Raw genomic sequence first — 72089 nt, 5'->3', positions numbered from 1 at the left:
GGTATGTTGGTAATGAAATGGGTGTCGCAACAAGCGCTAGATCAATGGTAAAATTGATCTCACGCTGAGGAGGCAACCTAGGTATCTTCCTAAACACATCCTCAAAATCTCAGACTACGGGCGTGGTTTCAAGTGTTGGGTCATCAACATTCTTTAACAAGGAAGCGTAACAACGCAAGCGGTTGGGCAAACTGACCTGAACCGCAAAAGTAAAGGTCGTACCCTCAGGTTTATAAGCTATCACCACTCTGGTATCGCAATCGATCTCAGCCTTCATCTCGGTGAGGCAATCCATACCGAGGATAACATCATAATGCCATAGTCGGACAACAATCAGGTCGACGAAAACTGTCCTGTCCCCTAAGTCTATCGAGCAATCCTTACACACCTTGGTAATGTCTGAAAAAGTCTCTATGGTGGTAAGGAGTCTCACTCCCTTTGTGGGACTAGTTTCCAACCCCAGTCGCTTGACTGCTGCGCATGATACTATAGAGGTAGTGGACTCGGTGTCCACTAATAAGAAAACCGGTATACCTTGCACATGCGTTGTGACCTCGAAAGCCAGTGGTGTCATAACTACCGTCTCGGATGCCTCAGCTAATAGTGAGTGCACACGAACCTACTGTGAACAGTTCGGCTGCGATGCCATAGGTCGCTGAGGCGGCCTGAAACTAGGTGCAGGTTGTCGGAATGATGGATGAGCTGGTGCCTTCCGTAGAGGTGGAGCTGTGATAACATGTGGGGGCTGGCGATTGATCCTCTGAGGCGGCGAGAAGTCGTTGTCCCTCATCTTGGTAAAGTAATAAGTATCTGCGTGGCCTGTACATCTGCAGTACATGCACCACAAGTCCGGTCGCCTCATAGGGGCTGGCGGAGCCGCAATCCTGGGAGGCAAGTCTGTACGGGGCCTCTTACCGAGGAACGACCGACTCGGTAGATCTGGACGAAGCCTCTGACCCATGGGTGCATGCGTGTGAGATAAATGATCCCCATCCTACTCCGCTCCCAAAGACATGCCACTAGCTCAACATAGGTAGATATGCTAGCGCAACACATCTTCGAGCGTATCTTAGGTCGCAGGCCCTCAGAAAAGTACCACATCCGCATCGACTGATCAGCTAAAATCAACGGAACATACCTGGCCAGCTACGTAAACCTATTCTCATATTCCGCCACTGTCATCCCTCCCTAACGGAGGTGAAGAAACTCACTTTCCTTCTCATGCCAATACGTGAGAGGGAAATACTTCTCATAGAAGCGTGTCTCAAAGGCTTCCCACGTCCACACAAAACCGACAGCAATGGTCTTGAGGATGCTGTCCCACCATAAGTTGGCCTCCTTTTCGAACATGAAGGTGACCAACTCCACCTACTCTGCTTCAGTGCAGTATAGTGGCCTTAACATCCTAGAGATGCGGTCAAGCCAATACTCGACTTCCTCGGGTCGGTGCGTACCCATGAAGGTAGGAGGCCGCAAGCACTGGAATTGCTAAAAAAGGCCGTTAGCACCCCCATTCCCAGCAGGGTGCATAGGTGATGCAGGTGGAGCTACACCTATACTCTAGGTAAAAACCCCTGCCATAGTAGCCAGAAACTACTGCTGTTGTTGCTGCTATTGTTGTTGTACCTGCTGCTGCTCCTGTTGCATCAGTAGCATCATCTGCTCTAACCTATCAGGAGGCGGAGCAGACTATGGTATGTAAGGCGTCGAGGTAGACGCACGGTTCTGCTCAGGAACCAATGGTGTGACAGGCGGTACCACAGGTGGTGTCATAGGCGTTGGCCCAGCAGTGGGGCCAGTGGCCGGCTAGAAATCCGGCATAGTCTCATGGATCGGACCCAAGCTGGGGTCCGTATGGCTACCACTTAGGAGAGATGCCCCGTCAAACGATTCACCCAATGAGAGACGTGCCGAGCTCCGTATGCTCTTAGGTGGCATTCCCTATATACAACATAGGGTGCAACCCAGGTCAGATTCAACATACTCACAAACTCAACTACACAGCATTCACAAACAGCTTAAAGAAACTCCATGCATTTCATTCACCAAAATTTGTCACAATACATGAGATACAGCGTTACATGAATCATGACAGAAAATGCATGCGAGTTAGTACAATCAAAGCTTTAAACACTAGAACATACTACCCAACTACTAAGCCTATCGAGGCTACACATAGAAACAAGCAAACAATGCAAAATAAAAGATGACTACATGCACGACTAGTCGTCAGAATCGGGCGATGGTGGAGGTTCATTCTTGTCCTGCACATAGCACAGGATAGCCCTCAAAGAATGAGACACCTTGTTGAACTTCCGTTTCAGGAAAGCCCAGGTCTCACCAACCTCTTGTTGCAGGGCAGCCTAGCCCTCCTCAAGTTGAGCCAAGCGGGCTTCTATAGGGGCCCGATCACTAGAGCGCTCCTGTGTAACAGGAAGAGAGTCCTTGTCAGTGTCCTGGGCCTTTTCTTCTTCCTCAGCGTGCTCTTCTTCTATCTCATCTCTGTCTTCCTCATCACTCTCTTTCTCTTCACTCTCCGTCTCATCCTCACTCTCGTCGAGTCGGGCTTGACACTATCGTGGCCCAATCTCCATATTGTTGAGAGTGGTGTCGTTGATGAAATGGATCGGCACGGGAAGTTCTATGCCAAGTCTGTAGGTGAATTCACGCGCAAGCTTGCATATAAGTCGGCCGAAGGGGAGAGAAATGGATGTCCTAAAAGAGCGCACAGTCTGCACTATTTGTAGCAGCACATACGTATGCACGCACAGCTTCTCTCCCTGCCCAGCTTGGTACAAAAAGTCTATCATCAGGCGTGTTCACTCGCTGTGATTGCTCCACTTGGGATACACGTTATATGTGAAAATGTGGTGGAGCAGGCAGAAGTCGTTGGTCATATTGGATGCCAGGAGACTATTGTTTGAATTCCAGTGGGCCAGCTGGCCATAAAGGAATCGCGTACGGTGATCTCTTTCACGTGCACTCTGAAGATTCTTCTCGCTAGCATGGACCTCGCCAAGTGGCACTCCCATAATTCGGGCTATCAAGCCAGCATTGACTGTGAGATCTCGCCTTCCCATGGGAAATTTGAACTGCAAAGGCTCCAACGTTGGCTTCCGAATGTGCACGTAGAAGGCTCGGACAGTGTGTACATTGGCCTTTGTCTTAACCTCAAATACGGGACCCCACTCGGCCTCGACAAGGCGGTCCATCAACAGATATTTTTCAAAGAGCTTCTCGTCCACGTGGGCTTCAAAAAGAACCCTACAGCCCTGGAATCTTCCATGAGACAGATCCGCCAATAGGGCCCTCTCCAGGGAAGCTTGGGGTTCGAGATCCTACTTCATCCGTATCTCTCGATCAACGCTCGTGCTTGCGGTGGCGCCCCTTTGCTTCCTCGAACGGGTAGGGCGACTAGGCTCGGCTTCATCCGTAGGAGCCCTCTTCTTCCCCATGAGGGAAAGAAGTGTGGAAAGTGAAAACATGGCCACTACAAGCTAAAAAAGAGCCATTTGAGTAAGATAACAATGGGGAATAAGATGAGTTGTAGGACTTGAAGATATATGAGTCACAAATGGGAGACTTATGCACTCAAATCGAAGGAAATGAGAGAGATAGGAGGTGGGTGTAGAAAAAACGGTCGAGGGGTGTAAGCCTTAAAGGAAAATGAGGAAATGGAAGGGAGATTTGAGAAGGGAAATGGAGTTTTTGGGGAGAAAGGAGAGCTTGGAGGTGTGACAAATGAGAGAGGGGAGCAAATGAAATGGAAAAATTCATTTCTACTCGATTTGGTGGGCCACACAGTAGCCCACATGCGTCTGCCCGCCCGGCCCGACGGGCCTGCTATGTCCAACCGACGAGGCCATCGTCGATCCCTGGACCTCCAGGCGAGGGCTTGCCTCCTGGGCGATGGCATCCCCCCTGGGGTGCTAGAAATATGTGAGGTCCACTGTGGGTCCCCCCGAATAGTACTGATTTGGCCCCGACTCTGTTTTGAGTCGTTTCGAGTCCTATTTCATGTACATTCGCATATTTCGGGTTGTTTGAGGTTGGAATGGGTTATATCTTCGTCTAAGCCCATCAATTGACAGTCTAGAAGGGTGTAGGGATCATTTCACGTGATCAGGAAAACCTAAGGGTTCAATTTCTACGGTCGATTTCAGTCGATTTTGCCGTTTGACGAAATTGGGGATCCTAAGTTTGTTTCTACGTTTTCTCGCACCCTCCTACATCGAGATACGTCAGCGTGCGTCGTGTGACCATAACCTAGGTCCAGTTTAATCCAAATCATGCTTTGATACCAACTTGTAACGCCCTGAAAAATTGAGGGTCGAGTAGGAGCTCAACTCCCGAGTTCCAACGCATTACTTATGCAACATAGATAATGATGGTTAAATGTTGTCTGTATTAGCACATTAAACATGATTAAGATTAAGCCAAAACAGCATATCATACTCTAAAGACGATTAATTTAGGCAAGCGGAAGACTGTAATAGATATATAAAATGTATAAGTAAACGTAGGTCTCTAGAGTATGATCATTTTATCAGGTCAATAATTACATGTAAATTCTTAAAATATACAAGATGGTAATGTGTAATGCCATCTAGTCCAAAACCCCATAGCCCCGACAGCGCAACTCCAAGTCTACATAGACTCGCCAGAGAGTTGCATGTAAGAGAACTCCCCCTCATCATCGAAATAATCCGGCTCTGCTTCATAAGCATTGCCATCACCTGTAGCTAAGACAAAGTCTGGTTGGTATGTACAACACCATCCCAGAACATGGGAGTGAGTGATCAACTCAGTGGAGCTATATAGCAAAGGTTAACATGTTACCAATTCAATCAAGCAGTAATGATAAAGCAATACAACCAAACATCCCTAAGTACTCTGGTTAATGCAAATATGATATGTATTAATGATGCATGCCCTCACCTACACTCCATCTGTGATCTTCCTCTTACGGTCGCGGCATGCACCCCTTCCTCTGTGCTCAACACCAACGCCAAAGGCACATGCAGTGCGATGTTATGAGCGTGATTACCGAGTTCTTATTAGGCCTTTTCATACAGCAGGGTTGAGAAGCTAAGGTACCTCCCTTATGTCAATTCCCAAACAATGATCCATTCTAAGGTCGTCAATCATAGTAAATCTCATACGATGTTGCGGTTCTAGGTCACTACAAAGGGCTTGTCACCTGATCAGTGCAGGCCTAGTTTATACTTTAGTTGCTACAGAAAGGCTCGTCGCCTCAGCGCAGTCTCAGAGTATGCTCGAGGTCACTGCGAATGACTCGTCACCTAGTCGTAGGCCGACAGCTCGAATACAGTGTCCCATACCACCGTATTCGGCTCACGAGCTTAGGTTGCTCACTGGTCACTACGAGTGGGCTTGTCACCCCGGTATAGGCTGACAGCCCGACCACGGTGTCCTATACTACCATGTCCGGCTCATGAGTCTTAGCGGATCGAGCTACCAAGGTTAACGGGATTTCCACTGGTGAGTTTGGTACCTTAGGTTCAAGCAGTAGCGTCCATACATGGTGAACATTCATTAGGTCAATCGGGTTACTTGACAAGCTCGTTTGGTACGAGCATACGTCAAGCCTATCAACATGGAGCGCGCAAGCACTCTGCGTGGCCTAACCATTGCCGACTAGTAGCGTACGACTCGGATTCATCGGGTGTGTCTATCATGGCTAAGTAGTACGGCCACTTATTGTAAACCATTACCGATTGCCTGGACTACGTCGTAGCCCCAATCACATTTCAAAGATAGCATTCACATATAGTAATCCAAAACAGCATGTGACAATAGAAATCAGATATAAATCGTACTTGAGTAATTTAACAAACACCTACTACATATAGTACCATACATAGATATTTCATCCATACCGCACATAGTAGTAAGATAGGTTTATATAAAGGATACTATAACCATAGTTAAAGGGATTAAGAATCCTATCCCAACACCCTCATTACATGCATTTAAACAAGTATTTTCACATTCAGGCATTTCATCAGACACTTAGACTACACATATAACATACATGTAATAACTTAGTTAAAACACATTCTAGCAAATCCTTTCACAAAGGAGATGCCACGTACACAACGATCATGCATTTACAATCAATAATCATGGCAAGCATGAATCATAATTCCATATTCATTCCAGCATATCAACAAACACATAGATTTCACTATATTCAACATAGTTCATATATATGTGCAAAATGCGGGAAACATCGTTTTTAAGCATGTGATAGCAGTCAAGTCAGTCATAAATTATTAACTAACATTGAAAGCCTTGAAAACCATAACCTAAACACTTATAGTCCACACCTTTCGCCAGTAAACTCATAACGAACTCAGTTCGTTCTTTGATTTGTCGTTTACGGTACAACGGCAACCTAACGTATGAAATAGGTTAGCTAATTCATCATTCACTCTATTTGAAACCCTAAAACATATTAGGGTTAGGTTTTCTTACCTAAAAACAGGGTTGGAATCGCCAAAAAAAGTGATACAGGAATGGTGGATAAGCACGTGGAGCAGCGGGATTGAATCCCAGGAAGAAACGTCGACTCTCTCTCTCTCACTTTCTCTCTCTTTCCTTCTCTTTTCTCTCTTCTCTCTCTTAGGGTTTTTCAAATTCGTATGGAATGAGAGAAAGAGGGTTTAAGACCCTTATATAGGCTCAAACGTGAGCTCAATGGCCCCAGGGCCATGGTATACTTAAGTTATAGCCAAAACCCATCTATTTCGGCTCAACAGAGCACTTCTGGAGGCTCCTTTTCTGCGTGCGGTCGGACTTAAGCTCCCTGACATTAGATCTAGGTCAAGTTAAGTTTTCGGTCCGATCGGGTTTACAAATCGACTGTGACGAACCATTTTCAATTCAATGGTCACCGACACTCGATCAGGGCCACAAGTACATTGACATGTGTTAGAAATTTTTCCTGATCCGAGGGTGTAATTGGGTCAGATTCTGACGGTCTGAATCCTTAGATTTGGGCTGCAAGTGAAACGACTCAAGTCACTTAAGTCCTAATTCATTTTCTGAAGATATTCATGTTTCTCACACACTTCGCTCCGGGCTCAAGTTGTGCGTTTCTGGATACTATTAGGATTTGATATCCGAAGTGGTTGTCAAGTCCAGGGATGCAGTCCTAACTGTATGGTTTCCCAGTAATTGGACTTTCGACGTGTGGTCCAAGTCCGATACAGAGTTTCAAAATGCTCCCGAGAGCAGCTGGGTTTAGAGATTGATTCTAGATTTCAGGATAAAATAGGGTTCATGATTCTACAAGTTTTGGGTCTTAAGATCGTATTTAAATTGATTAGTGCTAATTTCACAAGTAATCTGGTTTAGCACTTAGCTAATTCTCGTCTAATTTTTAAAGGATTTGGTCCTTAGCGATTTCTGCCTGAGGTGGTACTCGGGTCTTTGTACGAATTTTTCCAGACGTTACAATATAACAGGTTGGGAAGCTAAGGCACCTCCATTTATATCAATTACCCAAATAATGATCCATCTAGGGTTGTCAATCCTTGTTAATCTCATACGATAGCAGTTCTAGGTCGCTACGGAGAGGCTCGTCACCTCAGCGCATTCCTAGTTTATACTCGAAATCACTATAGAAAGGCTCGTCACCTTAGCATAGTCCTAGTGTATACTCGAGGTCACTATGAGGGGATCATCACCTGATCGTAGGCCAACAGCTCGAATACAGTGTCCCGTACCACCATATTTGGTTCACGAGTTTGGTTTGCTCACTGGTCACTATGGGGAGGCTTGTCACCCCAGCGTAGGTCGATAGCTCGACCACGGTATCCCATACCACCATGTTCGGCTCATGAGTCTTAGCGGATCGTAGTATCAAGTTAAATGGTCTTTTCACTAGTAGGTTGGTACCTTAGATTCAAGCAGTAGCGTCCATACATGGTGAACATACATTAGGTCAATCGGGTTACTTGACAAGCTTGACTCGTATGAACGCACGTTGGATTAATCGACATGGAGTGCATAAGCACTCCGCGTGGCCTAACCACTGTCGACAAACAGTGTACGACTCGGATTCATCGAACGTGTCTTGTGTGGTGAAACAACCTCGGCCACTGATTCAAGAATCATTACCGATTGTCTGGACTACATTGTAGTCCCAATCACACTCCAAAACAATTTGCATTCACATATATAGTCAAACACAGCATGTGACAACCAATCAAACATAAACCTCATTTGAGCATTTCATCAAACGAATAGTACACATGTTATCATACATAGGCATTTCATCCATAAATCACATGGTAGTAAGATAGGTTACCTAAAGGAATCGGTAACTATAGATAAGGGGATTGAGAATCCTATCCCAACACCCTCATTAAATATATTGCAACAAACACTTACTCATTCAGGCATTTTGTCAAACACTTAGACTATGCACATCACATAAATGTAATAAATTAGTTATAACAGGTATTATAGGAAATCCCTTCATAAGGGAGTTACCATACATACAACAATCATGTATCCTCAAACATCAATCATGATGAGTTCAAATCATAATTCCATGTTCATACAAACATTTAAACAAACACATGGAATGCATTATTTTCCACATAGTTTATATATACGTGTAATACATGGAAACATCGTATCTAAGCATATGTGATAGCAATCAACTCAGTCATAAATCATTAACTGGCATTGAAAGCCTTGAAAACCATAACCTAAACATTTATCGTCCTCACCTTTCACCGGTAAACTCGTATCGAACTCAGTTCGAACGCTATGCCTTCATCTACGGCACAATGGTTACCTATGGCATGAAATAGGTTAGTTATTTCACCATTTACTCTATTTGGATACCTAAAATAGGTTAGGGTTAGGATTTCTTACCCAACAATGGAGTCGGAATCACTGGTGAAGCGATACGGGAGAGGCGAATCAGCACGTAGAGCGGTGAGATCAAATCCCAGCAACTATCTCTCACTCTCTCTCTCACTTCTCCTCACTTTCTCCTTCTCTTTTCTCTCTTCTCTCTCCTAGGGTTTATAGAATTCGTATGGCATAGGAAAGAGGGGGTTTAAGGGCCTTATATAGGCTTAAAAGTGAGCTCAATGGCCCCAGGGCCATGGTATACTTAGGTTATAGCCAAATAGCGGCTGTTTCAGGCCAATGGAGCTCATCTGGAGACTGATTACCTGCATATGGTCCGAAGAAAGTCCCCTGACAATGAATCTACATCAGGTTACGTTTTCGGTCCAATCAGATCAATGGATCGACTGCGGTGGACCTGTTTCAGTTCAACGGTCGTCGTCACTCGATCAGGGCCACAAGTACACTGACCTATGTAGGGAAATTTCTCTGATCCAAGGGTATAGTTGGGTCAGAATCTGAGGGTCTGAAACCTTAAATTTGGCCTGCAAGAGAACGGCCCAATTCACTTAAGTTTGAGTTCATTTTCTGAAGATATTCGTGTTTCTCACACACTTCGCCCTGGGCTCAAGTTGTGCGTTTTGAGATACTATTTGGACTTGATTTCCAAGATGGTCGTCAAACCCAGTAAGGTGGATATAATCGTATAGTTTCACGTTAATCAGACTTTCAACGCACGGTCCAGGTCTGATACGGAGTTTCGTGATGCTCCCGAGAGCAACTGGATTTTGAGATTGATCCTAGGTTTTTAGGTAATGTAGCGTTAGTGATTCTACTGGTTTTGGGTCTTACAGATCGTATAGGAAGCTGTCTAAGCTAATCTACCAATTAATTCGGTTTAGTACTTAATTAATTTTTGTCTGATTTCTAAAGAATTCGGTCCTTAGTGATTTCTGCCTGGGTGGTACTCGGGTCTTTGTACGGATTTTTCCGAGACGTTACAAGGTCACCTTCATTTTCGTGATCACTATTCAGATTTTCTTCACTAGTTGAATCATCATTATCTGAAAAAGTGAACTTGGCTAGAGTCATAAGGGCTTTAACTTCACTGCCCGACTTGGTTTTAGAATCTTCTGATTCAGAAGAGGCTTCAGAGTCAGAGGATTCATCCCAAGTAGCCAATATACCCTTCTTTTTGGATTTGTCCTTTTTAGGACGCTTGCTAAATGCCCAAATTCATGGTAGTTGTAACATTGACTGTCTTTTAATGATTGATTTAGGTATTTTCTTATCATTAGATTTTAAAAAATTCACTCTCTTTTTACTTTTGAAAATTTTGTAAAACTTTTTAGCTAAAAGGGCCATATCATCTTCAAAATTTTCTAAATCAGAATTTTCTTGAGAAATACATCTAGAAGATTTAAGAGCGATGGATTTACCTTTAGGAGCTTTAAAGTTTAACTCATAGGTCTGTAAAGATCCAACTAATTCTTCTACCCTCATATTATCCGTATCACGAAGATCCTGGATCGCAGTTGCCTTATAATTGAACCGTTCAGAAAGTGAGCGTAGTATCTTTGCACAGACTTTACTTTCTAGGATTTTATCACCAAGACCCCATTTAGAGTTCACAATGTCATTTAATCTTGTATAGAAGTCCATGAACATTTCATTTTCTTCTATATGTATTTTCTCAAATTTGGTTATGAGGATTTGGACTTTAGATTTCTTGACAATTGTTGTTTCCTCGTGTGTTATTTTAAAAATATCTCAGGCTTACTTTGCAGTATCACAGGATATAATTCTTTTGAATTCATCCGGTGATAGTGCGCAAGTTATGGCATTTAAAGCCTTTGCATTGGCACTACTTTCATTTTTCTAAAGTGTGGTCCAAGTAAAATAAGGTGTTACATTCATAGATTTGGATCCATCGATACCAGTTACTTCAGTGGTAAGAGGGGTCCATTCAATCACTGTGGCTTGCCACACACTCTCATCCATGGATTTTAAGAAAATCTTCATTCTAGCTTTCCAATAGGTATAATTGATGTCATCAAATGGTGGAGGCCTAGTGACTGAAAGGCTATCAAAATTTGACATCTTATAATTAGCTCAGATCAATTAGCTCAGGAAATAAATCCGAAAATAATATAACAATTAAAACGAGCTATTAGGCTTGACACCACTTGAAAAGGCCGAGTTAAAGTCCTGGGGGGGGGGGGGGGGGTGCATAGGACTGCCAAATTAAAATGATAACAACGAAATTTAAACAATTAAAAGAAAGATAGCACTTTAAATAATCCACAATACAGAAATGTAAAGCAACCTCAAAATTCTAGTATTGAGAGGTTGATACAAATGTTGTTCTAAGGACAACATTACACCATAAAAACTAAGGGTTTATGGCAGGACAACCTTACTAGAACGGTTTGTGTATCAAGAACTCAAACTGAAGAGGAATAAACAAAGGAAATAGCAAGAAAGGAAATCTACGCTATTACAACATTCCCCACAATGCTAAAATGTAAAGATTACAACATTCACATCCACAAATACATCTCACAATCTTGAATGATAAAAGATATAAAAAATAAACCACACATCCACAAAATACAAAGAATTATAGTGGTTTGCCTGTGTGTACACAAACTGTTAAACAACAGCCACATAGCTACTCCACTCCTAATATCCTCACACAGTGGATATTAGCGTTCACTATAAAAATAGGTTTTTCTAGGTTCACCTAAAACCCTCACAATTGTGTCTTTCAAATGGGCTTACACAATTCAAAAATCTCACACTCTGAATTTTGTGGATCACCTCAAATAACCAAACGAATGAGATTTTTCTAACTCAATCTCAAAAGAAACCAAAACAAAGGAAATTACAATAATGTAAAATACATAGATTTCTCCTTTGTTGCAACCCGGAAGAACCAATTGGAGTAGAAGTTTGAATATAGAAGTTCAATGTCCACACTCTCTTATGAAATGGTTCTAAGTTCTAAATTGATTTTAAATTAAATCAAGTTGGGCTAGCTCTATTTGATTTTGATTCCAATAAGTGGAATTCTTCAATCCCTCTTTCAAATCAGATTGGAATGCAGAATACAAAATCAAATATAAAAAACTAATAAAAGAGAATATTAAATATACAAAATATAGCTTAAGAAGTTTACAAACTTATCTATTAGAGTGATGTCTTGATTATACTTGAATTGAAATGAATAACTTTGAAATTCGTGCTCTATTTATAGGTGAAGAAATAGAGTTCACGACTGGTCCTATGGACACTACGACTGGTTGTAGGACCAACGGACTTTTGAAATTTAGAGCGCGATAGGATAAAGCCGTTCCACGACTGGTTGTATGCCATTCACGACTAGTCGTAGGACCTCCATAACTGGTCGTGACCTGTCCACGACTGGTCATGTGGAACTAGAAACAGTTACTGGAGTTTGAGTCGTGGCTGCAAAACTGGTCGTGAACGAGTCATGTACTGTTCACATGATCGGTCGAGCAATCTCCAGGACTGGTCGTGGCTTAACAAAAAAATTCTGAAAATTTGCAACAAACTTAGGACTGGTCTTGGAATTTCTTGGACTGGTCGAGCCAGTGCTAGGACTAGTCGAACAGAGTCCAGGACTAGTCGAAGAACAGACCAAACACTTATAAAATGATTCAATTTGAATTATGCATAGAAAATGACCTACCCTAAGGTCAATCTAAGGTCTTTCATACCTTAACCATGACATATGAACATTGAACCTTCTTTTCTTCAGATGATAGGTAATCTTTGAAGTTCATGAAGCTTGAGATCTCGACACATGATGAAGCTTGTACTTGAGATCTTTTGAAGCTTGAATTTGTAGTACATGAGTTGTACTTCACCTTGAGTCTTGAGTATGAACAGTTGACTTGTCTTTCAATGTCGCTTTAAAACATTAAACTTTAAAGCTTAAAAGAGTGAACAATGTACTTGATCTTGCATTTCTTGAAGTAGATCTTTGTTCTTGACTTGAAGCATTGTCCTTGTATATGTGATGCATTGCCTTAAATAGATATATCAATGTGCTACACAAGACACAAATTGTGGTTTTGGCACTACAAAATTTGACAATCAAAGGAACAAGAAACCATAACACTTACAAAGTTCTCCTACTTTCAACTCACAAGTGGGTCTATGTAGACCTCGTGCTGATACGCGGGGAACATTGGGACATTTGGCTTAGTTGGACATCTTACGGTTCCACATTTTATATATTTTGAAACAATACTTGTATATATTCAACCCGGTTACATACTCATACTCTGGAAGTTGTGAAACACTTATGCACTTAAATATATATGCTTCAGACTTCCGCTTGCTTAGTTTAATTATATTCGAAGTATGATATGTTGTTTTAGTATAATCTCACTCATGTTTAACTCATTAATATGGACGAAATCTGAACATCATTATCCATGTTGCATAAGTGATGTGTTGGATCTCGAGAGTAGAGCTTTCCTCGACCCTCAAAATTTAAAGCGTTACAAAAGGCCAAGGTAAAAAGATAAAAATGTCCCCATTTAGTCCTCAAACATGGGACTTACCTTCACATGGGGATGGATCCTAACAAAACATTAGTGATTGACCATTAAAACTTTTTGTGGGCTACAAAAGTTTTAAATTAATTTAATATATTTTTTCCCTTTCATCCAGGTCTTTATAACCTTACCAACACGTTGGATGGAAAATAATTATTAGGGAAACATTACGGTGGGAAGGGTTTAATTGTGGGGCATTCAATCACCATTATTTTAGTATGGTCCTCCTGAGATTTGGATCTACTTTTTTTTTTTTTTTGGGGGGGTGGGGGAGTATGAAAAACGGATGGATAGCGTGGATATAGAATAGATGCAACAAAGTGGGTCCCTTGATTAGGGCCGCATGTGAGGCCGGGCAACACCTAATCCACTTTAGGCATATTTAGATAGAATAAGGTACTTATTTAACAAAAGTTGGATAATTACCTTCTTAAAAAGTACTTTAAATTTTCTTATGGCCACAAGTAAATTTATATTTTTTTAAATACCTTTTTTACCTTTTTACTTATCTTTCTTTCCTCCTAATCTCTCCATGTGATTCATAATAAGGTGGCCCCACAAGGCGTACAACCAACATCAAATGCGAGGCCCACATGATGGATGGTCCACATCAAAGGTGGGCTCACTATGATGGGCTACAGACAATGAAGTTGGGCCCCACATAATGGAAAAATAAAAATGATGGTGGGCCCCAATGATGTATGACATACATCAAGGTGGGCACCACATAATAGACAGTCCACATCAAAAGTTTGCTCTAACGATAAAGGGCCCACATCAAAGATATCCATGCCGTTGATGAAGAATGGCCTTTTAAGAAACTGAACATGGACAAATGACCATATTTAAGTTAAAAGACTAGCCAAGAGTTCAATGAAAGATATTACATAACTATTTTATGGAATAGGAAGGGGAACACAGAGTCAGTATACTAGTGAATGGATACATAAAAAACATGAAAAAACTTCGTAAGATGATTCGGTCAAGGGAAGACTGAAGAGATGACTCCCACTTACTAACATGGAATGTCACTACACCAAAATCCCTATTTAGGAATGGTTTAAAACCACTCCTAAATGAACGATTTTTAAACCATTCCTAACTAGGGCGTCACTAATGAGGAACAGTTATAAACCATTCCTAAATAGGGGCATCGCTGGTGAAAAAAATAGGAACGATTGAAAACCATCGCAATTTTTAGAATTTGAACAATTGTAAAACATTGCAAATTTTTTTATTTAAAAAAAAAAAACTGTCGAAAACAACAATTTCAAAAAGCCTATAATTTTTTTTTTCAATTGGAACCTGCATTTTTTATAAAATATTTGAAACTCAAAGAATATTGCACAATTTAAAATGAATATTAAACAAATATTGTACAACTTTACAATAAAATATATATAATATTTACAACAAAAAGTTGAAAATTATCCGAATACAATATTAAAAAATAAAAATAAAAATCTTCCATGTTGTCCACTCCTTACTTGGCCAATACAACTATCTCCAACCTCTTTGTCCACACATCATTGCAACCAAGCAGCGTTGGTACACATCTGCAACAGTCACCATCAAAGTCTCCATCTGCAAGTTTAAGAGAACAAACATATTAAGAAGTAAGTCAAACAAGATTGAACATCTACGGTGACAGTCAATGAAATAGATTTAGGAGAAGGGATTGTATTGTAAAGATGACATCGACCTCAATCAAGTTGACGACATAATTCAACAGATTAGGCAAAGCTCTTTTCCCAATCTAAACATCTACAGTGACGGTCATGCCCTCATATCTCACTTCCAAATTCGGAACTTAAAGGCCCACACTGTTTAAGAAAGAATTTAGGATCAAAAAAAACAAAAAAAACAAAATTTGCAGCAAATAGAAAAAATAATAAGAGCAATTGACTATTTTCTCACTAATCGTGGTGAGAATCACATATTCACGCCTAATGGTTTTGAGAAATCACTTTTAGAATCACTACCAAGAAAATTAGAATGTTTTTACTTTATAACATAAGGAACGTCCAAAGTTGTCTTAAAATTGGGATATAACAAATAAAAAATTTCATTGAATATTTTCTTGTTAAATTTGAACCATTGATTGTTTTTAAGTTGATGGCAGGTAAGCTAATTTGGACATGGTTTAAACGTGATAGATCAAGTCCGTATCAAGATATGGTTCATAATACGGGATGTTTGCAAGGAATATGTAGCATCTAGTTGTGTGGATCAGCATGAGTAAAAGAAACCAACTCAATAAGTGTAAATGATGAACTAAATTTCAGTAAGGCGCGGTTGGTGATGAGAGTGAACCCATAACCAATATGGAAAGTGCCCAAATCCAAGTGGGTCACGACACAAATCCAACCTGGTTTGTAGCATGTTGATAGAAATAAAAAGGTCCCCTCTTGGTGTCCTGCCTTTTATCCTCTAGCATCATGCATGACTCAGATTATAGCACAAACATGCCTACATTCATATCCATATTTCTAACAAAACGGCCTATCCATCCAAACCCAATGCCCAAGCATGAGGCTTACACCCTTACAATGGTCAACAATGGAAAACAAGAGAACCTCGTCACTCTTGACAATGTTCAAAGGCTGTTGTAAGTTTAAATGTCCCACACCGACAAAAATGCATTAGAATGAGCTTAGTGATACAAAATTCAACTTCCCTGTTCATCTTGTTGGTTCTTTTTTCACAATTTTCAGTGACTTTAACATATCTTCCAGCTTGAAATTACTTCTACATCAATGGTGACGGCGTCGAGGGATATTCAGTGATTCTTTACATACACCAAAATTAAAAACAGAGATCCATTTTATGTAAATTAAGCAACAATGATAGTAAAAAACCAAAAAAAGAAAACTGCCCATAGAGGTGACAAGATAAGATTTTCTAAGATCACGTTAGGATGCACAAGTGAATTAAATTGTAAGCATTCAGTTTATTCAAAATTCAGTCTTAAGATTGAGTTTAGATGTATTCTAGCATGTAGTGTGGAAGTAACCCTCAAAATGGCAGTTACCTTTATTTTTTATGTTCAGCTTGAAAGTAAATTGTAATTTGGAGCCGAGAACCTAATATGAACTCTTAAGGAAATTAGGATTCAGCTATTTTTACTTTATGAGATTTATAATAGTGAATCCAAACACACCCTAAATCATGTAATATGACAAATCACAGACCAGATGTCTGTAAGAAAGTTCTACGCAACAGATTCGAAACATCTTTTGTTGGGTTCCTTTCGCAAATGTAGGAAAACATCAGATTCCAAACATCTTTTTGTCTCAGACCCCTTCCATGGATGGATAATGGTGAAATTATCCCAGTCATTGGAAAGTCTGTAGGCTCTACACTGGATTGTAAACCAGCAGCTAATGCCTTAAAAGATATACAGTTCACATTCTTTAAGCAGAAGTACCATGGTTGGATGAGCAAGATCAAGTAATTGGCATGATTTTCTCACAGAGGGCCATCTACCATTGGGGCAACCAGATGAATTGTATTGATTGCTAAGATTTGGTAGGGGGTCCAACGACTCCTAAATTAGTCCTACAAAGAAATGATGAACTATTCAATCCAGCAAACTGAGATGTGTAGAATCAGGATTTAGAAATGCATATGTTTAGGACTAAAATCAGGAGAGAAAAAAAAAAGGAAAAAAAAAAAAAAGAAAAGAAAAAGAAAAACAGAAAGAAAAATATAGAACCTCAAAAAATCAGGCTGGTCCATCCATATATATCAGCTTGATATCCCAGAAACCTTTTAAAAAAAATACAAATCATCATAGAAACTATATAAAGAAGAAAGAAAAAGCTACATGGAATCAATAGTAAAGCAACATAGGAAGGTAAAAATTAACTTTGTTTCATGTATAAAACCTTTGTAATTGTCCAATTTCAGGCTTGGATACCATCTCCTGCAATCAAATAGAACAAATGGAAATAAGGTTAAATAGATGTATCAAAAGAATCCAATGGTTCCAACACAATTCAAAGCAAATAGGAAAGGGATTAGAAACTTGTTTGACATAGGAATCAATGTATATTGAATTCAATAGTTTAAAATTCTGGTGGTGTGGGGATCTAAGCCTCATTGGCTGAAATACTTCCGTTTTTGGATATCCAAACATGCCGTTGATGTCCATTTTTTGTTCTCAGACACCAAATGTGCCAATCTGAAGCAATTAAAAACTACTATGGAAATCTAACTGATTACTTTAATTATTTCAAGATTGAATCTCTAAAATCAAAGAAAAAAAATTTACTTGGGACCATGTTCTTCTATATGAATTCTGGTATAAACTTTTAAAGACCTGAAGTGCCAACACAATTGGACAATAACAAACAAATTACAAATTCAACAATAAGCAGATGCTTAATTTTTTAATCCGAAATCTCAAAAGCACAAGAGTGCACACATTTTGAGCCAACATGGACAGTACTGTGCTCAATCAAAGGTCCAAAAGTGTACAGATTTGCGTCTCACTGGAGTTTTCCAACATGTACAGTTTTAAGGCAAATCTTGTTGTCCCAACTCCCAAAATGGATAGATTTGGGGCAAATTTATGGATTATCCAGAGGTGTAAGAATGACCAGATTTTGTGACATCCAAAAATCCTCTTTGCAAGCTTGTTCCCAAGCTCTATGATGGGGGTAGAGAACCACAATGAATGAAATGCTACCTGCAAATTTTCAAATATGAAATCAAAACATGCCATGTTGTGCACCAAAAAAGTAGAGAAACTAATATATTGACATGGTCAATTGGGTTGGGTGCTAAATGTTTGTCTTCAATTGGGAGGTTTGCCAAGCCCATACACATCTGGAGCACTACCCATTCACAAGCAAGCACGCATGTGAAAATGGCGGATGTGCAAGATCTGAGCTTCCCATGAAGGGTTAAAGGCTTAAACCACAATATGAATTTTCAAGTTTTTGTGAAATAATCCACAACTCAATTAAGTTTTCAGGCATTATATCACAATTTTAGAATATTCAATCAGCTTTTTTCATGTTTAATGAAAAAAAAAGTTACCCCTTAACCCAAGATTTAATCGGGCCAATCTAAGTCAATGTAACCCCCTAGAATCAAAAGATCAGTAAGAACAGAGCTAGCAATTAGCTTGCATCTAAACTTCTGAAGATCAGAAGGTAGACGCTTGGAGAGTTTGGAATCCAATCCTTGCAAAAGCAATACTCCCTCCTCGTTGAGCTACAAAACAAGAACAAAAAGGATTGAATCACAATCTTTGCCCCATATGGCATAAATGGAACGGAAGTCTTCATCAAGGATTTTATTAACCCTTTTTCAACTAATAAAAGCTCATCATCTACAAAGAAAAAAAAAAGGACTTTAACTTGACCAAGTCTTATCAAGTTGGGTTTGACTCCAAATGTTTTTTCAAAACTCGATCAAATCCTTTAGCAATAATGTTCAACTATCAGATAATTTGTTAGGCAGATGAGCTGAAATACACAAAGTCCACATTCAGGCATCTACCAAACAGTCCTTCAACAGGGAGGAGAACACAAATTGTTAGTAATGAAAAAGGGAAAAAAAAAACAATTTGATCACGATCAACCTTGCATGGTTTACTTCAGGAACAGCAAAAACCTAAACCAAAGAAAATCTTGAGAATATATCACCTATACAATGTGCATCCATAGATTTAAATATGACATCCATAGGATTAGATCTCCACTGGAATGATTTCTCATAACCTAGTTCAAGCATTTGAACTTTCAAGTAGAAGCGAAAACTAGGAAAAAAGGGGGAAAAAATAAAAGAATATATACATAGGACATGTCAGGGATACTCACGGTCTTCTCAGTGACAGCTGAGAATTTTAATGGAGCAGTCAGTGATGCACCTCCACCCATGACAAGTCCATGAACAAGCGCTACCTGCCAACATATCAACAGCTGATTGGTATATTTTCTGCTATAGATGTAAAAACACAATGTCATTCATTTTCACAAATAGTAGCCCTTGATTTAAGGGTAGGTTTCAAAATGGTACCTCGGTTTTCCTATATGTGTGAATGTGATAACATAGCCAATACATTCTATACACAACTTCGAGACAGGAATCATCTGCCAAAAGGTACCCATTTTTAAGAAATCTTTAACATGCGACAATCAGCAATGGGATTGACCTAGTGAATCTACACCCAGATTGCATTTGGATAATCATCAAAACACTTCGAGTGTTGATATGAGCTAAATGATCTAAATGATAAAATTCAACTTCTGCAGAATCGTTTCCCTCTACCTGACCTCCCATCATAGAACATCTTTAGATCCCCACCAGCAGAGAAAGCACGTCCAGCTCCCTAGGGGAAATAATAAGCAAAAAGAACAACATAATTAAGGAAACTAAAACAATTTATTTTCCAAAAAATCAAGAACCACCCAAAAATAGGAGGAAGTTTCACTAGCCTTAATTATCACAAGCTCTGCATCATCATCCTTCTCCCATTTTTCAAGGAATTCAGCTGGCAAAACAACCTGCAATGAACCAGACCACTCCATAATCACTTCATAGGCTCCTGAATCAATTCTAATATTACAGAAAATACAACTGAATTTTATCTGAACATACCACTTTGGATGAAATGACATTCAATTGGCGAGGCCGGTTTAAGGTGATCAACCTTACATGGTTTACTTCTTCTGCCAAAACAACCTAAGACAAGGACACAATCCCGGAGACATTTAGCAATCCAAGAACTATATACCTAATCATTCTCATAGCCTTGTCCCATCTATTTGGGGCCATCAGACATCTATCAACTCTTATCTACTTAGAGAGGGATAAGGTCCACCAAAGAAGATGAATATTTCATCCTCCTAAGTTTATTTACATGTGCCACATGTATGAGATGATCCGAATGTCTCTTTAATCAATAGGGCCCATAAAAGTATCAAAGAACAGAAAATATAGAGATCAGACAATACTAACTGTGTAATGGTGGAAATAAAACATAAAAATCATTAACTGGATTTTAGTGATTTTTTGCACCAAATTTTAAATGGTTAGGATTGTCCAATAACTTCGATTTTTGGTCTATAACTTGTTCATGGTTGTCCCCAGTGAATGAAAGTGCTAAGTTTCACCACACACATATGCCATGTGTCGAAGATAGAGAGTAGGTGGGCAAAATTTTTGTCCAATTAGGTGGACTGGATCTCCTCCCATCAACTAAACATAGAAATTACAGGAATCAATTAAACGATCTTTTATCATAAAATTCAGGCCATTTCACTCCTCCTTTGGGGCAGGGTTGAAAACAAATGAATGGCTAGAAAATTTCAACATCCCTTTTGTTTTATACAACGTGGCCCACCTAAAGATTGAAACAGATTTTTGAGCCAGAAGATATAATGGGCGTGGCCCACCTGATGGAAAGCTAGGATCTCAGACACGGTTGCTGTCATATGGGAATCTCATATATGTGTAACAGAAAGTAGAGGAAGAGAACATCTGGAATTATTATTTTTTTAAGTACCTCTTCTGGATTTATGGGTTCTTGTGCCATTTAAATACACTTTATGATGGAGACATCACGCGCGCACACGCTGCCCCCTACACACATACGCACGAAGGAGGGCCCCACCATCGATCTGGATCGATGACGACGTCCAGGGAGGGCCCCCATGCTAGAAGAAGGAGTTTTGGTTCAAAAGAGTGAGCCTAATAATCAAGAAAAGCCCATCATAAGATCTCATGATCATGGCCCGCTAGTCGGATTAATTTCATATTTTAAGTTTTGCTTATTATTATTATTTAGAACATCATGAATGCTTTAGATTTCTTTGTTTGGTTTTTACTTCATCGCCAAGTAATAGGTTGCGCATATAGCGCGAGTTTTGGGTATAGGGTTTTCCCTATAAATAGCCACCCCTTGTAGTTCTTTTGATTCATTGAAGATTAATAAAAATTCTGCGTTTTCCTACTCTCTAAGTTGTGAAGCCTAATTGGGTGCGAAGCCCTCCCTTCATCGAAGGGTTAACTACCATGGTGTGAAGCCACATGTATCCCGATTCACCTCCATCCATCGCCATCTCTACTATCCATCTTCTATCATCCCTTCTCATCTCACCCCATCATCTACACTTCGAATCAATCATCTATTGCAGCAATTCTCCTCCCCATAACAGAATTTCAGAATCTGGCCCTACAAAAGGGCTGAAACTTCGGCGGAGCACCACGCACAAACCATACATCGGATCGAGCTGAGATTTGGGGGTTTTGGAGTCCATCCTTGTCTGACCAGGGCCAAGGTGGCATTTTTCTTAATAGTGGGCCCCACAAATGTGCGGTCGGGATCACACGCACGTGCGTCTGGGCCATTGTTGTTGTCCACGCGTGCGGTACTTCTCTGGTTCATCTCTCTCCTCTATTTTACTCCGCTTTCACCCAAAATCCATAAACCTAACCCTAAATTACTCAAATTTCCAATTCTATGCCCCCTTTCTTACCTTAAGGTTCCCCGAATTAGAATTTCTGAATCCCTTAGATTAGGTACTGATTACCATGCATGTGTGGATGATTATTTCTTATCTTTGAGTATCGTTTGGTTCATAATTTTTATCGATCCAGCCCTATCATGTGTAGGCTTGGACCCACATAGATTCTCCTTAATTGAATGTTTGGACTTTCATGTGGGATATGGAATTTGTGTAATTGTTATTGAACTAACGTGATCTTAAGCCTGAAATCTCGCATATCATATTTAATTTTCATGTCCTGCATCAAATTTGGTATTCATGTCCTGCATCAAATTTGGTATCAGAGCTTAGGGTTCTTATAGGGGAATACATTATTTGTTTAGGGTTAGTTTGTTTGAGTCCGTCATGCATCTAGTCCATCACATGTAGCTTTTAGGAGTCCATAGTCCCTTATTTTATTAACTATATTGCTGGAGTAACATTGCATAGTTCCCTCATATAGAGTCTCGTATGATCATTTAGTCTCATATAGTTGTCGTAGAAAGTCCTTAGGTGGAGTTAGCAAGTTGTATGCCCACACGTACAGGTCATGGTTTTGGCTAGCACCCTACACTAAACATGGAACAACTGCTAGAGTCACTAAACAAGCTGTCCCAGCAGATCGAGTCTTGGGGTAAATGCTTGGAACAAAGCATAGATCAACGCCTTGACCAAATAGAGGCCTCCCTCGGGACAAACCCCACCATTAGGGAAGATGGCCAATCTCAGGCAGGTGGCCAGGAGGATAGACCAATGAATGGAGGTGGACAAGAAATCAGTCATGGGCATGCACCCGTACCCCCATCCCATGAGGGACATCAAGATCATTATTTTGAGGGGTACAACATATGCGGCCTCGTGGCTAGAGAGAGTGCACCAGAGGCTAGTGTAGAGTTACCGACTGAGGCCATTCCGGTAGTGGATAAGTTTCGTGATGTCATTCCTGATGATCTACCGGATGAGTCTCCCCTTAGGAGGGATATAGAGCACACCAGAACATAAGACACCGTAATACCTGTAACTGAGTTTGCGTTTAATAGTTCTGTCGATAGGTCCACAGGTCTCAGTCCTTATGAAGTCGTTACTGGTTATAAACTTGGGAAACCTATTGATTTTGTCCCTATGTCACTGTCCCATAGGCTGTCAAAGCCTACAGTCTTTTGCGCATCACATTCATTCATGGCATCAAGAAATCAGGCAGAAGATCATGACTAGAAATGAACATTACTCGCTTTCTGCAGACCAACATAAACTTTTCAAAGAATTCAATGTAAGGGACTCTGTCATGATCCGCATCAAGCTAGAGCGGTACCCTCATGGAGCCGTTCGAAAATTACACGTGTATAGCGCTGGACCATTTAAAATTATAAAATGAAACGGTCTCAATACGTGTGTGGCAAATCTTCCACCCTCCATGGGAATTAGTACCACATTCAATGTGGAGGATCTAGTTGCATTTCAAGGGGTCATTGACGCATTGTCTAGCCTTTTGCCTAACCATCCTGATTCTCCAAACCTTTCCCTTGATCCATGGCCCCCTCCCGACCCATTTTTCCAGCATCTGCGTCCCATTCCTGCCCATCCCGATCCATTTTTCCAGCCTTTACCTCCCATACCTACCCGTCCCGATCCATTTTCCCAGCCTCTACCTCTCATACCTACTCTTCCCGACCTTTCTTCCAAGCCTCTACCTACCATACCTAACCTTCACACACCCAGAGAAGAAGTAGAGGATATCCTAGACCATCAGAAGGTTTCAATGTTGGACGGCGGGTTTCAGAAGTACCTTGTTAAATGGAAGTCACGCCCAGCTTCAGACAGCACGTGGCTCACTGAGGAGCTTCAGAGACTTGATCCTAACATCTTGGAGCGGTTCAGGAGTTTTATTTCGCCAGTGGCAAAATCTTCGCAGCCGGAGAGAATTGATGGGGACATCACGCGCAAACACACCGCCCCCTACGCACGTACGCACGAAGGAGGGCCCCACCGTCGATCTGGATCGATAACGACGTCTAGGGAGGGCCCCCATGCTAGAAGACAGAGTTTTGGTTCAAAAGAGTGGGCCCGATAATCAAGAAAAGCCTATCATGAGATCTCAAGATCATGGCCCGCTAGTCGGATTGATTTCATATTTTAGGTTTTGCTTATTGTTATTATTTAGAACATCATGAACGCTTTAGATTTCTTTGTTTGGTTTTTATTTTAGTTTACTTCATCGCCAAGTAATAGGTTGCGCACATGGCGCGAGTTCTAGGGTATAGGGTTTTCCGTATAAATAGGCACCCCTTGTAGTTCCTTTGATTCATTGAAGATTAATAAAAATTCTGCGTTTTCCTACTCTCTGAGTTGTGAAGCCTAATTGGGTGCGAAGCCCTCCCTTCATCGAAGGGTTAACTACCGTGGTGTGAAGCCACATCTATCCTGATTCGCTTCCATCCATTGCCATCTCTACTACCCATCTTCTATCATCCCTTCTTCTCATCTCACCTCATCATCTACACTTTGAATCAATCATCTATTGCAGCAATTCTCCTCCCCACAATAGAATTTCAGAATTTGGCCCTACAGGAGGGCTGAAACTTCGGCAGAGCACCACGCACAAACCGTACATCGGATCGAGCTGAGATTTGGGGGTTTTGGAGTCCATCCCCGGCCGACCAGGGCCAAGGTGGCATTTTCTGAATAGTGGGCCCCACACACGTGCGGCCGAGATCACACGCACGTGCGTATGGGCCATTATTTTTGTCCACGCGTGCGATACTTGTCTGGTTCGTCTCTCTCCTCTATTTTACTCCGCTTTTACCCAAAATCTGTAAACCTAACCCTAAATTACTCAAATCTCCAATTTTATGCCCCTTTTCTCACCCTAGGGTTCCCCGAATTGGAATTTCTGAATCCCTTGGATTAGGGACTGATTACTATGCATGTGTGGATGATTATTTCTTATCTTTGAGAATCGTTTGGTTCATAATTTTTATTGATCCAGCCCAATCATGTGTAGGTCTGGACCCGCATAGATTCCCCTTAATTAAATGTTTGGACTTTCATGTGGGATATGGAATTTGTGTAATTGTTTCTGAACTAACGTGATCTTAAGCCTGAAATCTCGCATATCATATTTAATTTTCATGTCCTGCATCACTTTAGCTTGTAGAAAAGACAAACCTGCAAAATCCAAAAATCATTAGAGACATAAAAGTAGGAAAAACCATATATAAGAAACAAATGGTCAAACAAAATGCAGATCCAAAATTAATATGGAATTTCTCAAGTACGCAAAAAAAAAATAATAATAATAAATAAAATAAAATAAGAAAAACCAATTTAAATTTCAAAGTATAAAGTGCCCAAGAACCCCCTCCCCCACCAAATAAAAAAGTGCAACCACCCAAAAAAAACAAAAGATGTATGAATTTAAGCTCAAGAGGAAGAACACCCAACAAAAGAAATTGCAAAAAAATATATATATGGAACTAAAATGGGAAATTGATATGAATAAATGAGAAGTGGATCCATGCAAGAAATGAAAGAGATGAGAAGCAAATGAAAACTCACGACAACAGTGAAGGGTTTTGCGTAGAGATTGAAATCAGTAGAGGAAATGAACGTTGGTTGGTAGAACAAAAGGGGTGGGTCTATATATCAACCGAAGAAAGAAGGTGGTTGGTGAGGTTCCTGCCTTTCTTTACGGAATGCTCACATGCTTGGAACTTGTGGTTAGTTACAATTCTCTCGAGCTGTGTCGGGCCCACTGAAATGTTTGAGTTCCATCTACCCGTCTATTATATGTGCCTTGAAATGTTATTCCAACATGCCAAAATCCAGATTGATTTACAACTCAGATGGGCCCATCGAAACGAACCATGAGAGAAATTAGAGAGAGACTCTTACCGTAGAAAGTTCCAGATGAAATTTGGAGTTCATCACATTGTGTATACGTCATCCAAACCATTCATCCGGTGAGCCTTACCAGGATGAAGGGACATACCAAAAATGAAGGGACCTTCATCCGCACCTACAACAAAAAGAGCAGAACTCTGCTCCAATCATCAGCCCACCACTATCACAGATCGTGAAATCGCAGGGCCTTCTTCTTCGCTGGCTTCTGTCTTCGTGCCTCCATTAAATCCAGCAATCCTCTGAAATCGGCGACCCGTGCGCGCCACGTAGCCATTGAATCCGTCATCCTCTATGTGGCTTGCTCAAACCATAGATCAAGACCTCTGGCCCCCATCTTCTACGGCTGCTCCCAGTCATGACTTCCACCCCTGCTCCATCGAGAGCAACACACATTGCTTCCACACTTCCTTCAATGCTAGGGTTTTAAAAACCCCCCTTTCGTCAAACAACGACACTGATCTACCATTCCGATCTGTGAAAAAGAGAATCACAATGAGAGCCTAATCTGACAGCTGGAGAAAAAACTTCCCTCGATCACAAATATTGCGAAAATCCCTGCATAGGGTTTGGAAAAGGAAAAAAGGATATATAAAGTGCTGGAAAATAGCGAGAGAGAGCGCTCTTTTAAACATCAAATCGGGCTTTTATTTTAATTACCTTTTTAACCTTTATTACGTACGGCCTAAAACCATTTCTAAACCAAAAACAGAGCCGTTTCTAATCATCGATTTTGGTGTAGTGTCATTCTAACTGGTGCACTGCACTTCAATTCAACACAGAACACAATAACCCATTATCTAGACTGTTTAACAGATGGTACCACAGTGGATGTATAACAAGATCATCGGGATTTATAAGGACTCGCACAAAATTTCAAATCATAATAATGAAGCAATCATATTACTTGAAAAACCATCAAAAGTCGCCCCTGGAGATATAGTAAAAATCATATATATACCTGAGCATCATACATGACAATGGCAGCAAAAACAACAGACATCCCGAAAATTGAGTCCGAGAATATCCCTTAATTACCCAACATAATAGAGATGCCACCCATCCATCCACGCTCTACCACATCGTTAGGACAGAAGATGGTTGGAAAACAAAATCAGGATATGAACCAGGTGATCCGTAGGATGGCCAAACGGGCATTTGATAAAGATTGGCTGGCAATTGAAGATGCTTGGTTTGTTGGTTTCCCAATTTGGTTTCTTGTTCGAATGAATTAAGATCGACCTGAGGGATATTTTCATGAACTTCGCAGCATGTTCTATAAGAAGACAGTCGGAACAGGAAATTCAGTTGAGAGAGGATCTTTGGGCTTGGAATCAATAATTGGAACTGAAGTATTGTTGTTAGCAACCTGCCAAAGAGATTTTAAAAATAAAAGAAATTAATCGACGCTTCGTAGATGATGGGAAACTGGAAATTGAATTAATATGACTATTACCATGTCGAAGAGGCTGGATCGACGCTTCTTCTTGTTGAGGCTAATCTGTCTTAGGAAATATTTTTGGGCATGACTAGTGACTTGGGTCGATGGTCGACAGCAAGATGTGTTACCTGAGGCACTAATTTATAGAATAACATGTCGCTGCTCTGTTTCTTGCATGCCGTTTGAGAAAAGCTTCAAAAGAGTAGCAGGGAATAAAGTGAGTTGTTTGGGAGAGGGACGATGGAATGACGACATAAATAAAATTCTGATCTTACCTTGTAGAAAAATGGACTATTGGCAGCTAGAATTGGTGAGCTGATGTGTATCGTTTTAACTCTCAGAACAGTAGAACAATACATACTCCAAGATGAATCATTACTATTGGCAGCTTCATCGCCTACAAAGCAAATAACAAAGCATTGCACTCAGAATTATATGATAAGGGGAAAAAAGGTAGAAACTGAAACTAGTGTTGGTTTGCTTTGGGTCTGCAATGTGTGTTTGGAAAGGAAGGAACACAATACCACCAGATTTTATTGCAGAAATCAAAATTCTGATCATTTTAATACCATGCAAGTGCAACTCCTAAACAATTTGACCAGGCCATGATAAAAGGAAATCAGGCAGTGTGACTGATTGGTCGAGGGCTGTAAGAACAAACACAACAAAATACCTTAAAATACCAAACCAATAACTAACTACATGAAACAGACAGATACAGGTAGAAAGGAGGAAAAACCAATTAACATGTGCTTTTTATCATGGGCTGAACCCAAGTTGAACACATTGCACAATAGTGAGTAATTGAATCTGCTCAGATGGCGTACCCCGCCATGAATGGGCCACGATATTAAAATTTCACGGCAGGACAATCTTAAACATCAGATTACGTGACCTAAGAGTAGATGATAGAAAACAATATTTGCAAGCATCAACAGGTGAAAGTCGAGAAATCATATGGGTATTATTGTTCAATCGGTGCAATTTTCTGGGTGTGGCCCATCCAACAAGAGAAAGACCCCATGGATTATCTGGATCACCAGATGGTTATGGGGCTTGTCCTAGCCTAGCATATAAAATGATTGTGCCAAGCAATGGTTAAAAAGCTCAGGAAAGCACATAGAAGATAAAGAAAATCATTGGAAATTAAAATCTTGAATTGCAATAACTAGTATTTGGTAGAATGCAAAACAGGAATAAGCTATGGTCAAATTGCACGTGGCATCCAACTATTAGCAAGTAGATGGTTTATGGAGGCCATGACACATTGAGCGCAAATCAACAGTCCATTCAACAAAAAACATTCCCCTTTCCATATCTTCAATAGAAGAGGGCTCTACATGCCAATGGTGAAGGTGCCCCAAAGAAAAGCTGCCATATTCTGTTTAATTTAATTTATAGACCAAAACTTTCAGACCAACCCAATTCCAGATAAAACTGACCTTGAAACTATCATCAGAAACTGACTTTTCAACAAACTTGAACAGCTGTTAAGCGATTCTATTGAGCTGAACTTCATCCTGAGCTTGCTTGGGCCAGAAAACTCCAGCCCCTTTCCTACCATGTTTCCAGTGATGCATTCCAGCTATCTATTCAATGAAACATTGACATGTGAATAGGAGTTATTTGTAAATAAAAGCACATTCTAGCCAACTTTCTCCACATCAATCAAGCAAGCAATCAAAAGAATCTTTTGAATTTCATATATAATAAAATAGAAAGGAGGGCTCGTTTGTCTTCTCTAAAAAGTGAAAGAATCAATGGATATACGAAGGTCTTTGGCGTGGCGGGTCAGGTCATTTGAGTGCGACCTATTTACAGTTCACTGGGTCAGATCAGGTTGGGATTTTAGCATATATTTCACATAATCTATGCACCGAATACAACAATAGTCACGAACATGACTATAAGGAACTTTAAGAACAAAACCCTTCTTTCCATTGAAAGTTCAAAAATCTAAAAGCCCTATGGCAATGTAAACCACCTTTATCCAGGTATTCTCAAATCGATGACTGCAGTGAAATCAAATGAAGCAAGCACCCTTTGGAAACACCCCATGTCCTCCAAAGTAAACTTCTCTCGAACTTGAGGGCCAACAGATCATTTAGAAAACAATCCACGTCTTCCAGCAGATTGGATCTGCTTTTGCATGGATCTCAAAAATCCCTCTACCTAGAGAAGAGCAAGGTGATAGAAAGAACCAAAACAAAAGCACTTGGTTTAAGGATGCACAAATGGTAAAAGAACGGGTAAAGAAACAAATATGCTTGAAAACAATTCAAGAATACAGCAATCAGAAACATGGGTGTAAAATTTATGACTGGACTTTTGTATTAGCACCAATGTTTTAAATAGAGAATGAATAGTGTATAGCATAGCGTTCACACCAATGTCAACTTATGGGATTTTATGAAGAAATCAGTAGCATGACAGTAACCGAAGAAAGCAGTTTTCATGGTGGAAAAGCGGAGGGCTGATAACCAGCTAGTTTAGTTTTCTTGATCTGTTTGATTGAGTATAAGAACATAAAGGATGAGTTTGGTTTGTTGATGAAAATCAAATTGCCACATTTGGCCTCTTTTCACTTCTTAAAAATGGTGTAAGATTCATCTTGAGTCTTTTTTTTATTATTAATTTTGAGGTAGCAACTATAGATTCATCACCAGAAAAGGAAGGTCAAATACAAAACAAAGGAAAATGGAAAGCCTAAGATTCATCCTGAGTTCGCCATGGTTAATTAGCTTACAGAATTCCCTTAGATAGTCAGCTTGGAGAAAATTTAAAGGAAACCCATTGTTTTAAGTGTGAAAAAGGCTATGAATATTTGTTTCTTTAGCAATTGAAGTGCACTGTGATATTCTAGATCTTAGGAGAGTTGTTGTCATGCTAGTATCTTGAGGATATGCAAGATCAAGTGCCAGGTGACTGGTGTCTTATGGATAGACGGGGGCAGAAATGGACTAAAAGCTTTTCACAGAGAGATGTACAAAAGGTTAAAATGGATATCACCGATGAAAACAATCTTAACCATTTGATCGGTGACCTATAAACTGAAACTAGATAAACAGGTCAAAGAAAATGCATTCAATTTGAATAATGTGACAAAATGAGGCAAGTTTCAAAGGCTGAATTCCCACCGAACAACATTGCTCCACTGGTTAAGTTTCAAAGGCAAGTCACGCTGCCCCCTTATCTACTTCGAATAATAGGGATACATCACTATTTCACTTGAGGGACTGATGGCAATATGGACATCCAAATCAGTATCTCCAGATTTCTCTGTGAAGTGCATTGTGATATTCTGGATCTTAGGAGAGTTGTTGTCCTGCCAGTATCTTGAGGATATGCAAGATCAAGTGCCAGGTGACTGGTGTCTTATGGATAGATGGGGGCAGAAATGGACTAAAAGCTTTTCACAGAGAGATGCAAAAAAAGTTAAAATGGATATCACTGATGAAAACAATCTTAACCATTTGATCGGTGACCTATAAACTGAAACTAGATAAACAGGTCAAAGAAAATGCATTCAATTTGAATAATGTGACAAAATGAGGCAAGTTTCAAAGGCTGAATTCCCACCGAACAACATTGCACCACTGGTTAAGTTTCAAAGGCAAGTCACGCTGCCCCCTTATCTACTTCGAATAATAGGGATACATCACTACTTCACTTGAGGGACTGATGGCAATATGGACATCCAAATCAGTATCTCCAGATTTCATCACCTAAGCAACCTAAAAAAAAAAAAATGTGGAAATGAGAATTTGTGAGCCATGGCAGCTGTACATGATTGAATCAAATCATATCCCCAGTACTAGGACAGATATCAAAGGGGATAAATATGACAAAATGAGCACTTACCCAAAGCAACAACCTAAGCCCCAACAAAATTTAGCTACGTTATGTGATATGCATCACCTAACAAAATAAAAGAATTTGTTATTGCCAATGGTCTTACTCTCTCCATCAGCAACGACCTCACCTCCTTGGGGCTTGGTCTGGGCAGTTGTGGGAAGCAAAATACCACCACTAGTTTTCTCCTCAATGGTTTTGATTTTAACAAGTACTCTATTGCCCAGTGGATTAATTGAAGTGTACTGCAGAATCGGACAGTGTATTAATACAATGCAACAATAAAATGAAAAGAACAAGAAACATAAAGACCCACAAGCACAATCACCAAAAACCACCGGTCACATAAATCCAAGAGAAAGCCCAATACCGTAAAACATAATCACATGAGGAATTCACATCTTCAAACCCACTGCACACGATCATCAACAGATTTTATAAAATAGTCAAACCAATACAATAGATGCCTAAGGGCCTGTTTGGAAGTCCAACGAAAATGCAATCAGTTGCGCCTTTTCAAAGAAACCAATCCTCACATTTTTAAGAACCCAGTTATGGTTGGGTTGGACAATGTCCTCAGAAAACTTCCAAGCAGGGCCTAGAATTTTCACAGGAACTCAAGTGAGTGATGGTGAAATTATAGTTTGGGCATGTCAAGGGATACATTTGGGATTGCCAGATAAAATGTCAAGAGAACAAACATCGGGAAATAAATCATAATAATATCAAACAATGGACAAATTACTAACAAAATAGCAACCACGTAATTAACACTAACAAACAATGCTGATATAAGTGGAATCCAGCATCCACATGATTTTTTACAATACATGTTAAATACTCCAGCGAGTCATGTTTCTAATCAATGCAATTCAGAAATGAATATGTCTACATTTATGTCAACAAAAACCCAGATCGATAATGCTACAAGTCCAAAATACACTCACATGGCCACTAGTAAACACTAAAATTCAATCTCTTAAAAGGGAGGAATTAGAAAGTCATAATGCATTAGAACCTACATGATGGACCATCAGGTAGAAATGGAACATAGTTTCTACATCCAGATAGTCGATCTTGTGGTTCATACTTTGAATGGGGAACTTATCAAAAATCTCCCAGATTAGAGGTTTCTAACCCTTTTAGTGAGCCACAAATGGATAACTTAATTAAAAAAAAAATACTGGTAAGGTTCAAAAATAAGGCCAAAAATTGATGTATAGAATCATCCAATTTAAAATGTCCTGGTAGACAAAATCTTCCTATTTGGATAACAATCTCATCACATAACAAAGTTTCAGTACAATGGGAAATGGATCAAAGAACTACATGCATTAGAAGATAGCCATAATTCAAATCTTCCAAAGGAAAATAAACAATGAGATGAGAATTCAAAATAAAAATAGAACATTTTTCGAAAAACAACTACTTTGAGGGAGCAATCCTTCATAGACATGATGCTTCAATAAGCCATTCTTATTCCCGAACCCTTCTTATTTATAAGAAGTTAGGACGCTAAAAATAGAAGATAAACATAATCAAATCTTCTTATATCTATATCTAAACCTTCTTTTTTATTTTCCTGAAAGGTCTACTAGGGATTGAACCCTGGATCGCTCATACACACTGTTGGGATTTGTTCTGCGGAATCACAACAAGTGGTATCAGAGCAATCGTTGGGGCACAGATTTGAATCTGAGGGATAAGCAATAATGGTTAGCACTAAGTATGATATTGAGTAGTACTCAGGGAAAAATAATTTCGAGTTATGGAAGATTAAGATGATCAGTTCCTTAATCAAGCAAGGCGAAGATGGTGCTGTTGAGGAGCGAAAGTCTACTATGACTAATGATAATTAGAATACTCTTGATAAGAAGGCCTTATCCTCAATCCATTTATGTCTCACAGATGAGGTTCTCTACAACGTCATGAGGGAGAAAACTGCAGCTAAGTTATGGGCAAAGTTAGAGGATGTCTATGAGGCAGTGGTATAACTTCAAGATGGTAGAGGGTGGAGATCTAGAGGCTCACATCAGCAACTTTAAAAAATTGGTTTGCAAATTGCTAGATATGGAGGAAGTAATGAAAGATGAAGAACAAGCATGTATGTTGTTGAATTCTCTTCCGGCATCATATGAGTCATTCAAGGACACAATGTGCACCAGGAATAAAACCCTGAGTGTCAACACCGTTATATCAGCCCTTCAAGGGAAGGCTATGAGAAAGCTTAATGTCGAAATGTGGATATCTTCTGATGCACTGTTTACAAGGGCTAAGAATTCTGAACAAGCTAAAGGTTCTTCAGGTTTTAGATCCAAATCTAAGGGCAAGGGCAAAGGAAAGGTAAAGTGTTGGAACTGTGGAATGGAAGGACATGTGAAGAAGGATTGTACAAATCCTAAATCTAATAGAGAAGAATCTGAGGCTTCCTACAAGGAGGCCAATGTTGCCACGTCAGATGGATCGAGTGCATGTGATGGTGATGTTTTGTCTGTGTCTATGATCAGACACCCATACAATGATCGTAGGGGCAAGTGGATTCTAGACACAGGGGCATCCTTTCACAGAACTCCTCATCAAAGTTGGTTCACCAATTATAGAGATTGCAATGGTGGACAGGTGTTTATGGGCAATGACAATGCCTGTAATGTTGTGGCTGTTGGTACGGTGCGTGTCAAGATGTTTGATGGGACAGAGCGTACCCTGACTGGGGTGAGGCACGTTCCTAACATGAAGAACCTGATTTCTCTCAGCGCACTCGAGGCTATAGAGTGCGGGTTCACAAGTATTGATGTTGTCCTTAAAGTATCAAAGAGGGCACGGGTGATCATGAAAGCGCAATGACTCGGTAATCTCTACAAGTTGATAGGGAGCACTTCAAAAGGTGGAGCTGCAGTGGCTGTAGTGGATTCCACCTCTGCACGTGTGTGGCATGCTGGGCATGGCCACATGAGCGGGCAGGGCAGGAAGGATGTGACGCACAGTCAAAGATACAGAGCAGGTGGAGCAGCCACCTATGAGAAGAATCGCACCGCATAATCGTAGGTGATCGGTAAGGTACATGGACGACTCCAATATCGTAGGAGATCCGTCTTCTATTCAGATGGCTCTAGGTGAGCCTGGTGCTAAGAAGTGGAAGGTGACTATGGGTGATGTGATGGACTCGTTATACCAGACCGACAAATGGGAGCTGGTGGAGCTTCCAGTGGGTCGGAAGGCAGTTGGATGCAAGTAGATCTTCAGGAGGATACAGCATAGATACAGAGCGAGGTTGGTAACGAAGGGTTATGCTTAAAGAGAAGGGATCGACTTCTCAGAAATATTCGCGTCAACGGTATAGCAGGTGTCTTTTGGATTTGTGATTAGCGCTAGTTGGCTAATGGTATCTCGAGCTGGAAGGATGGATGAGGAGACTGCACTTCTGCATGGAAAATTGGAAGAGTGGTTCTTCAAGGAGCAACCAGAGTGGTTCGAAGTTAAAGGGGCTGAGAAAAAGAGTTTGCTGGAGGTCATGGTATGACCTGTTACCTAGGTAGTGGTTTGATTCCTTCATAGTGAGTCAGGAATTATATGTTGATGACATGTACATCGCTAATTATGACATGTTTAAAATCAATGTACTGAAGAATCGGTTAAGTGGGATATTCAGGATGAAGGATCAGAGGGCTGCAAAGATGGTTCTCAGCATTGAGATTGAAAAAGGAGTATGCTTTGGTTATCTCAGGCAGAATACCTTAGGTAGGTATTTATCAAGTATGTGATGGAACAGGCAAAGCCAGAGAGCGTTCCCAACACGTCTCTCCTCAAGTTTTCCTCAGGACATGTCCCAAAACAGGTGAGGAAAAGCAGGATATATCTCGTGAGCCTTATTCGAATGCGGTTGGCAGTATATGCCATGGTCTGTATTAGACCGGTTATTTCATAGGCTATCAGTGTTGTGAGCAAATACCCCGGTAAGCAATATTGGGTGGTGGTGAGATGGTACAGAAGACTGTCTTACTTTTGAGAAGACATGAGCAAAAGTGGTTGGGCATGTGGATTCAGATCCAGCAGACATACTCACCAAGATCGTTCCTACAGAGAAGTTCAAGTTCTGTGCAACTTCTCTAAGCTTGGCGATGGCGAAGAAGAAGGACGGAGTATGCACGAGAAGCTATGATGTGATGCAGAGATAAGAGAAGAGGTCAAGAAGTTACACGGTTAAAGATTGAAGACATGATGGAGATTGTTGTAAAACAGATGTCTTAAATCTGATTTCACCGCACTGCTCGACCAGTCGAGGGGCTGGCTCAACTAGTCGAGGATCCCTTCAACTAGTCGAAGCCCGCTCGACTCGAAGTCCAGCGACAATGTTTCTGAAAATCCCAAGGTCTTCGACCAGTCGAAGGTTACGCAGATGCTGCGCAGATTCTGCGCGGACTGCGTAAATCTGAGGCGGTTTCAAAGAGGTACGTAAGTGGAGTTTCCTAAACTATAAATATGGGTCCCTAGGGCCTTTCTAAGTAATTCTAAGGCTTCCTAAAGGTATTCCAAGGGTTTCTAAAAGGGTTCTAGGGTTATCAAGGGGTGTAGCAAGGGTGAGATTCGAGGTTGTTCGAATCAAGTAAGTCCTCTCTCTTTGTAATTTCTATTTTCATAGTGGATTTCTGTCGCTTTCTACCGTGGTTTTTTTCCCGTAAGGGTTTTCCACGTTAAATCTTTATGTTTCCCTTGTGATTGCTTGGCGCTCTTGGATTGCTATCCTAGATCTACATCTGTGTGATTCCGCAGCACAAATCCCAACACACACTACACTGTCTCTATCAGGTCATCTAACAAGTGGGAGACGAATCAACAAGATCAACAAGATCGATCTCACCATCCTACATCTAAATATAAAGCAAATCTCAAAAATAGGAATTGATAATTTGGGTTGAAAAGCAAAAAAGCCAACTAAAATAAATCAAACAGCATAAACCCCAATCTGAAATCCAACAACCTCAAACAATCAAAATGCAACACCAAAACTGAAAATGAAATATGACATTAAAGGAATTCACCTGATCTTCATCGTCGGAAGAACCGGAGGATCCACCAAGATAGGAAGAATGGAGAATCTTAGCTCCCTTAAATCGCACTTCGCAGACTCCATCCAAAGAAGATGACAATGCAGCTGCATCCTCGCTACTACTCAATCCCATCGCCTTCTCCTCAATCAAAATCCTCTTGAACACAGCTCGAGTTCCTCATCCCATTGCCTTGTAAAAGTGTTCTTTTTTTAATGTTCTTGTGGTCCAGTGATCAAGATTATTGATATGATGGGCCCACAGTGGATGGACCATGCTACAAAATGTCCTTGATTGGACAATCTAACAATCTAACTGTGAGCCTGTAAATAGAAGATGAGAAAATAAAATACAGCAACAGTCCACATTCAACAGCAGAAAAAGATTGCATGCCTGATGTGCCTCAACCAAGAGATTTTATGCAAATCCTCCTGTCAAGGATCATACATTGTATTTTTTATTTTATTTTATAAAAAAAAAAAAAAATCTATAAAATGGAAGGGCATGTTTGTTGTGAGAAAAAATTATGGAAAGGAACAGATGTGAAAGTTTACTCCGTTTGAGAAACAAAAGAAAAAGAAAAGAAAATGAGGAGAATCAATTTCCTCTTCTTAACTTTTACTTGAAAAAGAAAACAAGTAAAACTAACCCCTCCGAAAAAAATATATACATTTTAAATGTGGATTTCCTATGTGCAATCAGGCCAACTGTAATTGTTTGTGTTTTTTGCTTTTTTCCTTTAATCTTAAACAAAAAAAAAAGGTAAGGCAAAAGGACTAAAATCTCTTCACTTAGTCCTCACACGTGGGACTCACCTCCACATGTGGAGGGATTTCCTAAGCCCAAAAGGTTGTTGGATCAATCTGATATATATAATCCAGGTTTTTATAATAAATATTATGGAAACATTACAGTGGGCCTTAGGAAGGTTTTAATTGTGGGGCATTCAATCGCCACCGTTTAGTACGGTCCACCTGATATTTGGAACTGCGTTATTTTTAGGCTCATGGCCTACAATGTTATAAAAACGGATGGATAGCATGGATATGGTACATGCAAAAAGGTGGGTACCACAATAAGGGCTGCACATGAGGCGGGGCAGCACCTTATCCACTTTAGGCCTATTTGAATAGCGTAAAGTATTTATTAAGAAAAGTTAGCTGAATAATTACCTTCTTAAAAATAACTTGTGAACTTGAATTTTCTTATGGCCACAAGTAAATTTACTTTTTTACTTTTTTACCTTTTAATCTCTCTCTCTCTCTCTCTCTCTCTCCCCCCCCCCCCATGTGGTCCATAATAAGGTGGCCCCACAAGATGTACAACCAATATTAAAGGTGGGGCCCACAAGATGGATGGTCCATGTTAGAGGTGGGCTCACCATAATGGGCAGCGGACAATGAAGCTGGCCCCCACATAATGGAAAATTAACAATGATGGTGAGCCCCAATGATGAATGACCTACATCAAGGCGGGACCTAAATAATAGATGGTCCGCATCAAAAGTCCGCTCTAATGATAAAGGGCCCAAATCTAAGATGGACATCACATGATGGATGGAAAATTTTGAAGTTGTGACCTCACATGATGGATGATCTACATCAAAAGTTCGACATGTTGGACAACCCACATCCAAGGTGGGCCTCGCAAGGTTGATAGTCCACATCGAAAGTAGGCCCCACACAATGGACAGTTCACATGTAGATAGGGATAAGGTGGGGTCCATATCATGAACAATTAATCCACATCAAAGGTACGTAGGCCCCACATGATGGATAGTGAATATTAAAGGTGGACCCATATGAATAAGTGAAAATTGGAAGAGACTTTTTCAAATTTTAAAAAGAAATATTTGTACTATGAGGGAGAGATTAGTTGAAGAATTTTAAAAATCACTTATGTGATATTAGAAACCAAACATAATTTTCTACTTTTTTTTGCCATACTTTTGCTAAATAAGTATAAACCAACATTGTGTCCTTAATAATGCCTTATTGAGAGCGTGGGGTGTGAGTATGTGTGAGTGATTGTACCACTTATAGATAATAGCAAGAACCATGAGATTCATAGGTGCACATGTCTAAAATATTTAGCACTTGCTAACATAGCGAGTTTGTATAAGATCCAATCCATCCATTGGATCATCCCCACCATCTATGCACCATGGCCTAAAGTTTCCACTGTTAGACATGTTTAGCACTTGCTAATGTAGCAAGTTTTTACGAAGTACATCCTACTATCTCATCAGAGTGCAAATATTACTTTTCTATGCTACATTACCCTGTTTGTCTATTTTTAACAAAAATATTCACAATTACCTTTGTTTTTTTCAAATTTCTATACACCTGTGACTTTTATTATCATTATTTTCTGTCAAATTCTTTGAGAAAAACTCTTGCGACACAGTGGACCTGCTCATAATATTCAACTGGTGGACCGCACCATCAATGACTAAAATTCTACAGGCCCCATGCTTTAGCAGCCAAAGTACTGCAATTTGCTATAACTAATACTAACAAACAATTAAAAATAATATATTTATAAATAAATGTGAAACAAAAAACACTAAAAATTTGAATTTATAATCTCTTAGAAAACCTATTTACATGGTGTATGTATATGAAAAAATAAAATAAAATATATTCAATTCAATGAAAACAGATTTCCCAAAGGGTATTTTAATCCATACAATACTCCACAGTGGTCAGGAACATACAGCTGAAAACCTCTATCCTTGAGCCGCGTAAAAACATGCAATGTTAGCAGGCTATCTGATGCGGCTTGGTGGCATTTCCCAACAGCCCTGTCCACCCCCAATTCATTGGCCACACGTTCCAACCCTCCATATAAGTTGTGACAGAACCTCATGAGATATTTTATGTCATAAACCTTGTACCCAAATATATCTTTCATCAATTTGAGAAACTCGCCAATGTCATCCGGTAGCTCCCTCTGAGTGACCACCTTTATAAGATAGCCAAAGTCGTAAGCACTGTGGAAGGTGATCCAACTAAAACAATTGTTCCCAACAAGTCCGCATAGCTTCATGAGGAACCCGAAACGGGCCTCATCAATCCCGTAGAATCGATTGCGCTCGAAGTCAATGCCGTTCTTACGCAATAGTTCGATCGATTCGGGTGCGTGGAGGTCACACCATGGATCGAAGTTGAAATTAAATTGCCAGACGTAACAGTAGTTGGTCCCCAAATCAGGAAGGTTGCTGGCTGAGTCGGAGAAAGTGAGTCCGACTTGGATGAGCTTGAGGGCGTTTATATTCGCCCGAAGGAGTGCATATCGATCCCTGGCTACAGAGTCGGGTGTATCGGGCACGTTATGGTAGACGACACCAGGGAACTCAGTGTCCATAGAGATGAAAGGGTAGTCTTTGAGGAAGCCGCTGATTATGCGGAACTCAGACTCCACATTCAACGAATCCACATTTCTGATACGAATTGGTTTTCTGTAGACACAACTAGGTCTTGATGGTAGCATCTCTCCTTTTCGCTCGCTCGAAGAAATTTGAAACAAAGGAGAGAAGAAGTGGGTAGCTTTCGAAGAAATTTGAAAGAAAATTGAAACAGAAGAGAGAAGAATTGGGTAGCTTTCGAAGAAATTTGAAACAGAAGAGAGAAGAAGTGGAGTTTTTATAAGTAACGCGTCTCTCTCACGCGCATGCGGAAATCTTTCGCAAGAACTTCCTGTGCTGGGAACTATGTGGGGCCTGCCATTATTTTTTTGATAAATCCACCTTGTCCATCAGCTTTTTGAGTTCATTTTTGGGCAAGACACCGAAAATAAGACGGATCCAAGATTCAAGTGGGCCGAAAATGTGAGAATTGAACGTCCACAGTTGAAATATTCGTGGGCCATAGAAGTTTTGAATCAGGTTAGTATTTGTTTTTTCAGTTAATCCCAGTATTAATGACGTTATGAACGGTATGGATTGCATGTAAGAATCACTGTCGACCCAGGGAGGTTTCAACGGTAGAAATTTCCCTACAAACATTTTCCTTTACTGAGGCCAACTTGAATCTTCGATCGGGCTTATTTTTGTCCTCATGTCCTAAAATGAGTTCAAAAAACGAATGGACGTAGTGGATCTGTCAAAAACATGATGGTGGGCCCCACATAGATTCCCAGCGCAGGAAGTTAGTGCGAAAGCTTTAGCAGGACGTCCGCGTCCCTGTCAATCCGTACCGAGTTACACAGTACGCTCTTATCGTACTGAGTAAACACAGTTGGCCCACCTTGAATGTATATGTTCTATCAACGCCGTCCATCCGTTTTTCCATCTAATTGAAGAATATCCAAAGATCAAGTGGATCATACCTCTGGAAACACAGTGGGGATAATGATGTCCACTGTTGAAACCTTTTTAGGCCCTACAGTGATTTTTATTTGTCATCCTAACCTGTTCATAAGATCAAATTGACATGGATGAAGGGAAAACAAATATAAGCTTAATCCAAAACTTCCGAGGTCCCCAAGAATTTTTCCATGGTACAAGTTCAAATCAACTGCTTCCTAGGGTGTGGTCCATTTGAATATTGAATATGCATCATTTTTTGGTTCAAGCCATAAAATTATCTCGTAAAATGTATGGATGGAGCGGATAAAATACATAAATCATGGTGGGCCTCACAGAGTTTACTCAATACCCTAAGTGTAGTGAGTTACTACTAGAGCCTGGCAGAAACCAAACTGATCTGATAGATTCGACCCGATCCAATCCAAACTGAAGGCCAGGATCAGGTCAGATCAAGTTGGCCCAATCAGATCCGACCATACATCAAATCAAGTTCGGATCAATAGTCAATCTGGACTGATTCATGAACACAACTGAAATTAAAGTCACATCTTCATGCAATTGGAAGATATTTCATTAAAAACCAACTATGAACTTCCTTTGGTTTAGTTTTCAAGAGATGAGAGGTATGAGAACTAGAATTGATTCCATCACAAAACCATGCCCATGAGACAAAGCCAACAATAGAATATATCAATCTACAATCAATTTGAGTAAATTATGAACGTTAGGAAGGATTCTATCATCCAACTATATTCATGAGACGATGGTGAATAACAGGACTCCTAATTTCACAATCTCTATAATGAAAAGAACATACTCAAGGCTATTGCAGATCTATTGTAATTCAAGTCACAACAAACCATTAAAAACTATAAATATTCCATATAACCAAACTAGAATCAAAGAGATTTCAACGTAACATGAATAAAAACTATAGAAAAAATTCCATCACGCTACAAGCTTCACCTCTTAGCCCTAGCTAAGAGGTTTAGCTCATCATAGACATGATGAACTAGAATCTCTTAAAGGAAAGATATAAAGAAAGAAATGAAAAGGAAGAAAACTTCCCAGCCAAAGGCCAGCCGCACGTCCTCTTCTCTACCTCTTTCTTCCTCTCTCTCATGCTCCACACGTCCAAGGACGTTGCCTCTCCCTCTCTCTCCCTTTTATAAACACAAGGTATGGCGGTGGCTGGAAGTCGATGGAGAAGGCTGTTTATGCAGCATAGTAGCGTTTCGCAGCGAAAACGCAAACCACGCAAACAACTTGCGCTTAGACCGAGTTATGGGACGAACGATCGTCTCATCCTTGATTTAATCTTCTTAGCTAGGGTCGTGGCCACCCTCTCTCTCTTCTGGACAGTCTGGATCACAGATCTAACTGTGATCGTGGTCGTACAACTACCCGAAAGTCTCAGTTTTTCCGGACGTGCGTTATGTGAAATCTCTTGTGCCGAGATGCTTGGTGGGCCCACAGTGATGTTTTCGAAGAAATCCACCCCGTCCATTGAATTCTTGGTGAGATTTCAGTCGGAAATGAGTGGTTTTGGTCAAGTTACTGCCTCTCTCTCTCTCTCTCTCTCTCTCTCTCTCTCTCTCTCTCTTATAAGCACAAGGTTTGGCAGTAGCTGGAAGTCATGGAGAAGGCTGGAAGTCGGTGGAGAAGACTGTTTACGCAGCACAATAGTGTTTTGTAGCGAAAACGCAAACCGCGCAAACAACTTACGCTTGGACCGAGTTATGGGACGAAAGATCGTCACATCTTTGATTTAATCTTCTTGGCTAGGGTTTAGGCCACCCTCTCTCTTCTGGACGGTCTGGATCACATATCCGACTATGGTCGTGGTCGTACAACTGCCCGAAAGTCCCAGTTTTCCCGGACGTGCATTACTGCGAAATCTCTTGCGCTGAGATGCTCGGTGGGCCCACAGTAATGTTTTCGGAGAAATCCACCCCGTCCATTGAATTCCTTGCGAGATTTTGGTTAGAAAGGAGTGGTTTTGGTGCGGCCCACTGTATCAAGTCATGCTGCCATTCATCCTGCGTTTGACGGTGATCTGCGTGTGTACACGTGCATGTGATCAAAAGGTCTCCATGGTTATGGTTAGCACCCCCCTGGATCGAATGGACAGTTCAGATCGTTGAACCGGTCCCCGGTGGTGGGCCACTACACTCCACAGCCATCATCCGTGAGGACGCTGGCTAAATAAGGAAGACAGGATTGGGTCAACCGGTCTTTGACTGGTCCTGTGATCCGGTGCACTGTGGGATTACATGTGCTGGGTGCGTACGCACCCCAAGGTGGGGCACATCATGATGTTCATGATAAATTCACTCCGTCCATCCTCCTTCTCATCCAATTTAAGAGGTTGAGATCAAAATTAAAGTATATCTAGATATCAGGTGGGCCCTAAATCCGTGATTTAGTGGGTGATTTGCTCGTTGGCCCACTTTCACAAAGATCCAAGGGTTGAATTTTGACGTGTAAGGTTAATTTAGGGACCTCAAGCCAGATATAAAGTTTTGATCCAAACGGATGGTGGGAACCTTGTGATCTTGCATTCAGGATGACTTTTAGGCCTCTTTATCGTTAATCATTTGATTTTCTCGGATATTTAGAATGTGAATTCTTCTATCACAGTCCCTTAAGATCCATATCTTACCTTGGTGATTCTTAAGCGTTAAATCCATGCTTTTAATACCCTTTTTTAGTCTAAGCTCCTAAATTCATCTTGCAACACAAACATGATTAAAATAGGACGTCAAACATTATCATGTTCATGAAATCAGGTAATAACTGGGGTCTAATATGTAATATTTGATCCTCAACAGTGAACCCCAAGAAGGTTTAATTAACTCATTATGATGCTGGTTTTTATTGGAAATATTTTTATGATAATTTTTAAAATAATCTTGTCTTACGAATCGTGAATCAATGGTTATGATCGATGTTTGTTTTTATTGAAAATAGTTTTAAGATTTTTGAAATGATCTAGTCCATTGGATCGCGAATTAACGATCACGAAGGATGCTGATTTTTATTGGAAATGTTTTTGTGATTTTTAAAATGCATGTGATTTTCTCTCTTTCACATCATCTTTTCAATTTCTCATGAGTTATTGGATTTTAAATTAAAATTCAAAATTTTACACCAACTCCCTCATTTACTCTCTCTCTCTCTCTCTCTCTCTCTCTCTCTCTCTCTCTTCCATCACTTCATTCTCGACAAACCGTGCAAGATTTCACGTAGGAGGTCTTCCCAAGGCCCCTCTTTTCCCAAGGGGAGAGGGTTAAGCCAAGTCCTAGCACCAGAAGGGGGATTGACGGCAATGCTACCGCCGCTCCCCACCCCCCCCCCCCCCCCCCCCCCTCGGGTATCTCCCAGGTGTTGGGTAATAGGGTAGCTTCGCTTCCTCTATATATTCCAGGCTATGGTAGCCCTTATAGCATGCTTAATTCCCACAATTTCTTTCTTTCTTTTCTTCTTCTCAAGCTCTCTTTCTTCTCCTCTTTTCCTTCCTTCTTGTGGTTTTGGTTAGGGGCTTCTTGGGAGTTTGGACATCAAGGGTGGTGCTCCTTCGGTGGCAAGAGGTAAGTGTAAAGGTAGGATCCATTCATGCTTCATTTTCCTTCCTTTCTTTTTCTCTTCTTCTTTCATAGGCACTCCCCTGAAGACCATAGTGTGGTGTAGAGTGGTGGACAATAAGGGCCTCCAAAGACCTAGGTTGTGCATGGAGTTGCAATAAAAAAGACTTTCCACTCTTTCATTTCTTTTACTTTCTTTCACTCCCATCTTCCACATGTACAAATAATACCCCTTTCATGTGCATCAAGCTATATGAGGGGGATGTTATTTTTGGGAGTTTGTTGTTGTGTAAAAGAATGGTTCTAAAATGATTCCTTGCGTCCCATATGTAGATATAAAACAATGCAACACTATCCGCTAATTAGATTATTAGTCATTCAATCCCCTCCATTACACCAACTCAAGTCATGAAGAAATAAGAAATTAATTACTACATGACTCTAAAGAGTAAAACAATAAATAAATAAACATTACCAGAAATTCGAACATTTCTTAAGAATAGTAGCCATCAAATTAGTCATCAATGATACCCATCAAAGAAAAAGGGGAGAGAGAGAGAGAGAGAGAGATCTACTAGGAATATCTACTGGTAATGCATAGTTCAAAATGTTTTAAACTAATTCTAAAAATTATATCTCTTGAACACTGAACTAACATTGCTAGTAACAAGAATAGGAAAATAGTTGCAAAACAAATACAAACCATGCCATCTGTTAATGCAGATACTAGGCAAGTAATCATCCAATGACACATTGATAAGTTAATCACTTCCCCCTCATGTTTACCAACAAGTTGATTGCATCAATCAGATTCTCAACAGGGCCTTTTGATTATGACCCTTCATGGAGGCACCATTAACTATCTTTAATTCGTTACTTCATGTCTAAACCAATCTCGAACTTTAATTGAAATAGACCGTTAAGGCCAGATGCATCGAAAAGGACCACATCTGTAACTACCTTGTTGAGGCATTTCATCATACAATTTTAACCACCAAAACCTTTCTCGTTGAGCCATTTCATCATACAGTTAGCATGCATGAAATCTGAAAGTAAGACAGAGAGAGAAAAAAGAGGTAGAGATCAGACATGTAGAGAGGAGCCTCAGATTCCTTCGATTTAAGACATGTCCCAAAAATCTGAAAGGGGCTTTTGAATAGTACATGTTTCCTTTGGATAGGAGTCTCACAGTTGCTGCAATGGATGTTCGAGCAAATTGATGATGTAAGGGAGATACAAGAGATTGTGGAGATGCGATGGAGAGAGAGGGAGGCAAATGAAAGAGATGCAGCAGGTGAGAGAGGAGAGGGAGAAAGGGTAAGGAAAATTGGGGGCGGAGATCAGGTGAGAGAAAGAGAGGGAAAGAGGAGAATCGAGGGGGGGGGGAGAGAGAGAGAGAGAGAGAGAGAGAGAGAGAGAGAGAGAGAGCAAATAAGGGGGCGGGTTACGAGTTTAGAGAGAGAGAGAGAGCAAATGAGGGGGCGAGTTACGGGTTTAGCCATCTTCATGGCCCTTTGCTGGTGCAAATGACTACAAGTTGGGTGAAAAGACTATCATCCAACCATTGCCAAATAAGTCCAATGGCTTTTCTATTTAACTTCTTTCATATCTCGTTCGACATGTCTTTAGGTTTGGCTTCATCTCCTTTAACAGGTGCATATAATGTAAACCGAGAGGAGCTGAAAGCTTTTGTGTATTTGAGACAACCCAAAGGGGTTGAATATATAGAGATTACAGCATCTATACAAGGAAAGAAATAAAATCAGAATCATCTACCTATGGAAAACCAACTATATAAGGTATGCTAGCTATAGAAGGTATATTTCAGTCTGTCTAACATCCCCCCTTAAACTAATGCGGGTCATCGACAAGTAATAGTTTGCCAACGAGAAATGAGTGACGTGCAGAAGTTAGGGACTTGGTGAAAATGTCTGCAATCTGATCATGGGATGCAACATGTGGTAGAGAAATGAGCCCAGATTGAAATTTCTCACGGATAAAGTGACAGTCAACTTCAATATACTTCGTCCGTTCATGAAAAACCGGGTTAGAGGCAATCTGAATGGCACTGAGATTATCAACATGGAGTGGAGTAGGATTCTGCACAGGAATGCCCAAGTCGGAAAGAAGTCCACGTAACCAAACAAGCTCACTACACGCAGCAGACATCGCTCGATACTCGGCTTCTGTGCTTGATTTGGAAACAGTGGCCTGCTTCTTACACTTCCAAGAGATGAGAGAAGTGCCGAGAAAAATACAGTAGCCAGTGGTAGATCTTCGTGTGAGAGCACAACCAGCCCAATCAGCATCCGAATAAGCACGAAGGTCCAGAGTCGCCGTGGAGGAGAAGAACAGTGATCGATCTAGAGTTCCACGTAGGTACCGTATGATGCGTAACACCATAGTCATATGAAGAGTCCGAGGAGCAGAAACAAACTGACTGACAACTTGGACAGCATAGGCAATATCAGGGCGAGTCATAGTTAAGTAAACCAGACTCCCAACCAAACGACAGTATAAGTCGGGCTGTGCAAGTAGATCACCATCGTCGCGGCCATAATGAATGTTAAGTTCTAAGGGAGTCTGAACTGTTTTCTGATCTGTCAATGATGCCAAAGCGAGAAGATCCTTGGCATATTTACGCTGGTTGACTAAGATCCCACGTTTAGAACGTGAAATTTTAAGCCCAAGAAAGTATGTGAGATGGGCGGGTTACGGGTTTAGCCATCTTCATGGCCCTTTGCTGGTGCAAATGACTACAAGTTGGGTGAAAAGACTATCATCCAACCATTGCCAAATAAGTCCAATGGCTTTTCTATTTAACTTCTTTCATATCTCGTTCGACATGTCTTTAGGTTTGGCTTCATCTCCTTTAACAGGTGCATATATGTAACGCCCTGACAATCGGGGGTCGAGCATAAACTCAACTCCCGAGTTCCAACGCATCACTTATGCAATATAGATAATGATGATTAAATGTTGTCCATATTAGTGCCTTAAACATGAATGAGATTATACCAAAACAGCATATCATACTCCAAAGACAATTAAATTTCACAAGCGGAAGGTTGTGATAGATCTATAAGATATATATAACTGTTGTAGTCTTCAAAGTGTGAACATGTTACCAGGTTAAACATATACATGTATACTCCCAAAATGTACAAAATAAATATACATGTGTGCTCCAAAATACAATCATAACGAGTGTAATGATATCTAATCAGCATCCATGTAAGCCCCGTTGATCATAGCAAGGTCTACATAGAGTTGCCCGATAACTGCATGTAGGAGAATTCCTCCTCATCGTCGTAGAAGTCTAGCTCGGCCTCATACGTCGCGCCAGAATCTGCATCTAAGACAGAGTCTGGTTGGTATTCAAAATACCGTCCTAAAACGTGGGAATGAGTGATCAACTCAGTGGAACTATGAAGCAAAGGTTAACATGTTATCAATTCAGTCAAGCAGTAATGATAAAGTAATAGAACAAACATTCCTAAGTACTCTAATTAATGCAAAGATGGTATGCAGTAATGATGCATGCCCTTGCCTACACCCCCTCTGCAACAACATCTTACGATCGCGGCATGCACCCCTTCCTCTGTGCTCAACTCCAACGCCAAAGGCACTTGCAAATGCGGTACATGTGCATAATTAACCAAGTACTTAATTAGACATATTCATATAGCAGGATTGGGAAGCTAATGTACCTCCCTTTATATCATATACCCAAACATTGATCCATCTAGGGTCGTCAATCCTAACAGTCACACACAATAGGCAGTTTTCAGGTCATTACGGAGAGGCTCGTCACCTCAACGCAAGCCTGGTTTATACTCTAGTTTACTACGGAAAGGCTCGTCACCTCAACGTAGTTTCTAGTGTACACTCGACGTCACTACGAGCTCGTCACCTGATCATAAGTCGACATCTCGAATACAGTGTCTCATACCACCGCATTTGGCTCATGAGTTTAGGTTGCTCACTGGTCACTACGGGGAGGCTCGTCGCCCCAACATAGGCTGACAACACGACCACGGTATCCCATATCACCATGCCCGGCTCATGAGTCTTAGCGGATCGAGGTACTAAGGTTAAACGAGTTTTCCATTGGTGAGTTTGGTACCTTAGATTCAAGCAGTAGCGTCCATACATGGTGAACATACATCGGGCTAATCGGGTTACTTGACAAGCTCGACTAGTACGAGCATACGTCGACTTAATCGACATGGAATGCATAAGCATTCTGCGTGGCCTAACCACTGTCGTCAAACAACATATGACTCAGATTCGTCGAACGTATCCATCGTGGCTAAATCAATTCGGCCACTAAATGTAAACCCTTATCGATTGCCTGGGCTATATCATAGCCCCAAATCACACTCTAAACATTAACATCCACGTGTACAACCAAAGCCAGCATATAACAACCAAATCTGAATATAAATCTTATTTAAGAATTTCAGCATAACACATACTACACATGTTACCATACATAGGCAGTTCATCATCAATCATATAGTAGTAAAGTAGGTTACATACGGAAACTGTAACCATAGATGAGGGGATTGAGAATCCTATCTCAACACCCTCATTACATACATTTAAACAAGCATTTTCTCATTCAGGCATTTTATCAAACACTTAGACTACACATATTACATACATGTAATAAATCAGTTAAAAAACACATGTTATAGCAAATCCTCTTATATAAGAGTTGCCATACATACAACAATCAGGTATTCCCAATCAGAAATCATGGCAAGCATAAATCATAATTCCATACTCATTTAGACATTTCGACAAACACATGGAATGCATTTAAAATCAACATAGTTTACATACATGTGTAATATACAGAACATCATATCTAGGCATATGTGATAGCAATCAAGTCAGACATAAATCATTGCTGACATTGAAAGCGTTGAAAACCATAACCTAAATGTTTATAGTCCGCACCTTTCACTGATAAACAAGTATCGAACTCAGTTTGTATGCCAAGTCTTTGTCTATGGCACGACGGCCACCTATAACATGAAATAGGTTAACTATTTCATCACTTACACCATTTGAAACCCTAAAATAGATTAGGGTTAGGTTTTCTTACCTAAGAACGGAGTCGGAATCGCTGGAATAGCGATGCAGAAGGGTTAATTCAGCCCGTGGAGCGATAGGGAAGGATCCCAGGGACGGTCTCCCACTTTCTCTCTCACTCTCTCTCTCTCTTTCCTTCTCTTTTATCTCTCTTCTCTCTCCTAGGGTTAGGAATTCGTATGGAATGAGAGAAGGGTGGGTTTAAGCCCTTATATAGGCCCAGAACTGATGGGAATAGCCCCAGGGCCATGGTATACTGAGGTTATAGCCAAAAACTGGTCGTTTCGGTCCAATGGAGCACATCCGGAGGCCCCTTTTCTGCATGCAGTCAGACCTAAGCTCCCTGACTTTGGATCTAAGCCAGGCTAAGTTTTTGGTTCGATCGGATTTACAGATCGACCGCGGAGGACCAGTTTCAATTCGACGGTCATTGGCACTCGATCAGGGCCATAAGTACACTGACGTGTTGGAAATTTTTCCTGATCCGAGGGTATAATTGGGTCAGATTCCAACGGTCTAAATCCTTAGATTTGGCCTGCAAGTGAACGACTCAATTCACTTAAGTTTCAGTTCATTTTCTAAAGATATTCACGTTTCTCACACACTCCGCTCCGGGCTCAAGTTATGCGTTTCGGGATACTATCTATACTTGATTTCCAAGGTGGTAATCAAGTCCAACAAAGCGGTCATAACCGTATAGTTTTGGGGTAATCGGACTTTCAACGCATGGTCCAGGTCCGATACGGAGTTTCAAAGTGCTCCCAAGAGCAACTGGGTTTTGAGATGGATCCTAAGTTTTAAGGTAATGTAGCGTTAACGGTTTTACTCATTTTGGGTCTTACAGATCGTATTTAAAATGATTAGTGCTAATTTCACAGGTAACCTAGTTTAGCACTTAGTTAATTCTCGTCTAATTTTTTTAAAGGATTTGGTCCTTTGTGATTTCTACCTGAGGTGGTACTCGGGTCTCTATACGGATTTTTCCGAGACGTTACAATCTTCCCCCCTTAAGAAAAAAATTTTATCCTCGAAATTAGTACCTTTTTGCACTCCTTGAGAATCTGAAGGTAGTTCTTTTGAACCTTGGCTTCTGTTTCTCAAGTAGCATCTTCTTCCATATGATGCGTCCACGGAACCTTGACAAGTGGAATCACCTTACTACGTAGCACCTGTTCCTTCCTGTCCAAGACACGCGTCAGTCATATTACATAAGTAGCGTCTTCGCTCAACTGTACCTGCTCCCATCTGATAATGTGGGAAGGATTGGGAATGTACTTCTTCAACATAAATACATGAAATACGTTGTGCACGCCCGCGAGTGGTGTGGGCAAACCAAGGCGGTATGCCACCAAACCCACTTGGTCCAGTATCTGGAATGGGCCAATAAATCTCGATGTGAGCTTCCCATTCTTTCTAAACCGGAGGACTCCCTTCATCGGGGAAACTTTCAGGAATACATGGTCCCCCAACCTCGAATTCTAACTGTCGCTGTCTCGTATCGGCGTAGCTCTTCTATCTACTCTGTGCTGCCAGAAGTCGACGCTTGATAATGTCAATCTTCTCTGAGGTCGCCTAAACTAACTCTGGGCCTATCAAGCTCTTCTTGCCAACCTCTACCTAGCAATGAGGTGCTGTACATAGGCGCCCATACAGTGCTTCGTAGGGAGTCAGGCCAATACTTTCCTGAAAGTTGTTATTGTAAGTAAACTCGGCATAAAGAAGACAGTCATCCCAACTGTCCTTAAAATCAAGTACGCAAGCTCGCAACATGTCTTCCAACACCTGGTTTACCCGTTCCATCTGCCCATCAGTCTGTGGGTGGAACGTAGTACTAAACTTTAATTTCACACTCATTGCTTCTTGGATACAAGTCTAGAAGATAAATGTGAATCGTGTGTCTCGGTCCGACACGATCTGCAGAGGAACTCCAGGCAGACGTACAATCTCCTTGATGTACAACCTTGCCAACTCGTCTGCTGAGTTCGAAACTCTGATAGGGAGGAAATGAGCCGATTTTGTCAACCGGTCCACGATTACCCAGATGGAGTCATGTCCCTTCCTCGTCTTCGGCAGCCCTGAGATAAAATCCATAGAGATGAAGTCCCATTTCCATTCAGCTATAGGCATGGGCTGAAGCAGTCCAGGAGGTCGGTGATGCTCTACCTTGATCTGCTGGCACGTGAGACAACAGGACACATACTCTGCTATATGGGCCTTTATGTTGTCCCACCAGTACGAGCGCTTCATGTCTCGGTACATCTTTATACTGCCAAGATGCATTGTCATCCTCAAATTGTGCGCAGCCTCTAAGACTTCCTGTCTCAAGTCATGAAGGTTCGGGACGCATAGGCGGCCCCGGTAATGTAAGCCCCCATCCATACCAATTCTCCATTTCGAGTCTTCACTACCGCTCACCTGCTCTCTCATTTCAACTAATCACTTGTCGTCTTTCTAAGGCCAATGATCCTATCATCAATAAGCGGCCACACACGAACGTGTGCGACCCTCTCAAACGACTCCTCTACCATAATTTTCTGCTCAAAGTCTCGCACAAACTCTACCATATCCCACTCTGCTATTATCAGCGGAGCTGCAAATGCTATAGTCTTCTTGCGGCTCAACGCATCTGCCACAAGGTTGGCCTTGCCAGGATGGTAGGAGACCTCGAACTTGAAGTCCTTCAAGGTTTCCATCCATCGCCGCTGCCTCATATTCAGGTCCCTCTGCATGAATATATATCTGAGGCTCTTGTGGTCGCAAAAGAGCTCGAACTCCTCTCCGTAGAGGTAATGTCTCCAGATCTTCAAAGTAAAGATGACGGCCGCTAACTCTAAGTCATGCGTAGGGTAGTTTTCCTCGTGTTTCCTCAACTGTCGCGATAGATAGGCAATAACCCTGTCTTTCTACATCAAAACACCACCCAAACTAACATGAGAAGCGTCGATGTATATCGTATACTTGACCCCTTGCTTTAGCAATATAGCATAGGGGCGGACGTCAACTTGTCCTTTAATTCCTGAAAAGCTGCTTCTGCCTTCTCATTCCAGCAAACTTGAGATCCTTCCAAGTTAGTTGAGACAACGGTTTGGCTATCTTAGAGAAATCTCTAATGAATCGACGATAGTAACCTGTCAGGCTAAGAAAACTCCTCACTTTAGTAATCGAACCAGGCTACTCCCAGTCCTGAACTGCGGCTACCTTAACAAAGTCCACAGCTATCCCTTCCTTGGACACCACATATCCCAGAAATTTGACTTCTTCTTTTCAGAAGTCGCATTTCTTGTACTGTGCGAACAACTGATTCTCCCTAAGAGTATTGAAGACTACTTGCAGGTGCTCCTCGTGCTCCTTCCGACTCTTGGAGTATATCAGGATGTTATCTATAAATATAATGACGAATCGGTATAGATACAGCCGAAACACCCTGTTCATCAGGTCCATGAACACGGCCGGTGCATTGGTGAGTCTAAACAACATCACTAGGAACTCGTGATGCCTAAAGCTGGTCCTGAAAGCTGTCTTCTGTACGTCCTCATCTCTGACGCGCAATTGATGATACCCTGACTATAAATCGATCTTCAAGAAATACTGTGTCCCTTTCAACTGATCGAATATATCATCTATCCTGGGCAAAGGATACTTGTTCTTCACCGTCACTTCGTTCAATCTGCGGTAATCAATACACAATCGCAGAGATCCATCCTTCTTCTTCACAAATAACACAGGTGCTCCCCACGAAGACACGCTAGGTCATATGAAGCCTGCATCCAACAAATCATCGATTTGTTTCCTCAGTTCCTCCATCTCACATGGAGGCATGCGATACGTCGGCAATGAAATGGGCGTCGCACCAGGCACTAAATCAATAGTAAAATCAATCTCGCACCGTGGAGGTAGTCCAGGGATCTTCTTGAACACTTTCCAAAAGTCCTGGATCATGGGCGTATCCCCAAGTGTCGGACCATCAACATCCTCTAGCAAGGAAGCGTAACAACTAATGTGATAGGGCCAACTTACTTGCACTGGAAATGTAAAGGTCGTACCCTCAAGTCCTTGGGCAATCACCACTCTAGCGTTGCAATTGATCTCTGCCCTCATCTCCGTGAGCCAATCCATACTGAGAATGACATCATAGTGATGTAATGGGGCGACCAGCAGGTCAACAAGCACTACCCTACTCCCTAGGTCTATCAAACAACCCCTACACATCTTGATAGAGTCTAAGAAAGTCCCTGTGGCGATAAGGAGTCTCACTCCAACCATAGGACTAGTTTCCAACCCTAGTCGCTTGACTGCTGCGCATGATATAATAGAGATAGTAGACCAGGTGTCCATCAATAAGAAGACTAGTGTACTTTGAACATGCGTCATGACTTCAAAAGCTAATGGTGCTGCAACTACTGTCTCGGATGCCTCAGCTGCAAGTGAGTGCACGCGAGCCTACTGAGAACGGTTCGGCTGCGGTACCTTAGACCATTGAGGAGGCCTAAATCGAGGTGCAGGCGGCCGAAAAGATGGATGCACTGGTGCTGACCGTAGAGGTGGAGCTGCAATCATCTGAGGAAGCTGGCGGTTGATCCTCTGAGGTGGTGAGAAGCCGTTGTCCCTCATCTTGGTGAAACAGTGGGCATCAACATGGCTAAACCTCCTGCAGTAGGTGCACCACACGTCTGGTCGCCTCATAGGGGTTGGTGGAGCTGCAAGTCTAGGAGGCGAGTCTATGCGGGGTCTCTTACCGAAGAACGGCCGACTCGGTAGATCTGGTTGAGGCCTCTGACCCATGAGTGCACGCATGCAAGACAAACGATCCCCATCTTGCTCCACTCGTAAAGACATGCCCACTAGCTTAGCATAGGTGGATATGCTAGCGCACACATCTTAGAGCGTATCTCGAGTTGCAGGCCCTCAGAGAAGCACCACATCCTCATCGGCTGATCAGTGAGAATCAAAGGAGCATACCTAACCAGCTTCGTGAATCTGTTCTCGTATTCTGCTACTGACATGCCTCCCTGTTGAAGATGAAGGAACTCACTCTCCTTCTTGTGGTGGTATGTGAGAGGAAAATACTTCTCGTGGAAGTGCATCTGAAAGGCCTCTTGCGTCCACACGTAACCAACTTCAATGGTCCGTAGGACGCTGTCCCACCATAAGCTGGCCTCTTTCTCAAATATGAAGGCGACCAGCTCAACCTGCTCTGCCTCAGTGCAGTACAGTGACTTCAGCATCTTAAAGATGCAGTCAAGCCAATAATCAACCTCCTCGGGTCTGTGAGTACCTGCGAAAGGAGGAGGCCGCAAGCACTGGAATCGCTTGAATGTGCCACTGGCACTCGTGTTCCCAACAGGGTGCACAGGTGGTGCGGGTGGAGCCACACCCATACTCTAGCCAAAGACCCCCGCAATGGTAGCAAGGAACTGCTGCTGCTACATTAATAGCATCATCTGCTCTAGCCTATTAGGAGGCACAGTAGACTGTGGTATGTGAGGCGTCGAGGTAGATGCACGATTCTGCTCAAGAACCGATGGTGTAACAGGTGGTACCACAGGTGATGCCACAGGCGGGGTCATGGGTTCCGCCCAGCGGTGGGGCCAGTGGCTGGCTGAGAATCCGGTATGGTGTCATGAATCGGACCCAAGCTACGGTCCGTATGGCTATCGCTTAGGGGAGGTGCCCCATCAAATGACTCGCCCAATGAGAGACGTGCCGAGGTCCGCATGCTTTTAGGTGGCATTCCCTAAATACAACATAGGGTGCAACCCGTGAGATTCAGCATATAACACTCAATTCTTCAAGCATTCTACGTAGTTCATAACAAAAGGAGTCACATGCATTTCATTAAACAAAATTTGTCACCATACATGAGATATAGTTCTTACATGAATCATGACTGGGAACACATGTGAGAGAATCTAATCAAAGCCTTAAATACAACACATCGTCAACCTACTCTACTACTAAGCCCGTCAAGGCTAAAACATAGAAATCAGGAAGCAAGCAACAAAGCAAACTAAAAAGAAGATGACTACGAGCATGACTAGTCGTCTGAATCAGGTGATGGAGGAGGTACACCCTTATCCTGTATGCAGCACAGGATAGCCTTCAAGGTGTCAGACACCTTAAATTTCTGCTTTAGGAAGGCTCGGGTCTCACCAACCTCTTGCCGCAGATCAGCCTGACCCTCCTCAAGTCAAGCCAAACAGGCTTCTAAAGCAGCCCGATCACCAGAGCGCTCTTGTGTAGCAGGAGGAGAGCCCTCATCAGTGTCCTGGGCCTCCTCTTCTTCTCCATGCTCTCCTTCCTCCCTTATCTCATCTCCGCCCTCTTCATCACTCTCCTCTTCTTCGCTTTCCGTCTCATCCTCACTCTCATCGAGTCGGGCCTAACACTATCATGGCCCAATCTCCATGTTATTGAGAGTAGTGTCGGTGATGAAATGGATCAGCACAGGAAGTTCTGCGCCAAGTCTGTAGGTGAATTCATGTGCAAGCCTGCATATAAGTCGACCGAAGGGGAGCGAAACAGACGTTCTACAAGACCACGCACTCTGCACTATCTATAGCAGTACATACGTAGGCACGCACAGCTTCTCTCCTTGCCCAGCTCGATACAGAAAGTCTACCATCAGGCGCGTGCACTCGCTACGATTACTCAACCTGGGGTACACATTGTACGTGAAGATGTGGTGGAGCAGGCGGAAGTCGTCGGTCATATTGGATGTCAGGAGACTATTGTTTGGATTCCAGTGGACCAGTTGGCCACAAAGGAATCGCGTGTGACGATCCCTTTCACGTGCACTCCGAAAACTCTTCTCAGTAGCATGGACTTCGCCAAGCGGCATTCCCAGGAGTTGGGCTATTAAGCCCACATCAACCATGGCTTCCCGCCTTCCCATGGGGATTTTGAATTGCAAAAGCTCTAACATCGGCTCTCAAATATGGGCATAGAAGGCTCAGATAGTGCCCACATTTGCACGAGACTTGCCCTCAAATATGGGACCCCACTCGACATCCACCAGGCGGTCCATCACCAGATATTTCCCAAAGAACTTCTCGTCCACGTGCGCTTTAAAAAGGACCCTACGGCCCTTGAATCTTCCATGGGACAGATCCGCCAGTAGAGCTCTCTCGAGGGGTTCCTGGGGATCGAGGTCTCGCTTTGTCCTTATCTCTTAATCGATGCTTGTACTCGGGACGACATGAACGAGTAGGGCGGTTAGCCCCGGCTTCATCCGTGGAAGTCCTCTTTTTTCCCATGAGAGAAAGAAGTGTGGAAATTGAGAAAATCGCCGCCACAAGCTCAAAAAGAGCCATGAGAGTGAAATGGAAAGGGGAGATGTAACGTCTCAGAAAAATCCATACAAGGACCCGAGTACCACCTCAGGCAGAAATCACCTAGGACAAAAACCTTTAGAAATTAGGTTAATATTAGTAAGTGCTAAACTAGAGTGCTTGTGAAATTCGCACTAATCATTTTAAATATGATCTGAAAGACCCATAACGTGCAGTATCATCGACGCTACGTTACCCTGAAACTTAGAATCCATCCTTAAACCCAGTTACTCTCGGGAGCACATCGAAACTCCATATCAGACTTGGACCGCACGTCGAAAGTCCGATTATCCCGAAACTATACGGATATGACCGCATTACTGGACTTGACAACCCCCTTGGAAATCAAGTCCTAATTGTGTCCAGAAATGCACAGCTTGAGCCCGGAACAAAGTGTGTGAGAAACATGAAAATATTTAAAAATAAAATCTAAATTTAAGTAATCTGAGTTGTGTCTCTTGTGGCCCAAATATAAGGATTCAAACCGTCAGAATCTGACCCAAATACACCCTCGGATCAGGAGAAATGTCCCACACATGTCGGTATACTTGTGGCCCTGATCGAGTGCCGGTGACCGTTAAACTGAAACTGGTCCGCCACGGCTGATCTATAAATTCGATCAAAATAAAAACTTAGCCTGACCTAGATCCATGGTCAGGGAGCTTAAGTTCGACCACACGTAGAAAAGGGGCCACCAGAAGTGCTCCGTTGGACCGGAATAGTCCGTATTTGGATATAACCTAAGTATACCTTGGCCCTGGGGCCATTTCCATCAAACTTGGGCCTATATAAGGATCTTAAACCCTCACTCTCTCACCTCATATGAATTTGAAAAACCCTAGGAGAGAGAGAAGAGAAGAGAAAGGAAAAGAGAGAAAGTGAGAGTGAGAGTTAGAGATACTTCCTGGGATTCGATCCCGCTACTCCACGCACTCAACTACCACTCCTGTATCGCTATACAGGCGATTCTGACTCCGTATTTAGGTAAGAAAACCTAACCCTAACTTGTCTTAGTGTTTCTAACTATTGTAATAGATGAAATAGCTAACCTATTCCCTGATATAGGTTATTGTGGTGCCGTAAACAAGACTTAACTTTTAAAACTGAGTTCGATACGAGTCTACCGGCGAAAGGTGCGGACTGTAAATGTTTAGGTTATGGTTTTCAAGGCTTTCAATGTCAGTTAATGATTTATGACTAACTTGAATTGCTATCACATGCTTAGACACGTTGTTCCCACACTTTACACATATATATGAACTATGTTGAATATAGTGTATTCTTGTGTTTATTGAAATATTTGTATGAGTATGGATTCTGGATATGGATTTTCCATGATTAACTGTTGTAGACATATGGTTGAGGTATACGTGACAATTCCTTAGTGAAAGGATGTGCCCTAATACATGCTATCACCAACATACGTCATGTATGTTGGAATATGTAGTCTAAGTGTTTGTAGAATTGTCTGAATGAACAAGTGTGTAATAAATTATACTTTATATGGGCGTTGAGAAGAGATTCGCAACTACCTTAACGATGTGTATAATTTTCTCCATGTAACTTATATTCTTTGTCTGTTTTACTTAGTCATTACATATGTGTGAATTCATGTTTAAGTTGAAATTCATCAAATGCTCATATGCTAGTATGATTGAAATTGTTGATCCATTACTGTTCTGATTAGCTTGTATGATTATCTGTTATAATTGAATGTGTTTGGGGCTACGGAATAGTCCAGGCAATCGGTAACAGGCATTGAATAGGTGGCTGAGGTTGTTTCGCCACATAGGACGTGATAAATGAATCCGAGCCGTACTTGGGATGTCAACAGTGGTTAGGCCACACGGAGTGCTTACGCACTTCATGTCGGTCAACTCAACATGCGCTCGTACTAGTCGAGCTCGTCAAGTAACCCGATTGACCCGATATATATTCACCATGTATGGATGCTACTGCTTGAATATAAGGTACCAAACTCACTAGTGAAAATCCCTTTAACCTTGGTACCTCGATCCGCTAAGACTCATGAGCCGGGCATAGTGGTATGGGACACCGTGGTCGAGCTATCGGCTTACGATGGGATGACGAGCCTCCCTGTAGTGTCCAGTGAGCAACACAGTCTCGTGAGCCGAATACGGTGGTATGGGACATTGTATTCAAGCTGTCAGCCTACACTGATAAGGTGACGAGCCCTTTGTAGTGACCTCGAGCATACGCTAAGACTGCGTAAAGGCGATGAGCCCTTACGTAGCAACTAGAGTACAAACTAGGCCTGCACTGATAAGGTGACAATCCCTTTGCAGTGACCTAGAACCATAACATCATATGAGATTTGCTAGAATTGACAACCCTAGAATGGATCACCATTTGGGAATTGATATAAGGGAGGCACCTTAGCTTCCCAATCCTGTTATATGAAAAGGACTAATAAGAACTTGGTAATCACATTCATGCACCGCACTGCATGTGCCATTTGGCGTTGGGCAGAGCACTGAGGAAGTGACTAACATGCGTGACCGTTAGATGAAGATCGCAAAGGGAGTGTAGGCGAGGGCATGCATCATTTATTCATACCATTCTTGCATTAATCAGAGTACTTAGGGATATTTGATTGTATTGTTTTATCATTACTGCTTGACTGAATTGAAGACATGTTAACCTTTGCTTTATTGTTCCATTGAGTTGATCACTCACTCCCATGTTTCAGGACAGTGTTGTACATACCAACCAGACTCTGTCTTAGTTACAGATGGAGACCCGACTGATGAGGCGGAGGCAGACTTCGTAAATGATGAAGATGCCTTCTCATATATGTAGTATTCTGGCGGGTTTACCTAGACCGTTCTGATTGGTCGGGCTTTAGGGTTATACTTGTAGTAGACTATTACATTTTGACATTTTGTAACTTAAAATAATAGATGTAATTATTGCCCTGGCAATGCATACATACTTTGGGGACCTATACTGAGTTATAATGCTATACATATTTGAGTAAGTCTTTCGCTTACTATTACAATAGTCCCTAGATTATGTATTACTGATTTGACTTAATCTTATTCATGTTTTATACACTAATACAAACAACATTTAATCATCATTAAATATATTGCATAAGTAATGCGTTGGAACTTAGGCGTTGGACTTCTACTCGACCCTCGATTTTTAGGGCGTTACAAGTTGGTATCAGAGCATGATTTGGATTAAACCGGACCTAGGTTATGGTCACATGACGTACGCTGACACATTTACACCTAGATGGGTGCGAGAAAAGTGTAGCAACAAGTTTAGATTGTCCAATTTCACCAATTGACGAAAGTTACCAAAAATGATCGCTGAGATCAGGTTCGTACACATTCGTGATCGCTTGAGACGACCCCGGATCATCCCTAGACCGTTAATCGATGGGTTTAGACCATAATTTACCCAATCTCAGCCTTCAACAATCGAAAAAATACGAGGTTACATCAGAAATTACACGAAATGACCCGAAACGACTCAAAACAGAGTCGGGGGCCAAACGAAACAAATCCAGGATGACCCAGGGTGGGTCCCACATATTTTTAGAGTCCAGGGGGCAGAAGGACCTCGTCCCACTGGCGAGGCATCACTAGACTGTCCAGAGACCGGCGAGGACCTCGCCGGTTCCGCGAGGCCTCGCCAGCTAGCGGGCCTGGCCGGTTCGGGCCGACGCCCCTAGGGTGTTGTGTGGCCCACTGATGCATGTTGGGATGAATTTAAACCCTCCAAACACACCTCCCCTTCATAACTTACCCCTCCAAGCTTTCCTTTTCCTTCAAAAACTTTTGTATCTTTCTCAAATCTCTCGTCCATCCACCTATTTCATCATTTTCCTTCAACACATACACCCTTCCACCGTTTCCCATCAAAACTCACCTTACATCTTTTTATTTTTCCCATTTGTTGAGCTTACAAATCCTCTTTGTAGCTCAATATTCCAAAGACCAACAACCCCTCTTCTACCTTCTTCATTCCTTCTCATTTTGAACACACCAATACCATTGTGTGCTTCAACAAGCCGTGAGAACCCTTTCAACCATCCCATTTCTCTAATTTCCTCCCTTTTTCATGGCCTTATTTGAGCTTGTTACGGCCATCTTCTCGATTTCTACGTTTCTTTCTCTCATGGGGAAGAAGAGGACTCCTACGGATGAGGTCGGGCCTAGTCGCCCTACTCGTTCAAGGAGGCCTAGAGGTGCCGCTACTGGTGCTAATGTCGATCAGGAGATATGAACCAAGTAGGAGCTTGATCCCCAGGCTCCCCTCGAAAGGATCATCCTGGCGGATATGTCTCATGCAAGATTTTAGGGTTGCAGGGTCCTCTTTGAAGCTCATGTGGATGAGAAGCTCTTCGGGCAATATCTGGTGATGGACCGCCTGGTCGAAGCCGGGTGGGGTCCTGTGTTCGAGGGTGAGTACCGCACAAATGTGGGCACATTTTGAGCCTTCTGAGCCCACATTCGAGAGCCTACATTGGAGCCCTTGTATTCAAGATCCCCGTTGGTAGAGATCAAGAAGCCACAATTGATGCTGGGTTGATAGCTCAGCTTATGAAGATGCCACTTGGTGAAGTGCATGCAAGCGAGAAGAATTTGAAGAGTGCACGAGAAAGGGATCGCCGCACGTGATTTCTTTGTAGACAACTGGCTCGCTGAAATCTGAACAACAGTCTCCTAGCAACTAATATGACTAATGACTTCCACCTGCTCCACCACATCTTCACGTACAACGTGTACCCTAGGTGGAGCAACCGTAGCGAGTGTACCCATCTGATGGTAGATTTCCTATACCAAGTAGGGCAGGGAGAGAAGTTGTGCGTGCCTATGCACGTTCTGCGGCAGATAGTTCTTACCGCACGCTCCACTAGAGCATCTGATTCGCTTCCATTCGACCGACTCATATGCAAGATTGCACGTGAGTTTGGCTATAGACTTAGGGCGAAAGTGCCGATGCCGACCCATTACATCAACGAAACTACTCTCAACCAGATGAAAATTGGGCCACGGCAGTAACAAGCCTGCCTCGATGAAAGTGAGGACGAGACGGATAGTGACAATTATGAAAGCGAGAAGGAAAACAGAGAGGAGATAGAAGAAGAACAGGAGGAAGAAATGGAGGCTCAGGATACGGATGAGAGCTCCCCACCTATGGCAACGGGGCATGACCCTGATCGGGCTGCTAGGGAAGCCCGCTTAGCTCAACTTGAGGAGGGTCAGGCTGCCTTGCGATAGGAGATTATCGATGTTCGGGCCCTCGTGAAGCACAAGTTTAAGAAGGTGACCTGCACCTTGAAAACTATCCTATGTTGCCTGAAGGATAAGGGCGCCCCTCCTCCATCGCCAGACTCTGATATCTAGTCATCCATGCCATTGCCCAGTAGTTTTTTTTATTGCTGTCTTAGAATATTGGTGTTTTAATGTTTAAGAGCTTAGTAGTATCATAGGTAAATAGTGTGTTTGTATTTGGTAGTTGCTCTACATTTGTAGTCTTGCTTTGTAATAACTTATATGCATTTTCTGTCATGATTCATGTAACGTGTATTTCATATATTGTGACAATTTTGGTAAATGAAATGCATGAAGTTTCTTTAAACTGTATGTAAATACTATGTGGTTGAGGTTGTGGGCATGCTGAATCTGACCTGGGTTACACTCTATGTTGTATATAGGGAATGCTACCTAAGGCTACACAGAGTACGGCATGTCTCACTCTTGGTGATTCGTTTGATGGGGCACCTCCCCTAAGCGATAGCCATACGGACCCCAGTTCGGGCCTGTCTCCCTCTAACACTATACTGGACTCTCAGTCGGCCACTGGCCCCACCAATGGGCCTACACCTGTTGTGCCACCGGTTCCAGAGCAGAACCGCGCATTCTCCTCGACGCCATCTGTACCTCAGTCAGCTCCCCCTACTGATAGGTTGGAGCAGATGATGCTCTTGATGTAGCAGCAGCAACAGCAACAACAATAGTTTTTGGCCACCATTGCGTGGGCCATTGCCCAAAACATACACACGGTCCCGCTTGCACCACCAGTGCAGCCTGCTGGAGATATGAGTGCCAACGGCTACTTTGAGCGATTCCAGTGCTTACGGCCCCCTACCTTTACGGGTACTCATAGACCCGAGGAGGCCGAGTATTGGCTTGACTGCATCTCTAAGATGCTAAAGCCGCTGCACTGCACAGAGCCCGAGCAGGTGGAGTTGGTCACCCTCATGTTCGAGAAGGAGGCCAGCTTATGATGGGATAGTGTCCTCCGTACTGTTGCTGTTGGACACGTATGGACGTGGGCAGATTTTGAGACCCGCTTCCATGAAAAATACTATCCCGTCACCTATCGCCATGAGAAGGAGAGTGAGTTCCTTCACCTCCGATAGGGAGGGATGACAGTGGCAGAGTATGAGAACAGGTTTACAGAGTTGGGCAGGTACGCCCCATTGATTCTTGCAGATGAGCCGATGCGTATGTAGCATTTTTCTGACGGCTTGCGATCAGATATTCGCTTGAAGATGTGCTGCGCTAGCATACCTAGCTATTCTGAGCTAGTGAGCATATCCATGAGGGCTGAGCAGGACGGGGATAGGCAGTCCCGTATGTGAGCACCAATGGCTCTTAGGCTGCAACCAGAGATTCAGAGCAGACCATTCCTCGGGAAGAGGCCACGGGCAGATTCACCGTCGAGGCTGACGGCCTCACCTGCCCCCATGAGGTGACCTGATGTGTAGTGTTCCTACTACAAGAGGCCAAGCCACACAGAGGTGAACTGCTTCACCAGGATGAGGGATAACGGTTTCTCACCGCCCCAGAGGGTCAACCACCCGCTTCCCCAAGTTATATCGGCACCACCTCTACGCACGGCACCAGCTCATCCATCATTTCAGCCACCTGTACCTCGATATAGGCCTCCTTAATGGCCTATGGTACCTCAGCCTAACCGTTTTCAGCAGGCTCGAGTGCACTCACTTACAGCTGAAGCATCAGAGGCAGTACCTACGTCACCTATGGCTTTTGATGTTACGGCACATATCCAAGGTACTCCAGTCTTTTTATTAGTGGACACTGGGTTCATATCGTGCGCAGCTATCAAGCGGCTAGGGTTGGAAACTAGTCCTATGGTTGGGGTGAGAATCTTTACCACCACAGGGACTTTCTCAGACGCTACCAAGATCTGTAAGGGGTGTTCGATAGATGTAGGGGAAGGGACAGCTCTCCTCGACTTGATTGTCACCCCATTACATTATTATGATGTCATTCTCGGTATGGATTGGCTCACAGAGATGAAGGCAGAGATTGACTGCGATTGTAAAGTGGTGACAGCTTATGGACCAGAGGGCACGACCTTTACTTTCTCGGTGCAGGTCAGTTGGCCCTATCGCATTGATTGTTATGCTTCTATGCTGGAGGACGCTCGTGGTCCAGCGCTTGAGGACACTCCTGTGGTCCAAGAGTTCTCAGACGTGTTGAGGAAGATACCTGGACTACCCCATCAGCGCGACATTTATTTTACCATCGACCTAGTGCCTGGTACGACACCTGTATCTCTTCCGACCTATCGCATGGCTCTGTGCGAGATGGAGGAGCTGAGGAAATAGATCGATGATCTGTTGGATGCAGGCTTTATACTACCCAGCGTGTCTCCATGGGGAGCGCCCGTATTGTTTGTAAAGAAGAAGGATGGATCTCTGCGATTATGTATTGATTATCGCAGATTGAACCAAGTGACGGTAAAGAACAAGTACCCTTTACCCAGGATAGATGACCTGTTTGATCAGTAGAAGGGGGCAAGGTATTTCTCGAAGATTGACTTGCAGTCGGGGTATCACCAGTTGCGCATCAGGGATGAGGACGTGCAGAAGATGGCCTTCAGGACCAATTTTGGACACTATGAGTTTCTCATAATGTTGTTCGGCCTTACGATCATACCGGCTGTGTTCATGGACCTGATGAACAGGGTATTTCAGTCATTTCTATTCTGATTCGTCATCGTGTTTATTGATGATATCCTAATATACTCTAAGAATCGGGAAGAGCATGAAGAACACCTGCGAGCAGTCTTGGATACTCTGAGGAAGAACCAGTTGTTCGCTCAGTACAAAAAGTGCGACTTCTGTAAAGAGAAAATCAAGTTTCTAGGACACGTGTGTCCAGAGAAGGGATAGCTATGGACCTTGCTAAGGTAGTTGCAGTTCATGACTGGTAGCAGCCCGGTTCAGTTAATGAGGTGAGGAGTTTCCTTGGTCTGGCAGGTTACTATCGACGATTCATTCGGAATTTCTCGAAGATAGCTAGACCTTTGTCTCAGTTGACACAGAAAGATCTGAAGTTCGCCTAGAATGAAAACGCAGAAGTAGCTTTCAGGATTGAAGGACAAGTTGACCCTGTGCTAGTATTGCCAGAGCAAGGGGTCAAGTATACGATATACACGGACGCGTCTCGCATCTGTTTGGGCAGTGTTTTGATGTAGAATGACAGGGTTATTGCTTACCTGTCATGACAGTTGAGGAAACACGAGAAAAACTACCCTACGCATGACTTGGAGTTAGCTGTCATCATCTTTGCCTTAAAGATCTGGAGACATTACCTCTACGGAGAGGAGTTTGAGCTCTTTTGCGACCACAAGAGCCTCAGATACATATTCACTCAGCGGGACCTGAATATGAGGCAGCGGCGATGGATGGAAACCTTAAAGGACTTCAAGTTCGAGGTTTCTTACCATCCTGGTAAGGCCAACCTTGTGGCAGACACACTGAGCCGCAAGAAGGCATTGGCGTTTGCGGCTCCGTTGATGGTAGCAGAGTAGGACATGGTAGAGTTCGTGCGAGACTTTGAGCAGAAACTCACGGTGGAAGAGCCATATGAGGGCATCGCACATATTCGAGTACAGCCCCTCATTGATAACAGAATTATCACAACTCAGGCAGATGATGAGCTATTGGCGAAGATGAGGGGGTAGGTTAGTGCAGATGAGGACTCAGAGTGGAGAGTTGGTACGGATGGGGGCTTACGTTACCGTGGCCGCCTATGCGTCCCGAACCTCCCTGACTTGAGGAAAGAAGTTCTTGAGACCGCTCATGATTCAAGGATGGTTATGCATCCAGGCAGTACGAAGATGTATCGTGACATGAAGAAGTCATACTAGTGGGATAATATGAAGGCTCACTTAACAGATTATATACCCCATTGTCTCACGTGCCAGCAGGTCAAGGCAGAGCATCACCGACCTCCTGGACTACTTCAGCCCATGCCTATAGAAGAATGGAAGTGGGACTTCATTTCTGTGGATTTCATCTCAGGGCTGTCAAAGACGAGGAAGGGTTATGATTCCATTTGGGTGATCGTGACCGGTTGACGAAATCGACTCATTTCCTCCCTATCAGAGTTTCGAACTCTGCAGACGAGTTGGCCAGGTTGTACATCAAGGAGATTGTATGTCTGCATGGAGTTCTCATGGGGATCGTGTCGGACTGAGACACGCGATTTACATCTATCTTCTAGACTCGTATCTAGGAAGCGATGGGTGTGAAGTTGAAGTTCAGTACCATGTTCCACCCACAAACTGATGGGCAGATGGAACGACTGAATCAGATTCTAGAAGATATGTTACGAGCCTATGTGCTGGATTTCAAGGACAGTTGGGATAATTGTCTTCCTTAGCAGAGTTCGCCTATAATAACAACTTCCAGGCAAGCATTGGCATGGCTCTCTATGAGGCACTGTATGGGTACCCGTGTAGAGTACCGCATTGCTGGGCAGAGGTTGGCGAGAAGAGTCTGATTGGCCCGAAGTTAGTTTAGGAGACTTCAGAGAAAGTCGACATTATCAGCCGCCGACTTCTGACAGCGCAGAGCAGACAGAAGAGCTACACCGATACGAGGCGACGATCGCTAGAGTTCGAGGTCGGAGACCATGTATTCCTTAGAGTTTCCCCTATGAAGGGAGTCCTTCAATTTGGCAAGAAAGGAAAGCTTACGCCTCGATTCATTGGCCCATTCCAGATACTTGATCAAGTGGGTGTGGTGGAGTACCGTCTTGCATTGCCCACACCACTTGCGGGCGTGCATAACGTGTTTCATGTTTCTATGTTAAAGAAATACATTCCCGATCCTTCCTACATTATCAGATGGGAGTAGGTCCAGTTGAACGAGGACGCTATATATATACTGCGACCAATGCGTATCCTAGACAGGAAGGAGCAGGTATTGCGTAGCAAGGTTATTTCACTTATAAAAGTGTTGTGAACGCATCATACAGAAGAAGAGGCTACTTGGGAGACAGAAGCTAAGGTTCGAAAGAACTACCCTCAGATGCTCGAGGAGTACGAAAATGTATTAATTTCGAGGATAAAATTTTTCTTTAAGGGGGGTAGATTGTAACGTCTCAAAAAAATCCGTACAAGGACCCGAGTACCACCTCAGGCAGAAATCACCCAGGACTAAAACCTTTAGAAATTAGGTTACTATTAGCAAGTGTTAAACTAGAGTGCTTGTGAAATTAGCACTAATCACTTTAAATATGATCTGTAAGACCCAGAACGTGCAGTATTATCGATGCCACGTTACCCTAAAACCTAGAATCCATCCCTAAACCCGGTTGCTCTTGGGAGCACACCGAAACTCTGTATCGGACCTGAACCACACGTCGAAAGTTCGATTACCCCGAAACTATACGGATATGACCGCATTACTGGACTTGACAACCCCCTCAGAAATCAAGTCCTAATTGTGTCCAGAAATGCACAACTTGAGCCCGGAACAAAGTGTGTGAGAAACGTGAAAATATTTAGAAATAAAATATGAATTTAAGTAATCTGAGTCGTGTCGCTTGCGGGCCAAATATAAGGATTCAGAATGTCAGAATCTGACCCACATACACCCTTAGATCCGGAGAAATGTCCCACACATGTCGGTGTACTTGTGGCCCTGATCGAGTGCCGGTGACCGTTAAACTGAAACTGGTCCGCCACGGCTGATCTGTAAATCCAATCGGAACGAAAACTCAGCCTGACCTAGATCCATGGTCAGGGAGCTTAAGTTCGACCGCACATGAAAAAAGGGCCACCAGAAGTGCTCCGTTGGACCAGAACAGTCCGTATTTGGATATAACCTAAGTATACATTGGCCCTGGGGCCATTTCCATCAAACTTGGACCTATATAAGGACCTTAAATCCTCACTCTCTCACCTCATACGAATTTGAAAAATCCTAGGAGAGAGAGAAGAGAAAAGAGAAAGGAAAAGAGAGAAAGTGAGAGTGAGAGTTGGAGATACTTCCTGGGATTCGATCCCGCTACTCCACGTACTCAACCGCCACTCCTGTATCGCTATACAGGCGATTCCGACTCCGTATTTAGGTAAGAAAACCTAACCCTAACTTGTCTTAGGGTTTCTAACTATTGTAAAAGATGAAATAGTTGTCCTATTCCCTGATATAGGTTATTGTGGTGCCGTAAACAAGACTTAACTTTTAAAACTGAGTTTGCTAAGAGTCTACCGGTGAAAGGTGCGGACTATAAATGTTTAGGTTATGGTTTTCAAGGCTTTTAACGTCAGTTAATGATTTATGACTTACTTGAATTGCTATCACATACTTAGACACGTTGTTCCAGTACTTTACACATATATATGAACTATGTTGAATATAGTGTATTCTTGTGTTTGTTGAAATGTTTGTATGAGTATGGATTCTGGATATGGATTTGCCATGATTAACTATTGTAGACATATGGTTGAGGTATATGTGACAATTCCTTAGTGAAAGGATGTGCCCTAATACGTGCTATCACCAACATACGTCATGTATGTTGGAATATGTAGTCTAAGTGTTTGCAGAATTGTCTGAATGAACAAGTGTATAATAAATTATACTTTATATGGGCGTTGAGAAGAGATTCTCAACTACCTTAACGATGTGTATGATTTCCTCCATGTAACTTATATTCTTTGTCTGTTTTACTTAGGCACTGCATATGTGTGAATTCATGTTTAAGTTGAAATCCATCAAATGCTCATATGCTAGTATGATTGAAATTGTTGATCCATTACTGTTCTGATTAGCTTGTATGATTATCTGTTATAATTGAATGTGTTTGGGGCTACGGAATAGTCCAGGCAATCGGTAACAGGCATTGAATAGGTGGCTGAGGTTGTTTCGCCACATAGGACGTGATAGATGAATCTGAGCCGTACTTGGGATGTCGGCAGTGGTTAGGCCACACGGAGTTCTTACGCACTTCATGTCGGTCAACTTAACGTGCGCTCATACTAGTCGAGCTCGTCAAGTAACCCAATTGACCCGATGTATGTTCACCGTGTATGGATGCTACTGCTTGAATCTAAGGTACCAAACTCACTAGTGAAAACCCCTTTAACCTTGGTACCTCGATCCGCTAAGACTCATGAGCTAGGCATGGTGGTATGGGACACCGTGGTCGAGCTGTCGGCCTACGCTGGGGTGACGAGCCTCCCTGTAGTGTCCAGTGAGCAACACAGTCTCGTGATCAGAATACGGTGGTATGGGACACTGTATTCGAGTTATCGGCCTACATTGATAAGGTGACGAGTCCTTTGTAGTGACCTCGAGCGTACGCTAAGAATGTGTAGAGGCGACGAGCCCTTACATAGCAACCAGATTACAAACTAGGCATGCACTGATAAGGTGACGAGCCCTTTTTAGTGACCTAGAACCGTAACATCGTATGAGATTTGCTAGGATTGACGACCCTAGAATGGATCACCGTTTGAGAATTGATATAAGGGAGGTACCTTAGCTTCCCAATCCTGCTATATGAAAAGGACTAATAAGAACTTGGTAATCACGTTCATGCACCGCACTGCATGTGCCATTTGGCATTGGGCATAGCACTGAGGAAGTGACTGACATGCGCGACCATTAGATGAAGATCGCAGAGGGAGTGTATGCGAGGGCATGCATCATTTATTCATATCATTCTTGCATTAATCAGAGTACTTAGGGATGTTTGATTTTATTGTTTTATCATTACTTCTTGACTGAATTGAGGACATGTTAACCTTTGCTTTATTGTTCCGCTGAGTTGATCACTCACTCTCACGTTTCGGGACAATGTTGTACACACCAACCAGACTCTGTCTTAGTTACAGATAGAGACCCGACTAATGAGGCAGAGGTGGACTTCGTAGACGATGAGGATGCCTTCTCATATATGCAGTATTCTGGCGGGTTTACCTAGACCGTTCTGATCGGCGGGGCTTCAGGGTTATACTTGTAGTGGACTATTACATTTTGACATTTTGTAACTTGAAACAATACATGTAATTATTGACCTGGCAATGCATACATACTTTGGGGACCTATACTGAGTTATAACGCTATACATATTTGAGTAAGTCTTCCACTTGCGTATTACAACTATCCCTAAATTATGTATTGTTGATTTAGCTTAATCTTATTCATGTTTTATGCACTAATACAGACAACATTTAATTATCATTAAATATGTTACATAAGTGATGCGTTGGAACTCGGGGGTTGGACTTCTACTCGACCCCCGATTTTCAGGGCGTTATAGGAGAAAAAAGGGATTGTTGGACTTGAGGTTTTTGGACACAAAGAAGGATTTGTGCCTTCAAATAAAAGGAAAAGAGAGATGGGAGGTGAGTTTTGATGAAAACGGTAGAGGGGTGTATCAAAAGAAAGAAAAAGAGAAATATTTGAGAATGAAAGAGAGATTTAAGGGGGGAAAAGGGTTTTTAGAGAAAAGGGAGAGCTTGGGCATGTGTAAGAGGGGAGAGGGGAGTAAATGAAAGAAATAGAGGAGGTCCCACGTGATTTTGTGGGCCCCATAGCGTCAGCCCACCCGGCCCGATAGGCCCGGTCCACCCGACCGGCAAGGCCTTGCCGATCCGGCGATGCCATCGCCGGTCCCTGGACTCCCCGGCGATGGATCGCACTAGGGCGATGTCATCCCCCCCTTGGGGTGCCAAAAACATTCGGGGTCCACTTTAGGTCCCCTCGAATTGTACCGATTCGGCCCCTGAATCCGTTTGAGTCGTTTCGAGTCCTATCTCGCATGTATTCACGCTTTTCGGGTTGTTTGAGTGTGAAACTTGTCAATTTATCATCTAAACCTGTCGATTGACAATGTAGAAAAGATCTGGGGTCACCACGCATGATCTCAGATGTGTACGGGCCCTGATTCCAAGGGTCAATTTCGGTCAATTTTGTCGATCGGCGAAAATGGGTGTCCTATGACTGTTTCTACATTTTGTCGCTCCCTCCTAAGTCAAAGTACGTCAGTATGCATCGTGTGACCATAACCCGGGTCCATTTTAATCCAAATCATGCTCTGATACCAACTTGTAACGCCCTGAAAATTGGGGTTCGAGCATAAACTCAACTCCCGAGTTCCAACGCATTACTTATGCAACATAGATAATAATGATTAAATGTTGTCCGTATTAGTGCCTTAAACATGAATGGGATTATACCAAAACAGCATATCATACTCCAGAGACAATTAAATTTTGTAAGCGGAAGACTGTGATAGATGTATAAGATATATATAACTGTTGTAGTCTCCAAAGTGTGAACATGTTACCAGGTTAAACATATGCATGTATACTCCCAAAATGTATAAAATGAATATACATATGTGCTCCAAAATATAATCATAACGAGTGTAATGATATCTAGTCAGCATCCATGTAAGCCCCGTCGATCATAACACGATCTACATAGAATCGCCTGATAACTGCATGTAGGAGAATTCCTCCTCATCGTCGTAGAAGTTTGGCTCGGCCTCATACGTCGTGCCAGAATCTGCATCTAAGACAGAGTCTGGTTGGTGTTTAAAATACCATCCCAGAACGTGGGAGTGAGTGATCAACTCAATGGAACTATAAAGCAAAGGTTAACATGTTATCAATTCAGTCAAGCAGTAATGATAAAGCAATAGAACAAACATTTCTAAGTACTCTGATTAATGCAAAGATGGTATGCAGTAATGATGCATGCCCTCGCCTACACTCCCTCTACGATAACATCTTACGATTGCGGCATACACCCCTTCCTCTATGCTCAACTCCAATGTCAAAGGCACATGTAAATGCGGTGCATCTGTGTGATTAACCAAGTTCTTAATTAGACATATTCATACAGCAGGATTGGGAAGCTAAGGCACCTCCTTTTATATCATATACCCAAACATTGATCCATTTAGGGTTGTCAATCTTAGCAATCACATACGATAGACAGTTTTCAGGTCGCTACGGAGAGGCTCGTTACCTCAGCGCAGGCCTGGTTTATACTCTAGTTTACTACAGAAAGGCTCATCACCTCAACGTAGTTTCTAGTATACACTCGACGTCACTACGGGCTTGTCACCTGATCATAGGTCGACAGCTCAAATATAGTGTCCCATACCACCATATTCGGCTCACGAGTTTAAGTTGCTCACTAGTCACTATGGGGAGGCTCGTCACCCCAGCGTAGGCTGACAGCACGACCACGGTGTCTCATACCACCATGCTCGGCTCATGAGTCTTAGTGGATCGAGGTACCAAGG

At 42.2% G+C, this 72089-nt stretch overlaps 2 protein-coding genes across 2 annotated transcripts; both read right to left on the bottom strand.

Annotated features, from left to right (window-relative positions):
• Positions 1-16719: 16719 nt before the first annotated feature.
• Positions 16720-21032, bottom strand: LOC131254032 (3-hydroxyisobutyryl-CoA hydrolase-like protein 5). The gene is made up of 7 exons (XM_058255079.1): positions 20992-21032; positions 20085-20168; positions 19918-19990; positions 19755-19811; positions 19503-19576; positions 17902-19387; positions 16720-17400 (listed from the first exon to the last, which is right to left on the bottom strand). The coding sequence occupies exons 1-6, from the start codon at positions 21019-21021 to the stop codon at positions 19226-19228; spliced, it is 480 nt and encodes a 159-aa protein (XP_058111062.1). The 5' UTR covers positions 21022-21032; the 3' UTR covers positions 16720-17400; positions 17902-19225.
• Positions 21033-38851: 17819 nt separating this feature from the next.
• Positions 38852-39721, bottom strand: LOC131254287 (probable CCR4-associated factor 1 homolog 11). The gene has a single exon (XM_058255280.1). It carries the CDS (start codon positions 39698-39700, stop codon positions 38852-38854), a length of 849 nt encoding a protein of 282 aa, XP_058111263.1. The 5' UTR covers positions 39701-39721.
• Positions 39722-72089: the final 32368 nt, after the last annotated feature.

This window comes from Magnolia sinica, chromosome 8, assembly GCF_029962835.1.
Source record: "Magnolia sinica isolate HGM2019 chromosome 8, MsV1, whole genome shotgun sequence".
In the NCBI taxonomy this organism is placed as follows: Eukaryota; Viridiplantae; Streptophyta; class Magnoliopsida; order Magnoliales; family Magnoliaceae; genus Magnolia; species Magnolia sinica.
Note: the sequence above shows the minus strand (reverse complement) of the source record. Positions and strands in the feature narration are given on the sequence as shown.

What these genes read in the sequence shown, in the direction of transcription:
- LOC131254287 (XM_058255280.1), bottom strand. Translation starts at nt 39,700, where the DNA reads ATGCTACCATCAAGACCTAGTTGTGTCTACAGAAAACCAATTCGTATC.
- LOC131254032 (XM_058255079.1), bottom strand. Translation starts at nt 21,021, where the DNA reads ATGGCACAAGAACCCATAAATCCAGAAGAG. An exon ending in AACCCATAAATCCAGAAGAG is followed by an intron (nt 20,169 to 20,991) that starts GTACTTAAAAAA and finishes TCCTTGTCTTAG; the next exon opens with GTTGTTTTGGCAGAAGAAGT. An exon ending in GTTCTATGATGGGAGGTCAG is followed by an intron (nt 19,577 to 19,754) that starts GTAGAGGGAAAC and finishes ACCTTTTGGCAG; the next exon opens with ATGATTCCTGTCTCGAAGTT.